Source organism: Cucumis melo, chromosome 8 (genome assembly GCF_025177605.1).
Source record: "Cucumis melo cultivar AY chromosome 8, USDA_Cmelo_AY_1.0, whole genome shotgun sequence".
Taxonomy (NCBI): domain Eukaryota; kingdom Viridiplantae; phylum Streptophyta; class Magnoliopsida; order Cucurbitales; family Cucurbitaceae; genus Cucumis; species Cucumis melo.
Window position 1 is genome coordinate 3,353,851 of NC_066864.1, and position 64,224 is coordinate 3,418,074.

General features: G+C 31.5%; 8 protein-coding genes and 1 pseudogene across 14 annotated transcripts; 3 read left to right on the plus strand and 6 right to left on the minus strand.

Annotated features, from left to right (window-relative positions):
- Positions 1-1,611: 1,611 nt before the first annotated feature.
- Positions 1,612-5,928, minus strand: LOC103484742 (uncharacterized). Its single transcript, XM_008442002.3, has one exon. The coding sequence runs from the start codon at positions 4,849-4,851 to the stop codon at positions 2,035-2,037; it is 2,817 nt and encodes a 938-aa protein (XP_008440224.1). The 5' UTR covers positions 4,852-5,928; the 3' UTR covers positions 1,612-2,034.
- Positions 5,929-9,382: 3,454 nt separating this feature from the next.
- LOC103484743 (cyclin-H1-1) lies at positions 9,383-16,930 on the plus strand. Of its 5 annotated transcripts, none has more exons than XM_008442004.3 (14): positions 9,383-9,698; positions 10,235-10,285; positions 10,507-10,585; positions 10,696-10,814; positions 10,952-11,025; positions 11,772-11,892; positions 12,000-12,068; positions 12,233-12,274; positions 12,877-12,945; positions 13,606-13,664; positions 15,374-15,458; positions 15,636-15,724; positions 15,809-15,892; positions 16,591-16,930. In XM_008442004.3, exons 1-13 carry the CDS (start codon positions 9,639-9,641, stop codon positions 15,888-15,890), a joined length of 999 nt encoding a protein of 332 aa, XP_008440226.1. In that variant the 5' UTR covers positions 9,383-9,638; the 3' UTR covers positions 15,891-15,892; positions 16,591-16,930. The 5 variants fall into 5 exon arrangements, with proteins under 5 accessions (XP_008440226.1, XP_008440227.1, XP_008440225.1 ...); XM_008442005.3 differs by having other exon boundaries at positions 9,384-9,698; positions 10,502-10,585; positions 16,587-16,930; XM_008442003.3 differs by having other exon boundaries at positions 9,385-9,698; positions 16,587-16,930.
- Positions 16,931-21,791: 4,861 nt separating this feature from the next.
- On the plus strand, positions 21,792-23,250 carry LOC103484745 (dof zinc finger protein DOF3.4). The gene has a single exon (XM_008442007.3). It carries the CDS (start codon positions 22,267-22,269, stop codon positions 22,984-22,986), a length of 720 nt encoding a protein of 239 aa, XP_008440229.1. The 5' UTR covers positions 21,792-22,266; the 3' UTR covers positions 22,987-23,250.
- Positions 23,251-27,929: 4,679 nt separating this feature from the next.
- On the plus strand, positions 27,930-32,938 carry LOC103484746 (nuclear pore complex protein NUP58). 3 transcript variants are annotated; one of them, XM_051088731.1, is made up of 7 exons: positions 27,942-28,399; positions 28,671-28,785; positions 29,672-30,145; positions 30,577-30,787; positions 30,923-31,099; positions 31,855-31,895; positions 32,175-32,938. In XM_051088731.1, exons 1-7 carry the CDS (start codon positions 28,104-28,106, stop codon positions 32,214-32,216), a joined length of 1,356 nt encoding a protein of 451 aa, XP_050944688.1. In that variant the 5' UTR covers positions 27,942-28,103; the 3' UTR covers positions 32,217-32,938. The 3 variants fall into 3 exon arrangements, with proteins under 3 accessions (XP_008440230.1, XP_050944688.1, XP_008440231.1); XM_008442008.3 differs by having other exon boundaries at positions 27,930-28,399; positions 30,577-31,099; XM_008442009.3 differs by having other exon boundaries at positions 28,264-28,399; positions 28,654-28,785; positions 30,577-31,099.
- Positions 32,939-34,988: 2,050 nt separating this feature from the next.
- On the minus strand, positions 34,989-36,415 carry LOC103484747 (salicylic acid-binding protein 2-like; annotated as a pseudogene).
- A 1,793-nt stretch (positions 36,416-38,208) lies between these two features.
- Positions 38,209-40,325, minus strand: LOC103484748 (salicylic acid-binding protein 2-like). Its single transcript, XM_008442011.3, has 3 exons — positions 39,834-40,325; positions 38,807-38,944; positions 38,209-38,653 (listed from the first exon to the last, which is right to left on the minus strand). Exons 1-3 carry the CDS (start codon positions 40,191-40,193, stop codon positions 38,372-38,374), a joined length of 780 nt encoding a protein of 259 aa, XP_008440233.2. The 5' UTR covers positions 40,194-40,325; the 3' UTR covers positions 38,209-38,371.
- Positions 40,326-44,268: 3,943 nt separating this feature from the next.
- Positions 44,269-46,753, minus strand: LOC103484749 (salicylic acid-binding protein 2-like). The gene is made up of 3 exons (XM_008442012.3): positions 46,288-46,753; positions 45,005-45,148; positions 44,269-44,885 (listed from the first exon to the last, which is right to left on the minus strand). The coding sequence occupies exons 1-3, from the start codon at positions 46,663-46,665 to the stop codon at positions 44,604-44,606; spliced, it is 804 nt and encodes a 267-aa protein (XP_008440234.1). The 5' UTR covers positions 46,666-46,753; the 3' UTR covers positions 44,269-44,603.
- A 2,315-nt stretch (positions 46,754-49,068) lies between these two features.
- Positions 49,069-50,497, minus strand: LOC103484750 (methylesterase 10). The gene is made up of 3 exons (XM_008442013.3): positions 50,026-50,497; positions 49,781-49,915; positions 49,069-49,537 (listed from the first exon to the last, which is right to left on the minus strand). The coding sequence occupies exons 1-3, from the start codon at positions 50,392-50,394 to the stop codon at positions 49,208-49,210; spliced, it is 834 nt and encodes a 277-aa protein (XP_008440235.1). The 5' UTR covers positions 50,395-50,497; the 3' UTR covers positions 49,069-49,207.
- A 4,031-nt stretch (positions 50,498-54,528) lies between these two features.
- Positions 54,529-59,816, minus strand: LOC103484751 (autophagy-related protein 101). The gene is made up of 7 exons (XM_008442014.3): positions 59,550-59,816; positions 59,399-59,435; positions 56,565-56,650; positions 55,977-56,072; positions 55,732-55,897; positions 55,472-55,640; positions 54,529-54,902 (listed from the first exon to the last, which is right to left on the minus strand). Exons 1-7 carry the CDS (start codon positions 59,580-59,582, stop codon positions 54,827-54,829), a joined length of 663 nt encoding a protein of 220 aa, XP_008440236.1. The 5' UTR covers positions 59,583-59,816; the 3' UTR covers positions 54,529-54,826.
- Between the last annotated feature and the right edge of the window lie 4,408 nt (positions 59,817-64,224).

The following is a 64,224-nucleotide window of genomic DNA, read 5'->3' on the forward strand; positions in this document are numbered from 1 at the left end:
TGTCAACTTCATTATTTGCCATTCCTTTAATTTAATTATATTATTTTCAAATAATTTATAGGAAATATTATTTTATATATTTCATGTCAATCCTCTCCTCATCTCCTTTTCACTTTCATTATAATAATTAATAAAAATCATCATCTCTTCCTCTTACATGTTGTCACATAATTTATTTCAACCTACCTCAAATGAAACATTTATTGTTATTTTTATTTATTTATTTTCTTTCAGTTCATTTATATATTTATTTTGTGAGTTGACTACAGCTCGATTGATTTTGATCTTCAAATCGTTTATAATCTTTTTTTCTATTATATTTATGAAAATGTTTAACGTTTCGTTATCTTATTTAAAACCTTTTGTTTGAAATAGAAAATATAAAATTTATGTGAAAGAATATTGCAACAAGCGTGCAAGTAGCTATTTTTAATGGAGTAAGATGTTTGGTCAAAGTCAATGCTTTGTTATGTCTAATTTAGATTTAATAACAAGAAAAACAATCAACTGCAAAGCTCAAAATTGACATATTTATCTGAGATTTACTAAACCATGTAGAAAAGTCAACTAAAATGAATGATCATAATCCATGTTGCTATATTATTGATACAAAAATTAATTTTTACCATCAACTTATCATAAATCTTATTGAACCCTCAAACTTAAATAAGTGTTTTAATTTTTGGTATTTTTTATTCACCTCTAATTTCAAGAGAAAAACAATACAATTTTCTTTTTATATATAAAAAGTTGAACACAAAATAAGTTTGACCAAGCACACAATAGCTATTGAAAAACTTTACCAAAGTGCATAAAGTTCAACAATAAAAAAAGAACTCTAATACCATTTTTCTCTACAATGTTGTCACTTTTATAATCTAGTGTGGAAGAGAGACAATATTTAACAATATTCAGCAATAATTTATTAGAAAGTTTTATATGTTTTTAAATTATACTACATAAGTTTATATGGATCAACATTGGTCTTTTGAAGAGGTAAAACCAAACCAATTCAATCCATGTGCATTTTTTTCTCCCAGAAAAGGGAGAGTTTGAGTTCATCATTTTGAAGTTGTGTAATGAACTCTTTCAACGGTGCCATGAATGATGGCTTAAGCTTTTTACCATAGTTTCCATGGCAAACAAGACCCAATGGATGTGGCCCCATTGAGATAATTATCCAAAAGAAAGAGGAGCACTTTCTTTTAACCTTCAAGTCTTTTTATGTATTGATTGTTATTGATATGGTTATTTGCATCACAATATCATATTTTAATATCAAGTATAAAAAGAATTAGGTGTCATTATTTTCTTCCGTATATTCCAACTACCAATCAAAGTTTACTTTTGTTTTCTTCAAGACTGTTAATTTTCACCAACTAAAAGAAGTAAATGAGGATATGGCTTAGATTTTCTCATCGGTCATTTTGACCCTAGATTGTTATGTCCCTTTGGCTGTTGTAGCAGAAGGGAAGAGAGAACAGAGAGAGAAAGGAACCACTGTATAGAGGTTTGTTCAAAGTCCGTAACAAGTCTTTGCATTGCTCAGATTGACATAAACTACCATTGAGAGTGGAAAAATAGCAGCAAACTCAGAAAAAGCAAAAGAAATTGAAAATGGGAAATGTTTCTGAGCATTGGCTAAATACTGCAGGCATAATTCTAAGCTAAACTTCTTTTACACAGATTCAAGAATTTGAGCTTCTCTGGAGCTATATACTAGCAAGATCACGGTGCCGTGGCTACTCGAGATCAAACAATTTCTCCAAAGCTCAGACCAGAAAATTAACTCAAAAAGAGAACAATCTAAGTAAAAATAAGTATGAATCAACAAATTCATGTGCTTGTGCTGGAGGGCTGTAAGTGAAGATCAAAGCATCCGAGAAGGTGTGGGAAGTCAATGCACTTTCCATTGTTTACGGGATGCCCTTAGTTTGTTGTTCTGAATTATCCCTTTCAAATACTCTCTCCTCTCGTCCAAATGGCATGCTCTTGAAACTGTACCTACTTTGTCAATAGCTGCTGCTTCAGGTATTATACTTCCGAACCTTCTTCAACTGTAGGAAGAGCACCCTCTTTGATAAAGGTTGGATTAAGAAACTTTGCTACAAAAGCCCATAATCTGTAGACATCTTCGAAATTGGTCAAAAATCCCAGAGAAGCAGTCACAACTTCAACCCGCATGAACCCGCTCTTTCCACTGAGCTTCCCATTTTCCATGGGTCTGCAAAGGGTGGTGTCTTCTAGGTTCAAACCTTTATGATGTCTTGGATTTTCAACGATACGTATGTGACTAAGGAAACCAATTCCAAGAGATATACCCTCTCTTTCAGCCAGCCTCTGTACAATTTCTGGGTTGATTAGCCCTCTAACTTTGTCTCTCACGTTGAATGCTACGGCAGCACCCCTTTCATACTTTATTTTAGGACCATAAATTTGAACAAGATTCGCTCTGCTGCTTCCATCAGAATCGGGTAACCTAAGTTGTAGTAGGGACGTCACGAGCCAATTGATCAGAAATCTTAATCTGAGAGTAGTCTTGTTGAGACCCAACAAGTCGATATGATCAATATGGCGGCATATAATCTCAGGTTCTCTCCTGTCCCAATCTTGTCCATCACCATATTCACCGTCACTGGTACCTTCATCATCATCGAAGCTAGTAACAGAAGTTTCACCTGGCTCCAAATTACAGCTCTGGTGTTCTTTACCATTGTCTTCAATGCCAAAAGAGACTCTTCTTCCCTTGTTCTGCACTTCAGATTCATCTACTCCAAAAAACCTCCCACCAGCAAATCTATTCCCTCGGCGACCCAGCAACCTAAATTCTCCTTCAGTTTCACGTCTTATTGCACTCTCCTTAATCTCCGAGCAGATCTCAGAGGTTGAACCATTCTCTAAGTTATGGTGCTGGGATCCAGAAGTTGAATTGCCAAGATGAGATTTCTTGACATCACAACTTGACAGACCATTCGAAAGTCTCTTGCTTGTTTTGTCTACCTCCAACATGTCTGTATGCTCTAGACTCTTTTTACCACTCAGTGAGGCAGGGCTCATTACTGAATCTTTACCTCCACCAACCTCTTTGTAACGATCAAGCTCTTGAGAAACAGACATGACAGCTGCATCAAATGATAACATATTTCTTTCATCCCCTGGCCTTGAGTTTACTTCTTTTTCGTCATAAAGTGGGCTGCTGTATATTTTCGAAGTTGGTTTGGGTGATTGTCGGTTATTTTTTCGATATGCAAACCAATATGGGGGCAATGGGGAGGCAATTTCATGTTTGCTGAAGCCAGCATTATCAGACCCAAGTGGACTGTGGCCTAAATCAATCCACAACGAATTATCAGATGACTCATCTTCACTGAATACTGGGCTTTTCATCACCTCTCCAACAGAGATACTCTCTGATTCCTCAAATATAGTGCTCGTAGCATCTCTCTCAGAACTATCCATCTCAGTTTCAAATACCTCTCTAACCTGAGAAGATGTGAACGCACCCGAGAAAGCAGGCAGCTGAGATTTTTGCCGTGTTTCAGAGGCTTTATCAACATTCTCAGAGACTCCATCTTCTTCGATCCCAGCAAATCCATCAAGACCGTCAACTGAATCACTCAGGTACAAAGGATATTCAGGAGTTATCTTCACCATTCCTGATCCTGTACTCCCAGAATGATTTTGTAAACTCGCCATAACTGATTTCTTGATTAGTAGACATCCAAAACCAGTTGGATCAAATCCAAAAACTCTATAGAATGATGTTACAATGAAATCTGGCCGGAAAAGGGACAGTCCAAGCGAATCCATGTCTTTAGGACCTAAAGATCCAGCATCAAGCAGCACATGCCAATTGTTCTGTTGCGCTAGAGCCATCCATTGATAAGAATACTTCGCCCCTGTCACCCTAGATTGAACTGGAAACACAAAAAGACCAGTAGCACAGTCCTTCTTCTTTCTCCTCTTATTCGAAATCTGTTTTCTCAAATCAGTGGAGCAGAGTTTCAGGGATGGCCATTTGAACCAGGCGCTATACACTTTTGCACCTTTCTCTCTGGCACACTGACCCATCCAACTAACAGATTGGCTCTCATAATCAAACATGGTCAACAATTTTTTGTTGGTATGAAAAGGATATGAATCAGCAAGCAATTTAAAAGCCGACCCTCTACTCACAGTAAACACAAGCCCATACTCATGCTCAGGAATGTTCAAATAATCCATGATCTTAAGCTTTATATCATGTTCAACAGTCCCCTTTTCAGCACCTCCGTAAAGAGCATGGTTGCTCAGATTTGCAGTAATCTCAGACAAGCTAAATGTGGAGGACTCCCAATAGTGAAGTGTTTGAACATAAGAAAAAAGTCCGAAGCCACAGTAATCGAGGCATACCTTCGAAGAGAGATGCGAGTATTCGTTAGACCTCAGCTGATCGATCTTCTCGGAGGACTGATAATTAGGGTACATAGTGAGGAACTTGGAGAAAGCTTCATGGAGGTCAGGAATGGCGTCATCGGACTCGAAAGTGCGCTCAGCGGCGAGCGCGGTGGCGCGTAGGAATTCCCGCTGCGCATGGAGTCTAGCGAGCGAACGCGACCGGCCCAAGCCACCGCCGTCATCCTGGTCGCCGAGCGATTCGGATTCATCAATATCTTGCGATTTGAAGAGAGACCCATTTTCAGATGCTTCCTCAAGAGCTTCCCTGAGCTTGTTCTCTTGCAATTTTCGAAGAATTGATGAGTTTTTCTTGGAATCATGTCCAGTAGTAGACCCATCTCTTCTTCGGCCCTTCTTGTCCATTAATAGAGCAGCAGCACAATGAGACAGATTTTTCCATAGTGAAAGATGCATTTAAGCTCGTTTTCAAAAGGAAACTCAAAGAGATCAGCAAGCAAAAGTTTGCGACAAGAATAACAACAAAGGGGGATTTCTAGCCCATCAAATTCAAAGAAAAGAATTGGAAAAAGAATTATTCAGTTTCGTAACCCTAGAACCCCAAAAGGCAATCAGAAGGGATCTTGAAACAGATCAGAGAAACCCCACTTCAAAAATTCCAGAAATGGAAAGGATTCAAGAACAATTCAACTACAGATGCAAAACCCCAACACGGAGAAATTCAACTAAAACCATCAAACACAAATAGTTCCCATCGAATATTAGAAAATGAACTCGAAATTGACATTCTCTACGGAAAAGTCAAGACAGAGACCAAAATTACCAAGACGAGTCCCACCAAGAAAAACTCAAAAGAGTCAAAACCTAAAACCGAGAATCCAGATCCTTCAATTTATGCAGGAAAAAAAAATACTCCAACAAGAATCAGAACTGAAAATTCACAAGATAACCACCAAGAAATCAGCAATAGTTTTCAAAGAACTCAACAAATTGTTGGGCCAATCTTCAAAATTCTGTTGGAAATTGAAACAGAAAAAGAGAAGGAATTCTTCAGCAGAGCAAAAGCAAGTGAAATGAAGCCAAATAATACCAATCTGTATAATCCTCTTTCCTTTACTCTCTCTTTCTCTCTCTGACCTTATTCTTAAATCTTCTACGCTACCCACCTCTCTCTCTCTCTCCCCCCCTCAACAAATAGTAAGAAAGGACAAATTGACTTTGATAAACCAAATAGCTTTACATGATATAATATTTCATGCAAATTTATAATATTTTTAAGGAGTGACAGAGATAATTGCTTGGTTTTATCTTCGTTTTTATTAGGACTTTTGTTATTTTATACAATTATTCCTTTGGCTGTGTTGTTGTGGTAGAGACCCACAAACACACACAAAAACACTTTCTTCAATATACATAAATTCTGGCTCTTTGCCTTTGAGCTGCAAAAAAAAGAAGAAGAAAGAAAAAGTCATAATTTTTAAGCTGTTTCCCAAGTCCAACTAGGCAGCCACTAACTTCTTGATTAGATATCTCCATTTTAACTTCTTCCATCGTAACTTCCATTTTTTTATTATTCCCATCTTCCTCTCTACTTCAAGCTTTTAAATGCCTTATGATTTCATATGATAATTGCTTTTCTCTTTTCTTCTTTTCCTTCCCCCCCCCCCCCCTTAAGTGGAACAAGATTCCATTTCCCTTATATTGCTTAATCATGGTTTAGAAATCAATCATTTTGGTTTCCAATTTTTTAATCTGCTAATGAAAATTCAGATGTACGTCAAAAGGTGATATTAATATTAAATTTGTTTTAATTTATAAATATAAATTTTTTGATCAATTGATAATTTTTTATAATTTAAGATGGTCCATAAAAATTATGTTAAAATGCTATCTAATTGTTTTATTTATAACAAAAAAAAAACAAATATAACATATAATAAATTGACAAACAGACACCTAAAACAACTGTTTATAAATCAACTCTCCCAGTTCCATTAAATTAGAAAAATAGTTTAGAGATAATGCAGTTATGTGAATGAGGTTGGAAGAGTTATTAAACTAAATAAAACGAAAGAGAAAAAAACATTTTTATTACAAAATGTGGATGAGATGGTGTATCTATATGAGATAGCATGGCACGTCTTTTAGGAGAGGTTTTAAATAAAACTATTCAATATATTTTTAAATCTAATAAAATCTTAATCACTCATATTTATAAATATTTTTTTTTTTACTATTTTAGCTTTTTTAATTTTTAAAAAAATTAAAATTAAAATTAAGAAAAGTAGTGTAGACAAATGTAATGAATTTTGTTGTTTGACTTTTTTAAATAAATAGTCTCCTCTTTTTTTCTTCTATCTTTTAGAAAACCCAAAAAAAATAATTAGTAGATTTTTTTCTCACGAAGAAAATGGTCTCTTTTGAATTTTTTTTTTTTATTATTATTTCTAGCATAATAATAATAATATTATTATTATTATTTAACTATTTTTAATCCAAATTAATTTTGAAAGTAGATTTGAGATTACTGAGAATCTAGAACTACACGATAACTTATTAATATTTTGATTATCGTAATTGGGAAAAAGCTAGTCATGTGGCTTTTATAGTTTCTAATTATAATTTAGTTCTTATAGTTTGATCTTTACAAACGGACTGAATCATACATATTATCTAAAAGTACTGTGAATTGATTTTCTTCATATTTACTTTCCTCTAGTAATGTCAGCTGGGTAGACTTTTGCCCTTTTGATCTTTGTCTTAATTTTTCTTTTTAAAAAAATCCATAGTACTAAATTGTTAGCTTTCTCTAATGTGTTTCCTTTTTAGCGTTAAAATATTTTAAATTAGACTAATTTTAAGATGGAGGAAGTTGATTTGATAAAATAAAAAGGTGTATTAGAGTAGTAAGGTGTATTTTATAAAACACATCTAGAATAACATGTACCAATTCATAGATGTACTGCCACACTATTTTAGTAATGGAATCGCTTCTTTTGAATTGTTAGAATTTTGGTTGACCTCCATGCACGAAAAGATCTATTGCAACATACAAAAATAAATAAATAAATAGGAAAGAAAAAAAAAAGAAAAAAAGAAAAAAAAGAATCATAAGTTGAAAAAGTAAATCCAGCGGTCAAAGGTATGGTTTGAAAGTAATGAATCTGAAAAGGTGTCGGCTTTGAAACCTTCTCTGGCTGCCTCTCCTCCCCGTCACCAAAAATAGGTGGTGTGACCTATTGAACAGTTTTCAACTTCAAAAGTAACCCTAACAAAAAATTAATACTCACGTATAAGTTGTATTTAAATATAGTAAAATCAATCAAAATAATTATAAAATATAGTATAAATTTATATTTTATTAGTAATAGATATTTATTAGTATATATTAATGTTATTTTGATAAAGTTTGAAATTTTATTATATTTAAAAATAAAAATTTGTATTTTTTCAAGAAAGTAAATATAATATGACCAAAATATACTTTTAAAATTTGAAACGTGAAAGACAATGGCATTCCAAATGAAAATGGTTGTAAATAGAAAATTAAACTAATCATACACGATCAATAAAAAAATTAATTTGTTTTATAATTAAAAGTCGAGTAGGCTCACATTTTCTCTCCTCTTAGTCTATCCTGTACTTTTTTCTAGATTAAAATACTAGCACGTTCGGGCTCAATTTTAGTACAAAATGTAGCAAGTTTATAGAAATTAATATTTATATTTTTTGTGGTTAATGATGTTGTGAGAGTTTGAACATAGAACCCACGAAACTACTTGATTTGGTATATTTTAAAATACTGGTTGATTCCAAAAATTTCTAATAGTTGACGATAGAACATTAAAATTGCTTCAAATATTTCACGTTAGTATTGAAAATTTGTTTGTCCCTCTTCGCATGTTCAAGAATTTTGGTAAGAAATGATTGAGGTATTGATAGACCGAGTTTCCAAGTAATGTGTGCTGGTTCACAGGCATTGTGGAACGATATGAATAATTTAATCTATGCAAGTTCATCATATTAAGAGAAAATGCGAGTGAATCGTTGATACATTCGAAATTTTGTATTAGTAAGTTTAAAGTTGAGATCAAGTTTAGTTATTCCCATGACGGTCATATAAAGTGATACTTCAATGTGGATTGCAGCTGAGATTGCATCACAGGCTCTTACTTAACGACACCAAACGACTTTGGAGTTATTGTTAAAAATCTCAATGATTATGTGATTGTTAGTTTGCAAGGCTCTGGTTAAATACCTATGTCGACCATTTCTTCAAGGACCTCTTTTTTTTTTTTTTTTTTTTTTTTTTTTTTTTTTTTAAATTTTAAAGTTAGATAAGCTATAATCATGCTAAATCCATCTTTGAATTGGTTTTGATTGTTAGGGATATGACGACGTCTTATTCTGATTCTCCTAGATGTTGCAGTTGTATTATTCATATCCTTTATACTCTTAGTGGTTTATGTGGGGAGAAGGTGTTATAACGTGGTTTCACGGATCTATCGTTGATGTTCTCACACAATCTCAATATTATGTTAGTAAAAACAAAAAAGAAACATTATCGTATAATTTTTTTTTCACATATGTATACTAGAGTTATATTTTAAAATTTACTGAAGACAAAGTCATCCTTCATAATTCACGAGTTTGCCACTTCTAATATTGAGAGAATAAATCAAACGACAAATGAAAGAGAATACCATCTTAAAATTACTATAATCATATTCGACTATAGAATATATGAAACCACAACTAAAATTCATCAATTTGGCGATACTCATCTCATTGGGAGCTCTACAACTCAACGATTTTCTTAATTTCTCAAAATAAACAACTGAATTTATTGTTGAAAAGCCCTAATATTTAAAAGAATACTTTTTACCATGTACCCGAAAACGTAAAGTTACGGGTTAGGGTTGGGTAATTAGGAGTTTTCACCCCGATGGTCCAGCTTTAGCAACTTCCGCGCAAATTAGTGCACACCCTCCGACCCAACGCGCGCACATTGTTCGCAGACACACAAAACTATCGCGTTCTCTTGCTTCTCTCTCGAGCCGCTCACTCACCACACCACAGCTCCTGTTCACACTGTTCATCTTTCTTCAACTTTCCTTCAACGCTACTTCTAATTGCAGACTCCAGCCCTTTCTTCACTTCCTCAAGTAATTGAATCCATACGGTGGCTGCCCTACTTAATCAGCATATCTGACTGGTGGCGGCACTAAGGTTTCTGAGTAACCATGGCCGATTTCCAGACCTCGACTCAACGAGCCAAATGGATCTTGTCTCCTCAGGAGCTGGTACATTTCTCTTCCGTTCTTGTTTTGTTTTATCTTGTGGCGGTTTGTGAAAATAACTGCTGATACTAGATTCTCGTTGGCTTCTGATCAAAAGAACTCCCAGTAATGTCAGAATCGATTGTTTGAGAGATTGCTTTTTCTTAATTTTTACGATATGTAGTTTCGTTGGAGAATCTTTATTTATTTAGTTTGCTTTACAAAGCAACTGGAGTTTCTTACTTCTATGGTACTCGTACCATGTTTATAGCCTCATTTTTAATTGCTTTAGTTGGACGCGTTAATTTTATTGTTATCTGTTCTAAACGACTTAAGGAGTACGTAACAAAGTAGAAATGCGGAATAGAGAATTAATTTTAAATTTGGTGCAGCATGTGGTCTTCCAGATGGCAACTTTATTTGATAATTTAGCTGGATGGTTGTTGCCTTTTGAGGAGTTTTTCTAGTTTTTAGGACTCGATGGCAGTTAATGGTGCGTCTAACTGTCAATTTACTGTTACGATAGAAAGTAAGATCATTTCAATTCCTATGTCGTACAGGGTTGCAGGTACAAAGCTGCTAACCAGAGAGCAATTGAAGCTCTGGAGAAGGTATGAATAGAATGACATGATACTCAACCAATCTTATCTACTGTACTAAAAAAAAAATCTTAAAAATCAGTTTTCTCATGCTTCTTTCTTCCCAGAACTTCAAATTACTAACGGCAATTCCCTTCTTCAATTCATGTGTTTGTCCCGATAAAAGCATTTGGTGTCTGCTTTTATAGCTTTAATTTTATTCTCCATGTCAACTAAATCTCCTATTAGTGTAGTTTGGTGCATCACTTATGGAAGTCGATGCTGACGGATCATTGTCGTATCCAGACCCCCAGATAAATTTGAAAGATCATGGTAACTGCTCTTCTGCTGCTCTTTTGCAAGAATTTAAAACTCTTAACTTTACTGTTAAATCTTTATGTCTAAATACCAACTCTTGGTATGATAGTTCTTTTTAATGTCAGCTGACAAACATTCTCGCCCCAAATCATTAAGTATTGAAGAAGAGCAATTTATGCGAGTATTTTATGAAAACAAACTTCAAGAAGTATGCAACAATTTTCATTTTCCTCATAAAATCCAGGTATTCAGACAAGATAAGCTGATTGTATGACCTGTATTTCTTTCCTATAAAGCTTCCTTTGCATTTTAAACATTGAAAATTTTGTTTATATGAGTACTTCTTTTTATGTTTCCCTTATTTTTATTGACTACTTGCAGGCAACAGCTCTAATATATTTTAAAAGATTCTACCTGCAATGGTCTGTGATGCAACATAATCCAAAAAATGTGATGTAAGAGTTTAGATGTACATCTGGTCCATTGCTTGAATCTTCCCTTTATCTATTGTGTTACAACAATATTTGACTTTGCTGAAAATCATTGAGTGGAATGAATGCAGTTGAAATGCCTAGCATTAGATTTATATATATGTGTGTGTAATAATGATAATAATAATAATAATAATAATAATAATAATTATTATTATTATTTACAAAATATAGCAAAATATCACAGTCTATTTACGATGAACCACGATAGACCATAATAGTCTATCTTGGTCTATCGTGGTTGATCGTAGATAGACTGTGATATTTTGCTATATTTTGTAAATATTTTTAATCATTTTGCTATATTTGAAAATATCTCTTATATTATTGTTATTATTTTATTTTATTATTATTGTAATTTGTATACTTTACTCAATTGGTGTAAATTCACTCCCTTATTTTGTGATTAACCTTACATCTCTAGTTTTCATAATAGGATAGCATTATGTAACACAACTCGACAACTTTTTCCCTTTTGTAATCTCACGTCATCAATAAAATTATGATTCATGTTTCTCAAAAAAAAAAAAAAAAAAAAAAAAACACTGCCTGGTATTAGACAAATTGCTTAGACGTGGGATTTACATTTGATATTATACGTCATCTTAGAAGTTTTGCTCCCTGCAACTTCTTTCCCTCTTATTGTCACTTATTACTATCATACAAGTCGTTGAGTAGTTTCTGGATTTAGCTAACTGTCTTCTACACAGGTTAACCTGCATTTATGCAGCTTGTAAGATAGAAGAAAATCATGTCTCGGCTGAGGAGCTTGGTAAGGGGATTTCACAGGATCATCAAATTATTCTCAATTACGAGATGATAGTTTATCAGGCATGGATGTGCCACAACTTATTTTTATCTTTTCCACTTCATTATTTCTGCTTTGTTTTTTTCTCCCCTCCCCTCCTCTTCTCTGATATCTGTCTATGTTTTTCTAGAGTCTGGAATTTGATCTTATTGTTTATGCACCTTATCGATCAGTTGAAGGATATGTCAACGATATTGAGGTAAACATAGTCTTCTTCTTTTAATGTAGATTGTCTAAACAATGCTTAAACAAGATACTTCTATTGTTTTTTTGGGCATTTATTACCTTCTTATAAAGTGAGTTACTATTTTTTCTTCTCTTTCACTGATGTTGCGGTCAATGATAAATGGTGCATATTTTCAGGAACTCTTTCATGAGAATGCTGAAATGCTTCAAATGCTGAAGGTAATGGCCTCATTTTCAATGCAATTGATATACTGTAGTATGGGCAATTCCAGTCTTCCAGTTGTTATATTAAACCTGTTCGATCAAAGAAATTAGTACATGTGTTGACAAGAAATAAATGCATCGATCAGATAAATAAAACAAGGGCAGCTAGGAGTCACCCCTAAAACGCCCACATAGTGAGCAATTCCTTAAGATAGCCTCACAACTTTCTTGACTTCAATTGTTGTAAGGTCTTCACATATTCTATGGGATTTTCAGAAGTATATGTAGAAAAAAAATAGAGTGAGTTGAGAAGTGACTTATTTTAGGAAAAAACATTACCCTTTTAATTTTAATAGGCAACATACTTTTATAATCTTTATCTTTTGTTATATATGCGAGTTGTGCTCTTGTATGCTTGGACATAGTTTTTTCATGAATAAATTTTTGAAAGATCAAGAAATAGTCAGATATTTTCATCTGTTTGTGTTTTTCTTTCAGCTTTGTTTGATATTTTTTATTATTTATATTAGAGATTTTGAACAGAATTGTCTCGGTGTAATTAATACTTCATATAAAAATTTGACTTTTTTTTTTTATTTTATTTGTGGCTTCTACAGGCAACAGCATCATTGGATGTTGATAAAATTATGTTAACAGATGCCCCACTTCTCTTCCCCCCTGGGCAGGTGCTTATTTTCTATTATACTTCCAGTACTAAGTCTGCTACTGTAGGACTTGAAGCTTTCAACATTAATTCTTTAATTGGCCTAGTTTTATAAGTGAGTTCAGGATTGAGCTCAAATTTTTAATTTACCTTAGGCTAATCATTTCTTCATTTCAACACATGGCTAGATGGTGTTCTGTTTCGTAGTTCAATAAAGAAGCTCAGTTTTTATAGTTGACATGTCTAGATCATATTGATGTTCAGAAGTTGCAAAACTAAGCTGCGACTTTGTGACTATCTGACAAACCACATCAATCTATCTGTTCAAGTATGTGAGTTTGTATTTTAAATAGTCAATCGAGTAGGAGATTCCATGGAGAGGAAGAGGAATAGTCCCTGGGTTATGCATGGATAACTTGATGACGAACATGCTATAGTAACAGGTAGAAATTAGGTTTGTGCTGCCAATGCATTCTAGGAAAGTGGAGGGTGGAAGGCTGCCCCGTGTGTGTGTGGTGAGGGGGGGGGGGGGGGGGACTATTAACACGATCTTTCAGGGAGGTGGAATTTTGTTCGAGGTTGTCTCCTTTCATTCCTCTTTAGGTTCTTATTCAGTAATTATATTTTATAGGTTGTTAACTTTATCACATACTATTTAATCAGTCTTATTGATCACATGCAGTTGGCATTGGCTGCATTGCGCAGATCAAATGAAGTTCATGGAGTTATTGACTTTAATAGGTGAAAATTTACTTATCTACTTTCGTTGTGTTATTTAAAAATTTCCATGTGACAGTTTACAATGATGGATTTATTCTTTAATCCTCCTAGACAGTTCTTTAGAGATTGAAATTCTGTTGAAGTGCTTGTATTCAGTAGATGATAGTCTTTTTGGTCCTTATAAATACCCTTTCGTTTATTTAGTGGACAATTATTTTGTAACCGTTCTTCAGTGTGTTAACAACAGTTAACAATTTTGGGCTTCTTATAAGTTTGACTCTTTTTCTTGGTTCAAATGTACATCTCTTTAGTTTTTTTTAATCTCTCATGTCTTTCGACCAATTGGAGAAGTCTCTAGTAACTCGGATGGCTTGGGCTTTCTCCTTTCTTTTGTAAATTTCATACATCAAACATTCGGTCAAGTAATTAGGCTCATTTGGCATTTCTTCATGGAGCCAAATGGCCGCAGTAAAGGAGTATCGTAAGTATGGACTTCATCCTTTTTAATAGATTACAGGTAGTAGGTTGAAGGGTTCTAGCAAAAACCTCTACTTCACTATTGTTTTCGGTCTTCTCCATTTTTCTCTGTCAGTTAGATGTTCTATTGGGGACGACTTGAGTGCCTAACTGCCTATTTTTGGGAGTACTCTTAGACGGGAGAAAGAGCTCTGTGTGCTTTGTTTCCACTTCATCTTTATCATGTGTACGACGAGAGGAAGCATTCAGTAGCCTTTGTTTTGCCCTCTTTGGACAATTCTTCCTCTCTTTCTCTGAATTTTTGCTACCCCCTCATTGAGGAAGAGGCAGTTGTAGCTGTCGGTCTCCTTTTATTATTTTTGACCTGGTGACTTGTCGCGAGCAAAGCGAAGGGATTCTAGGCTTTGAGTTCTTAAGTCTTTTGAAGGTTGCTCTTGGAGCTATTTTTTATTATCCTTTTGACTCCTCCCCTAGGGAGCCTTTGTGTTCACTCTTTGGAATAACATTCCTGAGAAATTGAAATTCTTTGGTTGACAAGTTTTGCGTGGAAAGGTTTTTTAGATGAGAAGTTTTGCATGGAAAGGTGAGCGCTATGGATCTTTCCCAAATACCTTTTTCTTTTTAATTATTATTATTTGTATTTGCTAGAAGTAGGAGGAGAACCTGGCCATCTTTAATGGGAGTGCCCTTTTGTTTGCTCCTTCTGGAGTCGGTTTTTCAAGACTTTCAGGGTTGTTATAGCTAGTAAAATACGGTGTTGTATTCTTGTGGAAGTTTTTCTAAATCCTCGTGTTTACGATAAAGGAAGAGTTTTGCGGTAGACTTGTTTCTTTGCCATTTGGGGGCATTTTGCTTGAAAGGAATAATAGGATCTTTTGAGGGGTGAAGGATCGGTGAGGTGCTTTGGAGACTATTTGATTTAACTCGTCTTTGTGAGCATTCCATAATTGAATTTTTTGTAATTATAACTTGGTATCATTCTTTTTGATTGGATTCCTTCTTATGATAAGCCTTTGGGTCTCTCTCTCTTATTGTTTGTCCTATACATTCTTTCATTTCTCTACGTGGAAGGTCAGTTTCTTAAAGGAAAAACTATGCTGCATGCATAGAAAGCCGATTCTGTTTAATTATTTATTAAATAACTTTTAAAAAATAAATAAACTCTTTGGCCTTTTATTTGGAGAGTGGCAACATTCTGTTGTTTCCATTCCGTCTATGCAATGAATCACTTATTCTTCTCAGTTTATGTGCAGCTACCTCGACAGTATCCTCTCTCGCCAGAATTCCACGCATACAATTTCTGAGCTCTATGAGGGTATTAATGCAATTGAATCGTTGGTATGAAATTGCCTTTTCTTTTAACTGATCAAATCAGCAGTCTAGAATTTAGTCTGTAGTAGTAATAGGAAGGCAGAAATTTAGCTCATTACCTCTTATATGTCAGTACCTCATACGAACCTGTGATTTTTGGTTACGTTTCTAATGTGCTAATTGTGTTGTACACTTTTTTAACAGGTTAATCGGTATGCTTTCCCTTCAGAAAAGGATTTAAAGCACATCAACCGAAAATTAAAATCTTGCTGGGGACTAGGCTCAAACGACGAGTATTTTATACAATCTTGTGATACCTTAAACCCTTCAATTTTTGTCTCCCAGCTGCTAATTACAAATTCCATCCAAACGTGCAGGAGTAAGAAAAGGGAGAAGAAATCAAAGCACAAATCAAAGAGAAGTTCGAATGAAATGCAAAATAGGCCTTTGCACAATTAGCTGTATGTCTGCTTCCACCCATTATGTTTTTCTAGGCTTTTACTGGTTTTCGATGGTGAGAATACTGATATGATAATAGCATTCCGGCACCATGTTAACTGTTGTGTTTAAAGTATCGTATTATTTTAGAGAAATAGAAAACATAGTTAATAACCATTTGAATGAAAAAGATAGTGGTAGCAAATATTTTAGAAATTATCCTTATTTTCTTTGAATGAGAAAAATTGTCACTACCTATCTATCTCTTCTAAGATATGCTTTCCTTGGCCATGAACTAAACTATCTTGTAAAAACACATTCTACGCACATTCTTCCCTAAACCCTTAGATTTAACTTTCACAATTACTTCCCTCCCTCTTACCATCTCGTTACTTTCCTTGAGTTTTTTTGTTTAAAAAAAGAATACAAAGGCCTAGAAAGAAAATACAAAAGAAGAGTTGACAACACAAGGAGGCAAACTAAAAAGACAGCCTCCAATCAAGTAAAATAAGACTTAACATGTGTGTGTTCTAAATAGGCTTAGCAAATCATTTTGTTTCGGTTTCTATGCTACAGCATGTTTACAAGTTTAGATCTTGGGTATAAAATTAGGAACATTTCTGCTAATAATTAGTCCGCTGGACGGTAGCATTTGTAATTACTCTTAGCCACCCCTTTGCTTCTGCTGAGTCGCTGACAGTAATTTCTTTCATTCAGGAAGCTCAGCTTTGGCTTTGGGTAATGAGTTTGGTATATGAAGCCAACATCCTTGAGCCGCGTTCAACATGAAAATATGGAAAAGGAAAACATCATATCAAAGCACAGATTAAAAATTTGCCCCCTCTTTGATACTCATCTCTGATTTTATTCTTTTCTTGAGTCAGCTATATTTCTTGGTCAGTAGTGACCAAGAAATTCCTGCCATGTAATGATAACACCGACAATTTTGAATTCCAGACTTATTCTGTCCTAGATTTTATTTCACATTTTGTTCCGTGGATGAAAGAGCTTTTTCATATCTCCTTCCCTTTGGAATGCGGGAGGAAATTTCATCTTCCTAATTTTAATTCTTCTTTTTTTCTTATCCATTGAATATCTTACCATAAAGAAAGAAAAATGAGAAACAAACAACTTAAATACAACGATTTTCTTGTGACGTTTTTTTTTTTTTTTTTTTTTTGTTCCTTTTGTAGAATGACTCCTCTTTGTACTTCGTTGTCAAAATTCTTAAAAGCAGTTTTTTCTTGTATGATTTGTGGTGACTATTGGATTCTAATGAGACCGCAACCAAGTAATATGGCAATGTACTTGTACTTGGTCACCCAATAAATTAAGTGATTCTATTGTCAAATCAATTTGGGAAAAATACTACAAGCCCTCCCATTTTGACTGAGGTGACTGAGTAGTGCAAGACAGGTGTTTTTAAAATTATAGATGAACTTAGTTCTCGACTTGGCAGCAAAGGTTTCGTCTTTTAGAGTGTTTGACTCATTGGTTAGATTTGTGAAATTTTGGAGTTGAGAATTTTAGTTATGTTTTGGCACCGAGTTTGCTTATCTCAAGGTATAAGTTTGTCACTAACCATGCAAATTCATGCTTATAAAATTCATTTTATATTGTATGCTTTTATAAACCATAAACTCAGGTTTTCCAGAAATTTAACGAATTTAAGTCTAAATTACAGAAAAGGAAAAATGACTTTTCAATTTCGCAACATGATTTAATCGAAATTCTTATTCTTTTTCCAATAATTATGGAAAAGAAAGATTTAACCTCTTATCTCTATGGTAGAAGTCAGAATGTGGTGTTAATTATTACTAAATAGAATCCATATTGCCATTTATAAGTTAAAAAGGTAGACTAATAGAAAAAACGGTAGGTAGAGTGTGGAGATCCGAGAAAGGGAGATGCAAAGAAACGTAGTTTTGATGGGAAGAGAGGATGGGGGGAAAAAAGAGAGAAAATCCAAAAAAAGGAATAATTTATGAATAGAAAAGGCCAAAAGCAAAAACCATGAAAGTGAAAGTGAAAGAGAAGAAAGAAATGTCAGTGAGGCACCGAATACACACAGAAGAATACAGACCCAACACCAACACCAACATCAAAATTCTTTTACTTTGTCTTTGGACTCTTTTTTTCTTGCCATTCTGTGAAAGCGACATTTGATTGGTTGGTTTAGACAATCCTTCTCTCTCTCTCTCTCTCTCTCTCTCTCTCTCTTTTTTTTTGGTTCTTCACATAAACCAAAAAACCAAAAGGGGTCATATCATACACATTCATAATTCTTAAACCCCATTGAGTTTTCCTCTTAACTGTGTCTCCGCTTCAGTTCCTCTCCCTTTCACTTATGGTCAAGTAGTGACCATTGAACACAACAAAAAATCATTATATTTTAACTCTAAAATTATGGATTTTTTTCGACTTTTTTTTGGAGGAGTATATAGAGTACTGAGTTGGGTAATGATTCCATAAATTTTGTTGATGACGACTTTAAAATTTAGTAAAAATAACGTAAGGAGTGAAATTTCTAGTTTTAGAAGGAACTAGGAACACTAACTTATCGTTCAACCAACTAATAATATTAACATGATATAATTAATTTCTATATATATTATACAGCGAGCATAAAGTTTAGGAAGAGCTCAAGTCCCACTAAAGCTACACTAAATCCGTAAGTGTTATAATTCTAAGTTAATATGTTAAGAATTAAAAATTTTATGTTCGAGATGCAAAATATAAAATGCATTATCTTAATAAATGTGTAAAATAGAGTGATAAAAAAACATGAAATATATAAACAAATGTACAAAATCAAATAGTATTTATTGTTAAAGTTGAGGTATTTAATACCCAACTTATAAAATTATCGTGAAATTCAATATTCCTTTGCAAAACTCCATATATTTCTAAATTATAACAATAATATAAATTAATGTAAACATATTTTTCGTAGTTAATAACTATTCTCAATGGAAAATTTAAAAAAAAAATGGAAAATGAGGGGGGTGGGGGTTAGTTATTTGATGGATAAGTGAATAGTGGTGTGGTAGAAAGGGATTGTGCGTACGGAGAAGGAATCTGAGGCGGCCGAAATCAGAGGGGAAACACCCAATTATTGCTCCCCACGCTGCCCGACATTACATGATTCTGTCTCCCTCCCTCTTCCCTCCTCCCTCTTCCCTCCTCCCTCCTCCCTCCTCCCTTCTCCCTTCCTTTCATTTTCTTCTTCTTCTTCTTCTTCTCATTATTATTATTTTCTCTAATTAAATATAACCTATATTATATTGTTGGATTGGATCACGTGGCATTGTTGTGGGTCCCCCCACTCTCTTGATTCTTTTCTCTCATTCTCTTTTCTTTCTTTTTATTATTATTATTGTCATTATTTGTTTTTGTTTTATTGTTTGCATGCCCTCCTCCACAATCTTTGTTATTTTCACAACCCTTTTACACAAAGGAAAATATATATATATATATTGGGAACTTGTTTTGTTTTAAAAAAATTATTTTTTAAAGTATATATTTTTCTTTATTTATATATTACATTGTGTGTTTAATTTATTAAAAACAAAATATACTTAGTGTCATATTCTATTGTTATCGTTATTTATTTCAATATCCTATGGCTCATAAAGTGTTCAATAATCAAAATAGCATTCAATAATTTTTTGACGGCATAATTTTGGGCACATACCATTAAAAGAAGGAATTCCACCTTAATTTCAAACACATCATATTCCAATACCAAATATATATATATATATATATATATATATATATATATAAAAAAAAAAAAAAAAAACCCACACACTCGCACACGCACAACTGTGTTCAATTTATTTAGCATAAAACATAATAAGGTAATTGAAAAAAAATATACAAAATAAAATTAAAAAAATTAATACAAAATCCCAAATCATCGATTTGGTCTAAAAGAAAAAAAAAAGCAAATTTATACCATATCTTGTCGTGTTTATGCATGTAGTATATCATTAAACAATACATTTTTTTTTTTGAAACCATTATCGAACTTTAGCACAAAGGAAAGAATTGGAATTAAACAAAATTGATGTAATTAGAGTGTTGTTAACTCAGGTTGGTATGATTAGTAATGAACTTTGAAATTATGAAAATGGCAATAATAGTAGGCCACTTGGAAGCTAAATTCCTGTAGTTACAATAATTTCAATAGAGTAAGTTATTATTGGAAAGAGATAAGGAAATGTTGTGTGCATAAATATAAATATAGTGGTAGATTTGATGAGAGTCGCCAACTCCATTTAAGTCGGTTGATACATTAATTAATTTGATAACATAGATATACATACACATAATATATATATATATATATATATATAACCTCACCGATTGTCATAAATGAATTTAGTATTGGAAAGGAAACAACAAGGTTTGAGAATTATATTCCTGCATGGTCGCAGTCTCGACAAAATAAGAGTGCTGTCAAACTTATAAATATATAAATATATATATATATATATCAACACATAGTTACTTTGGTGTATTTAATAAGTAAATAAATAAAACTTTTAATGATAGAGAATGAGATTGATAGAACTCCAAAATAAAAGGAGATTAATAATCTAAACCAAATGAGTGTCTAACTATGGCAACAATAACCTTTTCATATTCTCGTGGATTTCTTCTTTTTAGTACGAAATAAGTAATACAAGTGTTCATACTCCCTCTATTTGTATACTGTATAATATATTTATTAACCACACACAAATAATTTATATATATATAAAAAAAAAAGTGTCACATAACACATTTCAATTGGATGGGAGTCAGGCTGCATAGAAAAAAAAAAGGATGAAGTCGAGCTAAAAATGTAATGAACGGAAGAAGAATAATTTGAGTGGCCAACTTCCACGGTCTCATCTCGATATTATTTAACTTATTTAAAAAGTTAAAACATAATGATTTTTAAGAAAATTACAAAATGATAAATGTGATACGAATAAAACTTAGATGCATTTGACATGCATCGATCATTGCCTTATATGTAATAAACAACTTGCATGGAAGTAAGGGGTCAAATTATACTGGAGAATGGTAGTAAAAGTAGAAGGGATAAATATATATATATTATAGCTATAAATATCAAAACTTGTCCAAACTCTATCATTTATTCTCGAAATATCTATAGTTTCGTGATATTGTTAGTACATAACATTAGATATTTCATATATCTAATAGAATATTAAGTGAAAAGTCTACTTGTTATAAAATTGTTGCGTTTTAGCTTAATGTAAATCAAGTATTATGATTTTCTGTTACTTAACATTTTAGGTCATCCACAAATTATTTTTCTATTCAAAAAATTATTTTAGTGAGTTTTGAAACGTTTTATAAAAACTCTTGGGTCATAATATTATAACTTAAAAAAAACAGCCCCATTTTTTAAAATAAAGATAAAACTTGAATGAATTATTTTTTCTTATTTTCTTTGTTTTCAATTCAATCTGGCTATTTTTCTACGTAAAGTTTTGATTTTTTTTCAACCTCTACCTTACAGATGTAGGTAGATTATACTAAATAATTTTGAACCTTCCTAATTGCTTAAAAAATATACTTGTGTTCTTAAATTTTAAAATATTATGTCACAAAAATTTCATAATGAAGTCTAGATTTGTTTAAAAATTTGAACAAAATCAGAAGTTACAACCACGTGACGATGATCTAAAACAATACAATAATTTATATTTTTTGTTCTATGTTACCAAGTGCTGTGGATAATATTCCAGACAAAAAAAAAAGTTTAAAAATGCACAAAAAGAAAAAAAAAAAAGAGAGAAAAAAAGACAAATATTATTTTTGAAATATATAATAAAAATGAAAAGATAATGTTGGTAATAAAGGATAATTGTAGATAGATGCAATTTAAGTTAAAATTATGAGAGAGTGAGGAGTACATTATTTGTGTGATATGGCGTTGAAATAGTGAAAGGAACAAGAAGAAAAAAACAGAGAGAGCGCAATATTATTAAGAAGAAAGAAGAAGAGAAAGGGGAAGGGGAAGGGGAAGAGGGAGCATAAAACTATCAGAAAGCTGCGGCTGCCGCTGCAGAGCTCAGAGATTACAGAGATTCAAACAAAGAAGAAGCTTAGGGTCTAGGGTTAGCCCTACGTAGCCGACCCGCCGTCTGAAATATTGTCCTCCTCAACCTCAACATACACTCTTCACTCTTCCTCCTTCCTCCCCTTAAAAGCTGTTCTTACTCTGCCTCTCATTTTTCTCTCACTCACTCTTCTTCCACCTTATATTCCCCATTTCTCCCCTTTCGCACCCTCTGTATTTCCATCTCAAATTTCCCCTCTTTCTCCTCCATTCACCACTTCCTTCAATTTCCTCTCTGTTTTTGGCTCTGTTTTCTCAATGCCTTCAGACGCCGGCGACCACCGCAAGGCTCCCACCAAGCCTCTTGCCTCCGGAAGTGGCGTTTGTCCTCCCCCGGAACAAGAGCACCTTCCTTGCCCACGTTGTGATTCTACTAATACTAAGTTCTGTTACTATAATAACTATAATTTCTCTCAGCCCAGACATTTTTGTAAGTCCTGTCGTCGTTATTGGACTCATGGTGGAACCCTTCGCGATATTCCTGTTGGGGGTGGCAGTCGGAAGAATGCTAAACGTTCTCGTACTTGTATTCCAGCGTCTGCGGCGATTGTTTCTTCTTCTTCTTCTGGGTCATTTTCTAACTCCGCCTCTCGTATGGATCATCACCCGTTACCGGCGACTCCGGTGCTGGTGCCTCTCGGTGGAGGCGTCGGAGGGGACTTGAAGGTGGGCGGCGGGAATATGTGTGGGAGCATTACGTCGTTGTTGAACACGCACGCGCCGGGGTTTTGGAGTTTGGGTGGGTTCGGGCTAGGGCTCGGGTCTGGATTCGAGGATGTGGGCTATGGGGCGGCTAGTTCTAGAGTGGCTTGGCCGTTTCTTGGACTGGGTGACGGCGGCGCTGGAGTCGGTGGCCACGGTGGTACGCCGAATACGTGGCAGTTCGAGAATGGAGACGCCGCCGGTTTTGTTGGGTCTGCCGATTGTTTGTCTTGGCCGGAATTAGCAATTTCCACTCCGGGGAATGGGCTTAAATGATTTTTTTTTTTTCTTTTAAATAAAGTTTTCTTTTTCTTTTTCTTTTTTGGGTTTAGTGAAAAAAAATGTGGGTTAAAAAGGTTAAAGTTGTGTTTTATGGAGGTAGTAATATCGGATAACTTGAATTAGGAAGAGAAGTACAACTTTTTTTTTTTTTTTTATTTTTTTTTATTTTCCTTTTTCGTGTCTACCAACTTTATGCTGTGTGAAATCTTCTTCTTCTTTGTTATAAATATGTTCTCAAATTCTCCTTTTGTCATCTAATTTCATTACAATTTCTACTTTGTCTTTTCCTTCTTTCATTTTCAAAATATGTTGTTTTTCCCACTTAATAAATTCTACTGATTTTATCTCCAATTTAATCATGTTGTTTTAATTTTAGAATTTCGGCCGTCGGAAGTGCACAATTATTTCGGAATTTACACATTCAATAAATGTAAGTTATTCTTTAATCTTTACTCTGTTTTATACCTTTATTATTTGGCATAATATATTAAATTCCCCTTTCTCTTTTAACAATTCATTTATGCAATGTTTCAACATGCTGGATTTTAGAATTTGGATATTTGATGAGCAGTTCATAAATGCAGCTTTTTTTATTGTCGTAGACATTTCATAAATAATTTGGTTTTTATTGGTTCTTTCGAAGGGGGGAAAAAACTAAAAATAATTTAAATATCCATATTGTATTGTCCAACAAATTGTAATGAATTTTTTCTTTCTCTCTTATTCTCATTTCATTTCTATATTATTAAAGCTAAGACTTGACACTTTTAAGCTAATTATTGGGTATCCTTCACATTCTTCAAGATAGTTTTTCAAAATAAGTAATTATGACGGTCTCCTACTTTTATCTCCTCGTTTAGTGTGTTTAAATCCCAAAATTATTTCTCTGTTTCAATAGTATTAGAGACCCTTTTTATAATAATATTATTTTAAAAATTATCTTCGAAAATGGATTAGTGAAGCAATCGATACAAATAAAAATAAGAGTAAAAAAGTCGTGAACCTAGCCAAAGTTCTAGATAGGATACACGATTTTGCTGATATGTCTACTAATTCTACGACTCTCGTGAGCTGCCCTCTAATTAGGTTTTGCTTATTCTTTTTCTTATTTTCTTTATATATAACTATCATCAATAAATTCCAACATCTTAAAAATATTATTTTATATTAATTAAGTTAATTATAAAATAAATAAGAAATAAACTATTTTTTCAAAAAAAAAAAAAAAGAACAGATTTATGGATCTATTTTCATTTTGTTGATAAATTTTACAATTTTATTTTGGATTTGTGAATCGAATAAAAATTAAGATGGAAGAATTGAAAAAAGAAAGAAAGAAGGAAGTATGAGATGAGATGTTGGCAGTTTTCCTAAAAAGCCAATCCTGAAAAATACGTAAAAAGAATTGCCAAAAAAAAAAAAAAGAGGAAGAAGAAGTGTTTTTAAATCTCTTTTATTGTAGTTTATACCATTCATCACTCATTCACTATTCACTCCACAAGAAGAAACAGGAGAAAGAAGAATGAAAGAAGCAAAAATTTCCCATACCGTCACACACATCTTCTTCTTCATATCTCAATCGTTCGATCCGATTAATCTTCGTTTTTCAATTCATCCTATCTATTGTTTCATCGTCGATATTTAATATTTATTTTGGTATAATTATATTATTTATTTTTTAATGAGGTATAATTTCTATTTCTATTTTTAATATTTAAAATTTTTCTTATTTAATTATGGAAATATTCTAATTTTTAATTTAATTAATAAGGGATTTGGTTAATAATTCACTACGGAATTTTTCAAATATTTTTTTTTTTTAATTCATAATTAAGATTTTTAGAAAGGAAATAATCAAATATTTTAATTTAATAATTAAGGAATGATATTTTTAAGAGATTGAGATTTATTAACAATGATTATATATAAAGAAAATAAAATAAAATAAGCGTGATCAGAGGACAGCTCATGGAAGTGGTTGACATTGTCTACGACTTTGGCTAATCGTAGACTCTATCATATTTTTGTCAATTGTTCCACTCGTATCCCATTTCTATCAATAATTTTTAAAATAATATTATTAAAAAAACGATTAGTTGTTAATTGGTAATTAATTAATGACTGGTTCCCATTTATTTATTTTAGTTTTATTGCAGATTTAGTTTCCATTATTTTCTTTCTTAACCACATAGTTCATTAAAACACACTAAAAAACAACCCTCTCGATCTCCTCGTTAAGAACAGAGGTAAAATTCCGTCCTACAAAGATCGAAGGTTACCACAAAATTCTATCATTTTAATAGAAAATCATATGATAATTAAAAAAAACTCCAAAAGCAGCAGCTCTTTGAAGAATGGGTGACCAAATTATAATCGATTAGAATAATTAATATAAAGATAGTTATATGTTTAGAGAATCGACATCTTCCAAGATAGTGCAGTAAACAAAGTTTTAGTCGTTTTAATAATGTGGTAGTGATGTATAATTAAATTTGTTTTCAATCACTAATTTAAGTTTTTTGGTTGAATTGGTAATTTAATATAATGTACGAGGAATAACTCTTCTTGATTTATGCAACACCATAAACTTATACGTTTAGTATTGTTATGGTTTGAAACATTTTTGTAATTACACGAACACTACAGTAAAATTATAATTTTAATGTCCGCGTATTAAGAACTTAGACTATCTTGAAACCTTCTTATAAACATTAGTTTGTAAAGGATCTAATATTTATATGATTGGGAATTTAAGTATCAATTATACGTAAAGTTGAAAGTTTATAACTTTTTAGAATTTGTTAGTAATAAGTTGAGAGCCAAAATAGATACATATCTCCAAGTTTGCATACACTAAATATTGGGATTGATAAAAAGTTTTTTATATTTAGAAAACTTATGAATTAATTTAATGATTTTTTTTATTTCATTTGGAATTTCTCTTTGCATTATATCGTCCTTTTCTTTTGATGCAACGAATATGAGGATTGAGATTTTATTTTCTAATTCAAGTAAAGATACACATGCATCGATTAGTGACGTGATATATATGCTTGTTGTGTATCATTCTTTGTCTATTAAATCTCATCGGTAAACGATATATTTTCTAACGATTTTATATGTGATAAACGGTAAAGTAATATCTATCTTTTAAATATTGTAAATATTTATGTTGATAGATAACATTATGCGCTTAGAAATTTGTTAATATCGATGCATGTTATTAATTACATAAAGCACCTCACATGTGAAATTAAATATTATATAAATGGGATACTTGTATTATGTACCGATGACATAAAGTTAAGTAAATTTCACTGAACAAATACACTAATATAAAATAAAAGTATTCTAAAACGTGTTAAAAATTCAAGGATTAAATTGAAACCAAACTTAAAATTTAAATACTAAAAAATATAATATTTTGAACTTCCAAAGTAAACATAAACTAAACTCAAAATTTATCCACCAAAATATAATCTATTCCTAAATATAAATATAATTAAGAAGAATACCCTACCAAATAAGATGAATTAAAAGTTTTCATATGGGTAATCTGATTTTTTTTTTTTTGTTAAATTATTGTTTCTTTTACATGTGTTTATTTAATTATTACGAATTCAAATTTAATTAGCCACTGAAGCAGAGGAGATGAATTATTATGCGACAAATAATCAGAAGGTGTTAAAATCTTATAGGAAAAAGGAAAAAAAGAATGAAGGGTATTATTATTGTTGTTGAATAATAATTCGTAGTTGTTAGTACGATGAGCTACGAAATGAATGAACCCAAATGTAGACATATTTATTTGGGGAATTTAATGTACATCAATTATTTGAATTATATATATATGTATATATATATATATGTGTGTTGTATTAATTACATAATGGTGGCAAATAATTCACTTATTAATTTGTTTTGAAAAAATTCTTCACGACAAGTCGACACAGCTAAATCGACAATCCACAGAGAATGATCGACTGGGCTACTCAATGATATTGTATTGCACTTTATAGACCAAATATTTGTAAATTACATTTTTCAGTTTTTTTCTTAAATGAATTTTGAATTCTTTATTTTAAATTCCATTTATTGCGTTTCATTATTACTTCCCATAGAAATACAATTAATTATTACTTATGAGATAAAATAATTTTAACTGATTAATTAATTTACATTTATTGTTTGTTTACTTAAAGTAGAAATGCGACTTGTTATCTTTTTTTTACCAAATCATAACATTTTTATTTATCGTTCCAAGCAATTATAATATACGATACATTTTTAAAAATAACAAAATATTGGAATTATTTAAAAAAAGAATTAGTAAAATTCATCAATTCCTAAGTGATGCATTTGAAATTATTTATATATTTTGTAAATAATTTTATCTTTTATGTTATACATGATGATACCTCCTAAGGATAGTTTTTAAAGGAATATATCAACGAGAAAAGTTAAAATAAAATAAAATTCATTTTTTTAGAAAATTATTTTAAATGATAAAACGCATGAAAATGTTTATACCTATAGCAAAATATCACAATCTATTCGTGGTAGACTACTATTTGGATCTATCATGATCTAATATAGACACGTATAATAGTCTATTTTGATCAACATAGTCTATAGTTAATAGACAATGATATTTTGCTATATTTGTAATATTTTGATTCATTTCGATATATTTAAAAATAAGATATATTTTTTAATTTTGGGAAAATAAGTTTACTATATATATATTTTTAATCTAACTTCTACGAATTTTTGAAAAAAGAAAAAAAGAAAAGTTGTTATCAATAAGTTGAGGATTTATGAAAGGTAGGGGTCCAATTATAGAAAAAGGCGCTCATATGGGCTGGGCCGTGTTGTTGAAGGTTAGACCCAGCCCAATTAAAGATGAGAAGGAAGGCGCTCACTGAAATATTTTTTGGGGCGAACGTCCGTGAGAAAAATTTGAAACGAAGGTGAGCTCTCAAAATTTCCCTCTCTAGGGTTTTGGAAGAGGGTTCACCGTTTCGCACTCCCAAATCAAGTTTATCCGAACTGAACCTGTTTCAACTAAGTGAAGTGGCTCACAACTCCCGCGAAGCAATCGCAGAATCAGAATGGCGTTTTCTCTCTTTTCAACTCCACAACCGCAGCAGCCTCAGCAGTTATTTCAATCACAACCGCAACTTTTTCAGCAGAGCAGCCCGTTGTTCTCACAACAGCAGCCCCAACAATTTCAACTGCAACAGCAGCAGCAACCACAACAACAGCAGCAGCAGTTAATGCAGCAACAGCAACAGCAACAGCAACAGCAGCAGTTGTTCATTTTTACTAACGACAAAGCTCCTGCAAGTTATGGTACTAAGTGGGCAGATCTCCATCCGGATTCGCAGAAAATTCTCCTTCAAATCGAGTATGTGCTTATATACTCTATTTGAAACTTGTTGAACAGTCTTGATTCTAGCTCAATTGTATAGGCAAAAGGTTTAAAAATCTTGGGCAAGAAGTAATATTTCGAGTCATCTAATTATAAATGTTTCTTTCTACTCAAGCAGAATTCTTGCTTGTTTATTTATTGTCAACCTTTGTCGTTTATGTATTCTCATCTTCTTGTTTGTAACTAGGTTTTGAACGCTTTATAATTTTCTACATTCTATGGGTATTTAGATAATGCGTCGTTACAGGGAACGCATCTTGGAGTATCGTGATGAAAGTCAGAGACTGGATCAATGTAGTCGCCTCTACGATTCTTCAGTTTCTAACGATGGATTTGAGCTTGATGCAAGTCGAATTGTTCAGGTTGCTTTTGACATTATCAGTTTTCTTTTCCTTATCGAATAACTATTGGAAAGCTGGACATACTGAAAATATATTTGTGGTTACTGAGACGTTCAGGTGAAAATAGTGGCAGCTTCAGTCTATTTGGGTAGTTTGTTGTCAACTAATAAGTCGTATGAATAATTGAAAGGAGGTGTAACATGTTTTGTGTAGTAGGTTTAGATATGATATTCAACAACACCTAAAGCCTGCTTTTTATCAGTTTTCTTTTACATTTGGGACAATTTAGTTCATTTTTTTTATTACATTCTTTTATCTCATGACATTACTAAACGTTTAATACTTGCCATGTGGAAAGTGATATGCTACCATCGAGGAAATAGATCGGAAGTAAGATTTCTTAATATGTTGAAATTTATTTAGTATTTCACTGGTTGTGAACGTTTTCCATTTGGCCCGTACCTTATTTTTCTGGTGAATGAACGAGTGATATATACTTGGGAGAATGATGCTTATCCAGGCATGACATATTCATTGCCCAATAAATCTTTATTTACCCACTTATTTTCTACGGACTTGGAAGGAGAAATCTTATTCCAAATGGGGAAAAAACATGAGGGATCCCTGTATCCTTTCGTTTTTTGTTGGAAGAGGTGATTGCTTCTTTTGTAGCTGAAGGAAAAAGGTCCACAGTAAAATCTTTTTATTATCTACGACATGTATCTTAATGTTCAACCTTTAAAGCATCTCGTGGAAATTATTTGTTTCAAAGTTCTGTAGTATTTATTTGCATCCATCAACCACAAGGATGCTATTTGCTCTTGTGTTTGATGCATGTTTATTGATTTTCATATGGTAAAATTATCAATTATGGGATTATTTGAAAAGGTTAAATATTCCTTGTCAGGAACTTGGGGGAATTAGTGCGTCTACTGAACATCAAAAAGTAATGCTTCAAGAACTGATGGCTGCTGCAAAAGAGATGCTTTGGAATACAGAAGTTGCTATTCGCTCTTTCATGATGATACGCCCAAGGTTCCTTCATCAGAGTGCAAGAGGTGCTTCAAATCCCACTGCTCCGTCACAGGTTTCTGGAGCAACAACGCCATTAGGACCTAGTGGTCAACCAACATCTACCTCGATTGCTCCAGTTTTTGACTTCTACAGTGGGCTCCCAAGAAAACCATCTCCTTTTTTGCAGCAAACTGTTTCAAGATTTGAGAAGTATCTTGGTGAATGTCGCCAGTGGATTGAAGACTTAGAGCAACTCCTTATTCTAGATTCTAATAGGAGTGCTTCCAATTCTAGTTCCTCACTGTTTCAATCACTACCTAAAATCATGTCAAATGTGCACGAATTCTTTGTTCATGTGGCTGCCAAGGTAGGAGAAATGTTGTTCTTAGCGGGCATTAATTTGAAAAAATGTAGTGGGAATCTTTGAGATGGACATAGATTCAGTTATTCTCTACGTAGTTTGGTTGATATGTGTCAGTTATCAAAATACCCGTTTCTTTTTGTTTAAGGATCTTGATTTATTAAAATGATTGAAATAAGTTGGCCATCAAAGTATATGTGTCAGTAAATAGAATGTAAACTTGAAGCTGGTTCTTGACATCGAGTTTGACTTGGAAACAGAGTCTAGAATTGTTTTAAGTGATGCTTTTTAAGTTTGGAAAATTTGTCCTTCATATTCTCTCAGAACAAGAATAAGAAATTCTTCATCTGATCTACATGTGCATGGTCTTACAGGAGAGAGTAGGATGCTGCATCCCTCACATTCTTATAGATAACATGTTAAAAGTTATGCCGCAGGTTGAGAGCATTCATCAGTACATTGAATCAATGAAGTCAGCTTATCTTGCTGACCAGCGTCGCAGAGGTGATGGAAACAATCCATTTCTTGAGGCTGATCGAAGGGAAACTGCACGCCAAGAAGCGGCAGCTAAGAGGGCACATCCGACTTTACATTTGCCTGCAAATTCACAACCATCAACTCAAGCTGCTGGATTACTTGCCAACTCAGGTAACCATGGTGCATCAACAATACAACAATCATCTACAGTAGCTACACCAGCTTCTTCTGGGGGTGGATTATCACTTTTTAGCACTCCCTCTGCTCCATCCACTACAACATCTTCTCTTTTCATGACACCTACAGCATCTGTTCAAACATCCTCTCTCTTTGGTTCTTCTAGTGCGGCAGCTCCCTCCCTTTTTGGCTCGTCATCTGCACCATTGTTTAGTTCTGCTAGTACTCCCTTTGGCAGTACTGCTCCATCTTTTGGGCAATCTGCTTCTGCAGGAAGTTCATTATTTTCAACGCCCTTTGCTTCAGGTAATTTCTTGACATTTTTTTGTTTGAATGTATTTCTTATGGTAGTACATAGCTATTGCTGATTAGCAATAGTCAATCACCTGTTGTCTAAAGGAAATGATGATCCATGTGATAGGAATGCCATTAGATGGTCAGAAATGTTATTATGGTATCAAGGGTACTAATTAGCTCGAAGAGTTTAGTTTCTATTTTTGTTTTCTTTTTCCTCCCTCCCTGTTAGGAATTGATTATATATTCTTTTCTTTTCTTTTTGAATTGGTGGGTAGTTGGGCATAGATAAAATTAAGAAAATTACTATTTTGGTCTTTGGACCTTGTGGCTCTTGATTTAGTTCTTATATTTCAAATGTCCAAATTTAGTATATGTACTTTCCTTAAATTTTCAAATTAGTTTATACAATTAGTTTATTCTTAACTTTTATTAAAAACAATTTATTCGCTATTGGTTTTCCCTCTTTACATCTTGGAAAGATATTCAAATGTTGGCCTTTTCATATGGAAATTATTAACATCGTTTTAATTACGAAAATTAGGTTTAGACAAATAATCTCAACACTTGTGGCTGCTAGGAATAGCTTAAATGATTTGACATGGTTTCTCTGATGAGAAGACATTATTACTACCAAGAACATGTCTGATTTGAGTTTTTGATCGACCTAGGAATATAACTGTTACTGGATGCTAATTGGTACGTTCTTCAGTTATCAGTTACTGATTGGATCTGTTTGTAACGATGGCTTGTACTGTTTTTCATAGGCGCTGCAACAGGATCTGGGGCTAGCTTTGGGGCAACTTCGGTGAGTTAAATTTTGTTTTCTTCATATCAGGTTTTGGTTCTTCAGTTTAGTAAATATATGTTCGGAGCATTACTAGTCTACTATTCTTTCATATTTAAGTCAAGGTGGTAACATTCACGGCTTCTCTTTGACACCTGCTTTATGAATCAAAGATCTGTTGGGGATGTAGGGGTGGGGTTGTGTATATGGAAAAATATAAAATCTAGTGCTCATACTTGGTATATTTTCTTGTTAAGTCCACACTATATAGCATATATAACCGATCTTATTTTACTGCAGAAATCGTCAAAGCCAAAGTCCCGAACTGCACGACGCTACTGATCACAAGTGACAATGTAAGACTATTACCAGCCACATTTAATAACTGTTGAAAAAAAATAGCCAAAGATTATGAGAAACATCAGTACATCATCGAGGAGGAGGCCATCGGATAATATTTTACTGGCAGTAGAAAGCCTAGAGGTATCTGAATCTTTCTTGTAAAGTTTAAGAAAATTGGAAGGCTTTTATCAAAACATCCACCATTGCTCATTGCTTTCTGAAAGAGATCGGAAGGCGACCAGAGAATTTTCTGTAACTCTGTAGAATACAGCATAGATGCGGTCAATTCTTATGAAAACTCAAAGAACAAGACTTGTTTTTCTTGTGATGCGATTGATTCAAGGGGAGCTAACGCGATATATCTTCCTTATCTCACGCCATTCTTGGCATTTTTAGTAGCCTGCTGTACAGAATACTTGAATTGCGGTTTCAGGAAACAAGAATATGCTCAAGTGGAATCCTTTTTACATTCCAAAAATGGAGTGTCCTATCGGATATTCTTCTTGGACCTGTGGTGGTGGCTGCTTCACAGCGGCCATCGGGATTGACAAGTTATACCTCTTAATTGGTCTATATATCAACGTATCTCTACAGCATGTTTTAAATTTATTTACTTGAATTACTCACATATGCATTACTTGTGTAATTTGTGTACTGAAATTATTAGTAGTGAGTTTTCGTCCTTTTTTTACTCTATATATTTATATTTTCATTTGGTGTCATGTTTCTATTGAAATGCCATTTTGTAATTCAACTGTAAGGTATTTTTGGGCGGTTTTTCATCCCTGTGATTTGACCCCCCCCCCCCCCCCCCCCCCCCATTTAAATCTTCTAATTCTTCTTAGAAGGCGTCTTGTACATCCAAAATGCAACTTATTGTGTGATCAAATAAGAAAACATTGGGTATATGATAGGGGAGACAAGTTCTGAAGTTTGACGTTTGTCGGCCATGTGCTTCAAATCAATAGAAAAGCATGCACCGCTACAGAAGAAATGTACGAGAATCTCAATTGGCCTTTTCTTTCCTTTCTTTTTCTTTTTTTGGCAGAGTTTTGTCTCTGTGATTAGATGTTGAAAAAATGTGAGAGTTGCTGGCGACGGGTGCTTTTTCCACGAATAGGAGTAGTTCTGTGGAGATATCTGTATGAAAGGGGCAACCAGTTGATACATAGAGATGGAAAAGAGAGGACTAGAGAGAGAAGGAAAGAGGAGAGAAGTGAAAAATGTTAATAAAAAACATCTTTTTCATGTTATCTTGTAACGTCATAATTTTAATTATCTTTATATTTAAAAAACTAAAAGGAATCAAATCTTTGATAAAAAATGTTTCTTTTTTTTTTCTCTTTTCTTTTGTGATACTATACCGTCGTCATCATCACTCCTAACACCACTGTACACAGTCGCACTACGGTACAAAACGTACAGAACGAAGAAATTATACCAATCCAGAACTGTTTAAATTCTACCCAGTAATTAGCCTTTGAAATTTGCAAGTTCCTTTTGAGTAAATCATTTTTTTTTCACTACCTACATATGTATTATTGGCGACAAGGGCAGTTAAGAGAATATCCAAAGTTGAACGAAACTAAAAAAATTAAAGGTTACTTTAGTTACAGGCAGAAAAAACACAAATGAGTTCACGAAATTCAGCAAAATCAACTCGATTTGGATATTAGGATTTCAAAGAGACGCCATTAATGCCAGGGGAGGAGAACGAAGATGAGAAGAAGAGGCTGGAGGGGAGGAGAGAGAAAATAATAATAATTGAAAAAAATGGTTCTTTTAAAAAAATATATAAAAAAATAGCCAAATAACAATTTCAAAAACAAAAAAAAGCTAGGTGCAAGAATGTCCCGTCAACTACATTGTCAGTAACAAGCGTGGTTATTGTTTCAAGCTATCGTTTAGATATGGTTATAATTTATACGATCGTTTAGATATGATTTAACAATTTATCTTTACAGTTCCATTGTTTAATTTTGTTACATGATCGTTGCACCAAAATCTAAATGATTTTTTAAAAAAAATTTGGTACACGATTTTTTTTAAATTTTTTTGATACACGTTTAAATTTCGATCGTTTAAATTTGTTTACATTTGGTTATTCCAATTTTTTTCAAGATCGATTTTTTTTTTTTTTTTATTTTCGATCGTTTACATTTAGTTATTCCAATCTAAATGATTTTTTTTTCAAGATTCTTTATACCCTATCTTTTAGATTTTGCTTTGTACACAACCTTACACACATTCGTTTAGATTTTGTTATCCAAATGTAAACGCGTAAAAAAAAGAAAAGAAAAAAGACGAAATTGCGGGAAAGACGGGGAAGACGAAATAACAACATATCGCAAGAAAGAAAAAAAAGATTGAAAGGAAAGCCTGCAATATTTAAAAAATAATTAACAATATGAACTTTGTTGCTAAATAGCTTACGGTTTTGTTACATCGTAATTTAAAAAAAAACTAAAAAAACAATTAAAAATTTTTTTTTTCATCTAAAAAATAATATAAATTAGCAAAGTTCTTGAGATTTTGTCACATTAAATTTTCTTTAAGAAATAACTCAAGAATTGTTTAAAATTATTTTCTAAATCTCGTTTACTGTAACTTTCGGTCCTATCACCATTTTTTTAAAAGATAAAAATTTTAGTCTTAAAACATGGTAAAAGAAAAATAAATTTTGTCACAGTTTCATGAACTTAGCCATACCCAATCAACGATCCAATTACAACCTAATCTCAAATACCAACCTAAGATATTATAGTCTGAAAATTCATTTAGAATGAATACAATGCATTCATCTTTTCAATCTGCCCAAGAAATATTTTTGGTGGAAATTTCATCTCTTTCATCAATATCATTTCTTCCAAATCCACATGGTGAATTAAAGAAAAATGAAAAACTAAAAACATTTAACCGAAGAAAAATATATACTAAATATCTTATCCATGCAGATGCAGCTATGCGTGGCTAAATCTAAAAGACTCAGCCACATGGCTTTATTATTATTACTACTATTACTATTACCTGCAATGGAAGCTCAGATTTAAGTGTAGCTTTGAGCTACCTGAAGCAGGCATTGGAGAACTTGGAGTGGCTTTGAAAACATAGCCATGTGATCAGCTCCATCAATTTCCATTACATTTTGAATCCCGTTATTATTCTGAATCATCCATTTTTGTAGCTGCTTTGGGATTGTTCTGTCTTCACTACAAATCACATATTCTTCACTGACCCATAATTTCCGTCGGTAAATTTCTTTGCTTTTGCCAAGTTCTCTATGAATAGTGAGGCTGGTCTCACCAGACTATTCCCCAAAGCTTGATCCTTTTCATATTCATAAAATAAATAATAATAATAAATCAACATTCCTTTGTAAATTATTAAAAGAAAAAAGATTAGAAAAAGGAGAAAAATATGGAGGAAACCTCAGTAGGGGAGAGTTGATAGATTTTGTTGGCCATGCATTTGGGCCCAAATAAAAACCAATTTGAACAACCTTTATCCTCTCTGTTTTCAGCAAACTCTGTGTCCATCCAAAATTCTTTGGGAAGGCTCTCAAGAAACTTCATTTAACAATAATAATAATAATAAAAAAACTATGTTAAATATGAGATAGTTGTTATCACTTGTAAACCATAGATCTTAGACTTTGGTATTATAAGAAAGGGAAGATTCAACTACAAAATTTCTTACCTGTTCTACGACATAGGAAGGTGGGTGATGAGTATCAGGAAGAAAGGCAGTTAAGAAAACAGAAGCTGATATTTTGTGAGGGAAATTCTCCATGGCCAAAGCCAAACTCATGCCACCAAAGCTATGACCAACCAAAATAACCTTTTCGTTTGGACCCAAACAAGCCATGGTCTTCAACAATGGTTCTGAATACTCTTCAAATGACTTAACCTCCCGGATTGCCTTCCTGTTTACCCCGGCCCCCGCCATGTCTAACATTGTTACACGGTGGCCGGCCACCTCGAGCAACGGCTTGATCTTGTACCAACACCATGCTCCATGACAAGCTCCATGAACCAGAACAAAATGCTTCTTTTGATCCATCTATGGGCGTAGTCACACTTAGGTCTCTGTTGTTCTCCTTTTGTTTTCTTTATCACCAAATATATAACTCTTGAAAAGGAATTAATTAGTATGAGTGGTTCTCATATGCTGATTTTTTTAACTTTGTTTTCCAGCAACAAAATTACTTTTTTCTTTCCCTTTTTCTTTTGGTTAATTATTTTGAAGGGGCAGAGATCGATTTTGAGATGTTAATATAACTTTTTCTCGAGGGTTCTTTAAAAAAAATAGAAAATTTTAACATCTTATAGTAGAAAAAAATTACTAGCATAAATATTTATGACATGAATTAATTTTTAAGTGATTAATCGAAAAATCAATGTCAAAATAATTATCTAATATTTTTTTGTGTACAGCTAAAAAAAGATGACAGTGACTGTCATTAAATTGTTAATAAGTACATTGCAAAAGATAAGGTGAAGCCATTGCCATTGAATGTGTAGGGCCAGGATTAATATTAAGGGGATTTATTTTTCTTTTGACAATTATGAGTAGGGAATCAAATCCCTTACTTCCAACTTAATACTATATGTATTCAAGTCAACTACTCCCATTTTCAATTGTTAAATGAATATCAGTGGAAGTAATTGCTATAATTAAATTTTACAGTAAGTAATTCATTTGATTGGTTTTTGGGTTAATAAATAACTTTAAATTGTTTTCCTTTCTTTCTTTCTTTGTTTTTCCAATTATATTTTTGGTCTAAATGCAACAAAATGATTATTTTTAGAACAAAAAGTACAAAGATCAGAACAAAAAAGATATTTTTTCAAGAAAAATTGTCAAATATAGAACATTTCAATATTTTCACTTCATATAATTTTGTTGGTTTTGTTCCATGGATTTTAGTTATAGACGATAATCCTAAATCCTACCGTATTTAGAAAGAATAAGTTTAGTTACTTGAAATTTGTCCAGTGGAAAGAAAAAAAAGGATAAAAGATGAGCTCAATTATTGGCTTAGAAGAAAGAAAAAAACAAAAAAGAGAAAGGAAAGAAACGATGTGAGATTGACAACAAAGATGGCAAGTGTTCAGTACTCGGCAACACGTTTTACTGTTTTAGAACAAAAATACATTTCTATACCCCAAATTCATACATTATTTGAAAGTAAACGAAACGTCCCAAAAGGAATCGTATGAAAATCCTCAAAATAATACAAAATTTTTCTATAAGATCATTACAGTTCCTAAAAAGCTTTTGAGAATTCCAATGCTGTCCCTCCTTTCCTTCGAATTCGAATGTTATTATTATATGCTTTTTTTTTTCCTTTTAGAAAGCATACTTCAGAAAGTTCCTTATTGGAAAACAAAGTAGAGCATTGTGCTCAATCAAGCCATATGGGTATTGTTAATAGTCCACGTTCCCTCCTTGTGGTAGAGATAGCCTATTCGACTAGTTTATGAGCCATTTTATATACTACACCCATGAGAAATGAAATCAAAGTCCAAAATGTGAATACCAATATTAAATTCTCTAATCTCATCTGAAATAACTTCAAAATGGGGTTCTATGGAAACTTCATTAATGACCTTTACTAAAATCTGAGAATAGATTCTATCCAAACATCACATCTCACCAACTATTTGGAGCCCAAATAGAAATTAGGTTAAAACCTCTGCACTCAGTTAATTATCCAAGTCAATATTCAATTTAATATGATCAATTTGCTTTCATCTATGTAGTAAAGGAATTCATATATCGGTAAAGAATTAGAGGGTTATATGTATTGACGGTATTGCATTCATTTGATTGGTTTGCTTAAATGTTTGGTTTTTCAAACGTCTTCTAAGAGTGACTGAAACGTTTTTTTTTCTTCTATTTAGGTACATTGCTTCCTTAAGATCCTAACGTATTGTTTAAGCACATTTTAGCTCCCAACAACTCCAAATTACAAAATCTTAACCATATAATAAAAGCTAAGAAATTAAACCCATATATTGAAAGTCATTAAATAAATCAAAACCACAGTACTAATGAATTATTCAATTTGGTGTAATAGAAAGAGAGAGAGAGGGAGTAGCCATTTTTATTTAAGGTAAAACTAAAAATTGTTTAATGAGGGTAGCTTAGGTAAGCTAGGCGTAGTTGAGAGCAATGTGAAGGAGGCAGCGGAGAAGCTGAGAAGGCATAGAAAACATAGGCATGTGATCAGAGCCGTTGATTTGCATGACATGTTCAATCCCAGCGTTACATGCCATCCATTGTTGAAATTCCTTAGGGATGCCTATGTCTTCCGTACAAATTACATATACTTTCTTGACGGACCCATATTTTTGGTCTGAAAATTTGTTTCTCTTTGTTAAGTCTTCGACGAACAGCGAACTAGGTCGCAGCAGAGTGAGGGCCAGAACTAGATCCTTTTAATTTCAGCAATAATAAAAACTAATTAATAGTTATGAAATTATATTGGCACACGTACGTTATTATGTTTAGTATTATGGGTAGGTGTTGAAAATTAAGTCTATATTTATAAAGACACAAAAATAAGAATTAATAAAGAAGAGAAAGACCTGAGGAGGGGAGAGTTGGTATAGCCTTTTGGCTAAGAAATTTGGTCCGAAAAACATTGATGTTGATGGCTGAGCTTCAGTTCCATATTGAGCAAACTTCGTGTCTAGCCAAGCTTCTTTCGGGGTTTTCTCATTGTACTTGCATCGTTGCACCAATGCAACAGTTCATCCTTTAGCATAACCATTTTGTTTTTTTTCTTCTTTTTTAAATTAAGTTTATTTCTTTCATCATTTTCTTATAATAATTTACATATTTTTTGATTACACAGTGGTTTGACTTCTTACTCAAATTTTAAAAACAAAAACAAGCTTTAATAAACTATGTTTTTTCTTTAGTTTTACAATTTTTTGGTTTGGTTTTTTAAACTATTGTTGTGTAAAGAAAACTCTTTTATACCATATTAGTAGAAAGTAAACAACAAAATAATGAATTTGAAGGTGGAAGTGTTTTCTATTCAAGAATAAAAAAAAATTTAGCTTTTGAAATTTGTAACTTGTTTGTTCTTGCATTTGTTTTCATCTTTATGGCAATAATTGAGTTTCTAACTAAATTTTAAAAACAATACCATGTTTTTACTTTTCAAAATCTATTTATGAATTTGAAATTTGATTAAGATTGTATGCATTTCTATTTTTTTTTATCTATAATACAATCATAATTTTTAAATTTTTTTTGTCTCTAAAATATTTAGTTTAATAGTCGAGTTGTGTTTGTTTTGACGAGTTATTATAAAATCTGATTAAGAAATAAGTGAGAGCATATACTAAAAAACATTGTTATCAAATTGTGCTAATGTGTGGTCTAAATTGCTTGAAATAAATTCTAGAAGTAATTCCTCAAAAGAAAATCTAGAACTTATTTAACTTAACACTTTTTCCAATATATGTTTCACTAACAGATTTTGAAATTGAAAATTAAAAGTTGAAAGATGCTGTAAAAAATTGAAGACTGATTAAAACATGAATTTAATAGTACAAAACATAAAATTTTGGAAGGAAACAAAACTAAAAATAATAATGAAGGTACCTGAGTTAAGACATAGGAAGGTTTGTGTTGAGTATCGGGGACAAAGGCAGTCAAAAAAACAGAAACAGCTATCTTGAAGGAGTATTTCTCCATAGCCACGGCCAAGTTAAAACCCCCAAGGCTATGACCCACCAATATCACCTTTTCATTTGGAGGAAGACGATCCAAGTACTTCAACAAAGGCTCAGAATACTCTTCCATGGAGAGCACGTTTTGGATCCTCCTCCCATCGATGCCTGAGGCCGCCATGTCAAGCAGTGTGACGCGGTGGCCAGCAGCCTCCAGAAGTGGTTTAATCTTGAACCAACACCAAGCCCCATGGCAAGCTCCGTGGACGAGCACAAAATGCTTCTGCTCCATGAGAGGGAAAATATTCGATCAAATTTTAAACCAACCTTCGTTGGTCGTCTATTTAAGTCTTCGGGATGCGCCTAATCATAATCGCAAGGGTAGTTGGAGCAGCCCAAACTCCTTTTTAAGAAGCATCGTAAATGCATGGGCCCTCTACATGAGCATGCTTTTGGATAGAGATAGGGAGGGCATCAAATTAAAAGATGAAATTAATTGTCGTCTTTCTATCGTAGTAAAGGAATAATAAGAATAAACTGTAGAATTACCAGGCTGTTATATGATTTAAGACGTTCAAAGTCAATATCTGTAAATGGACATATTGATTGTAGGCCTCAAAGGACTCGAATACGCAACATTTTGTAATCGGTACTCAGCACGTTTTTTGGATATGTCCGATTTTGTTAATGGACAGATCAATGGCGTAGGACCTTAGATTACATGGTGGGACCGAAGTTGACTCCATTTGGATTGAGTGGATCTAAAACGTTTTTCATAAAAGTTTTATTTTTATTTAAATATTTTTTTTTTAATAAAAACTATTTAATAAAATACAGAATAAAATAATTATTTTTAAACCCTTGACAAAAACAGAATATGTTGTTTTTTTTTCTTTCTTTTTTTCTTTTTTAATAACCACTTGACGTTGTATTTCAAACTCACATTAAATCAAAGCATAGTATAAGAATGTTGATTGTTTAATCAAATCAATTCAACACCGTTAATGCCTACTAAATTTTATGTTTATTTGGAATGTTTGACTTACCAACATGAGTTGAATTGAGATAATATACTACCTCATCGTTTGATCCACTAACTTTAAATGTTGGTAGAGTTGAGTTTATATGTTTTACCAACTTAGTCCAACTCTCTCTTTTTCTAATGTTTTCAATGTTCCATTTATTGATCATCATTGACAAGTATTGTTGTCTTATTCTGGTTACCAACTTCAACGACCACTTTCACACGCCTGACTTTAATGATCAACTATGGACTTTGAGACGACAACTCCAACGACCAATCTTGGAGCTGCGGCAATCATTTTGATCACAACTTTAATGACCAATTCCAGGTCCCAACAAATCACTTTGATGACCACATTTGCACAACAACTTCAATGATTAATTAGTGGTGACTGCATCCATTCTTCAAATGACAACTCCAACAACAAACTTGAGCTTCAATAACCACATTCGTTCGCCCAACTCTGACGACTAATTTCATTCTTTATTTGTTGTGCATGTTCAACTCATACATTCTATTACTGTTAAAGGGTATTTTGTAGGATTGTTTATTATACAAATAATCGTATTTTTGTCTAATTTAAGTGAATTAATAGTTATATTTAAAATGAATTCACATGTCAAACGAGTATTAAGAATTTGGATTTGGAATATATTTTTTTTCTTTTCTCTTTTACTTTTTTTTTTTGGAAATAACCAGACTTATTGGCCAAGTATGGGCATAGGTTATAAACTCTCAATCATGTTGATCAAATTATAATTTATTCTTGAACAAGATCAGACGAGCGAGATCAATAGGTATACCGACACATCTCAACCAGGTTGACACCTTTCTAACATCTTTGTCATTACCTAGTTAAAATACATTCCATTCAAAAAAAGGTACAAAGAGAGCAAATGTTACCACATAGAAGTAGTTAATTATAATAGGTCGTAACAATGTTATCAAGGTCTATCAACATTATCACACGTAGGGTACTTATAGATTCTTATGTACATGATCTATTAATAATACACTAATATTTTCAACATGGTTCATAGGTGATAGACAAATTTTGTTATATTTTGCAATTTTTTTAAATGTTGTTATATATGATATATGTTAATATTTTAAATTTAATTGTTATATATATATACAACTAAAAAAGACTTAAGAAAAAAGTCCGGTAATGAAGAGAAATGGAAGACACACCACAGTTACAAGATAAGTTTGGCTTTGAGCTACACAGGAAGTTCAAAGATATAATGCCTTCCTAAAAATGGGATTGTGGTTTGCCAACTCCATGGAAGATTCTTATGTTCCTCTCAAGCCAAAATGCCCCACAAAGTGGCGACTATCACATTATATTGTTCCACAGAATCTTAGACTTTGAGGTCAACTTAATTTGAACCAAGTGGCTGATGTAAATGCCCCAAAGATGAGGGCAACAACTTTAAGGTGGTCCGTAGCTGAAATTTATGAAAAGATGTTTAGCCGATTCCATGTCGTTTCTACACATAATGCACCAGTTAGGATTAAGATATAACTTGGGATATCTAGTTCAGGCCATAGAGAATTGAACATAGGAAAAAATTGCATTTTTTGGGCAATAAAGAGAACCACAGGCCCCATTGATTGGTTAGAGGGGAAGCTGAAGAGATGATACTTGAGGGAATTTAACGTTGAAACATCCATCATGTGATAGAGACCATTCAACTTTATTATTGAGGGAATTTATTTTGAACTAATAAATGACTCAAAAGATATTTTTTATTATTTTATTATTTTTGTCTTTCAGTTTATAAGAAATGTTATATATGGTTATTTCTTGAGGACGAAAAGTTCAAAGTTAAAAAAAAAAAAAAACTTGAAAAATTAATAAAATGAAACAAGTCCAAAAAATTATAGATAGAAGAAACATGTTGAGCATTGATTATTCATGGATTTCGAATTGAAGGTAAGCAAATTATGCTCCTTCAATCTCCATCACAAAAAATAGAAAAAAATTTACAAAAATTATCACTTGACAAATTTTTATTTGTAACTATTTGAATAGATCACTAAAGTTAAAAGTAAGACTTAAAAAAAATTATAAATATAACAAAATTTTGAATAATTATAATGGACAACAATTTTAGAGATGATAATAAAGGGATTAATAATATTTTTAAAAAATTATAAATAGAGTAGAAACCCTAATTTTGCTATATATATATATATATATATATATATATTTGTAATTTTTTTAATGTTACATATATGCCAATAATTTAAACATAATTGTTATATTGTTCTTATTTCCTAACTTAATATTCAATTCACCAACTCCACTCATTAGCCTAAATTACCTCCTAAATTGCCTCATAAATGTATAATATCTTGAAATTTAAGTACGAAATCAAATTTAAAGTTTAAACCTAAAATTAAGGGACTGCAAAAGTATTTTCCTTTCCCTTTCTTTTTTCCTCCCTTGATGACACAAAAATAATAGAATTCACAAACCATCCATTCTTTAAAAAGGTAATAAAGAATCTTATATCCAACAAAAGAAAAAAAAGAAAAAGAAAAAGAAAAAAGAAAATGTCATGTTTAATTTAGATTGCCGCTAAGTTCAAATTAGCTCATTTAATTATTAAATGGAAGTGATTAGACCATTAATTTTTTGCTAATATTTAGCTGTCTAATGCTTATTTAAGAAAAAAAAAACAAAATTGGCATATTTTGAAGATGTTGACCTTATAACACTAATTTGCAAACAAAGTTTTGTTAAAATCAAGAATTTCGTTTTTTACGATGTTAAATATATCCATTTTCCGAAAAATACGCCACATTTCAATGATGTTAATGTGGTTTTTTTTCTTGAAGATTACGAGTTATCCTAAAACTTTCAAGAAAAAGAAAAAACGTTTTTGAACTCAAAAATTAAATAAATAAACAAAATGGTTTCTTAAGGATCCGTACAATAATTGTGGATTTGTGACACTTCAACCAGATGGGTCTCTCATTCTTGAATTGATTATTATAATTAATAGTTACTTAAATCTATGTTTCCACTTAAAAGGTTTTGAATTAACACTTTAAATATATATCGAATTCTATGTTATAAATAGTTGTAAATATTCGTAACTCATTCTAAAACATCTTAGGACGCTTGGAACAATTATGTTAGAGTTGAACGTTAAATGTTTGTTTGATAACGTTTTTGTTTTATGTTTTCTATTTCCTACTTTATTTAATAAGGGAACAAGAAAGAAGAATATGTTACAACCATCTCTTTAAATATTTCAAGTGACAATCGAGCGTTAAAAATGATATTTGGAATATTTTTAAAAATGTTTCTCATATATATTCTAAAAAAAAAAGAAATATAAACGATTATCGAACAAGTTCATTTCTTGAAAAATGAGAAACAAAAACAGAAAATAAGGAAAGGAAAATGTCAACAAACAAATGAATTGTTCCAAATAACATATTTTTAATCCTTCCATCAATTTTCACCGTAAAATTAAAATTTTCAAAACTTTTCTAGAACTAGGCTACCAATTGAGAAGTAGTTGATTGATATATGATTTCATGGATTTCGAGTCCAATATTGTAAGCAAATTACAATAAGTTAAGGTATTACCATTTATCATAGTAATAGGTAATAAAAGAAAGACAAGAAGAAGAAGAAGAAGAAGAGGGTGTGACATTTTATACTTAAGCGTATATTTTGGCTATATGGAGGAGGCATTGAGAAAGTTGTTGAGTCTTAGAGAACATAGGCATATGATCAGCTCCTTCAATCTCCATCACATTTTGAATTCCACTGTTTTTGATCATCCATTCTTGGAATTGCTTTTTAAGTATCTTATCTTCACTGCATATTACATAAACTTTCCTCACTTCTCCAAATTTCTCTTCTGAGAATTTCTTTGCTTTCGATAGATTCTCTTGAAACACCGAACTTGGTCTCACCAATGTCTTTGCAAGCTCTAAATCCTTTGATTAATTAATTTGTGTACATAAACAAAATAAACAAATCCCCTTTTAATAAAAATATAATTAATTAATATAATAATACAAAAGAAAAACATGTTAATTAATTAAGGATGGATCACCTCAATTGGAGATAAGTGATAGAGATAGGAGGATAAGAATTTGGGGCCGAAGAGTATTGAAGAGAAAGGCTGTGTTTGTGTGGTGATTCCATTAGAACCAAACTCCACGTCTAGCAAATCTTCTCTTTGGTTCTTCTCCGAGTACTGCCATTACAATTTATACAATATTTACCTTTACCCTAATTACTTCTCAAAATATCAATCTTTTTTTTTTCTTTTTTTTTGTCTATTTCATTCTCACAATTATATTTGAAAATTCCTACCTACATATTTCATACCTTTCCATTTTGTATATAATTAATTTCTTTTATATATTTATAAATTAAAAAACCAAATGATTTCATATATAAATTTAATTTTATATCTAATAGTGCCTTCAATTTTCAATTATATTTTGTGTACAACATTTGTACATTTTTTTTAGCTCTTCTCCAGCTGCCATTAAATTATTATTTTATGGAATAAATTTATTTGAAGTTGAAGTATGAGGAGAGTACAAAAAAACATGTGTATATATATATATATATATTATAAAAGGTGAATTTGTAGATTTTTTTAACAACGGAATATAGAACATTTAAGAGTATAAAACATTTTTTTGAAGGTTAGAAATTAATTACATAGTTAAAAATGCAAAAGTTGGAACGTTTTTTAAAAGTTTTTTTAAAAATAGAAAAATATAATAAATTATTTATGAGTATAGAACAAAACTACTAAAATAAAAATTTTACATTTAATTTGGTTACGAAGTATAACTATTTTATCAAATATTTTATATTTTTATAAAATTTTCCTTTTTTAGTTACTTGGTTTATTTTATAAGATGGTCCATGTGAAGAAAGTACATAATATATTTATTTTTTAAATCAAATGAAACGTTAAAAAAGTATGATAATTAAACTTTACACTACTTGTAGAACCAACCGTTAGAGTAGAATTTAAAAGAAAAACTAAAAATGTAACAAAATCTATTAATGATTTGTTTAAATTGATGTTGTCTTGCCAAAGATATATAACTCCTAAATGAATCTAAATTTTATAATCTTTCGATGATTTTATGATTGTATAAGATGAGTTATAAAGGTTGAGAAGATGAATTTAGTTTTGAAAAGTTTTGATCTAGAATATAATGGATAATTGTAGATATAATAATTGGATATATTTAACATTTTTACAAAAATTCAAATATAATCTAGAGTCGTAATTGTTTTAAAATACTGCTATAATTGCTTATTGTTGTTACTTTAAGAAAACAATGTGAAAAGGAAAAAAAAGAAAGTTACCATGTCTAAAACGTAGGACGGTGGGTGTCGGGTATCAGGGACATAGGCGGTCAAGAACACGGCGGCCGCAATCTTATCGGGGTGGATCTCCATGGCCAGGGCCACGCTTAGTCCGCCCAGGCTATGACCCACCAATATCACCTTTTCACCGCCACCAACAACGCCATCCATCGTTTCCAACAGTGGTTTTGAATACTCCGAAAGCGTCCTTACTTCTTCCACGTCCCTCCTGTCTATTCCTGAGGCTGCCATGTCCAGCGCCGTCACCCGGTGACCGGCGCTCTCAAGAAGTGGCTTGAGCTTGTACCAGCACCACGCTCCATGACACGCCCCATGTACCAATATGAAATGTTGCTTCTTCTTTTCCTTATCCGCCATGGCCACTGGATCAATCTTGTTTTGTGTGTGTATATAAATATAATTAATTTGCTTTGGGAAGAAGAATGAAGAGATCGAGAGAGGGTGTGGCTTTTTTTTTTAAAAAAAATATAATTTTAAAAGTGTTGTGGTAGGGGAGTGGATTGATCTTTGGTAGCTGTCTCCTCATTTGTTTATTCACTAAATTTCGTTCGTAGTTGTTTAATTTAATTTAATTTCCATCGTATATAACAATTGAAAAAGGACAATACTTGGAGGGATGATTATTATAACTTTTGATCGTTAATGTGAATGTGAATGTGAGTTATATATTCATATCCATAATGTTAACGATTTAATCAAATAATGTTGAAGTGTTTTTCTTCGTTAACAATTAAACTATCAATTTTCTTTTTATTTAGAGAATTATAATTCAAAATTCTTTTAAACAAAAACCAAAGCTTTTAATATTTATTCCTACATTTAAGAAATCTTCGTAAATTAATCCACTCTTTTATATAAAAATTTAAATCAAACGTAAATTGACCGTAAATTCTTAATGTTTTAATAGTGACGTAAAAAATTACTTTTATTTTAAAAACAATCTCATTTTCAAAATAATACTTTCAAATAATAATTGAGTAACAACGACATTTTAAAATAGTTATAAATATAGATGTGATTGATCTAATAACTAAATCTAAATTTTATTTTATTTTTAAGAAATATTTACATTATCCCATATGTGTAAAATACGTTGAGGCAATCGGTGGTGTTTCAAAATTATATTGATAAACTTTATATATATATATTTATACGTCCAATTGAAGAGCAGATAAATGGGGGAGATGATGTAGGCAATTATTGAAGATCGAAGTGCGCCTATATCCCCAACTATTCCAAAGTTATCCCATATATATATACACCCAACTAATCCAAAAGTGTCCTACTACACCTAAAAATTAAAGGTGTTTAAAAAGTTTCCCAATAAATAACGAGTGAGTACGATCAATTGGTGGCTGAAAGGTCTTTTACAAATCAAATTTTTATCTTAATTACAATGATGTCAAAGATATACGTTTCCTTCAGTAAGTATATATCTTTTTTCTTTTTAGTTAATACACTTTTTCACATCTTCTTCAATAATTAATTCTAATCTAATGGATCCAACTAATTTTCATTTTTTAGTGTATATGTAACTCTTGTCTATGAATATCTACTTGGAACTCAAGTATACCCTTCATCATCGTTAGAACTAGAGTTAAAAATTTTGTGCTTAAAATTTGATACAATTATCTTATGGGTCACTATTATTAGATTTTATATGAATATTCAATGAATTTGCTTGTTCTTGTCAAAAGCACCTTTAGCTTTTGAATTATTTATTTGCCTTTAAGTTTTACATTGTTTAAAAATTTTAAGAAATGGAAGGAAATTAAATTGATATTAAACAAATTTAAAGCAAAGAAATATGGAGAAGATCAAAGTTTATCTTAAATTAGTTAGTTAGTTATTGCCGTTTGGATCTCTAAACTTTGAATTAATTCGATCAAAACTATAAACTTAAATAAGTATTGTAATTTTAACTTGGATTCAATTTTTACTAATACTTTTCCTTAATCTTCATAGAAAGTGATTAAAATATCTTCATAAACTCATTAACTTTTGAATAAAATAAAGTTCATGTACACAAATTAACTAGGGAAAAAATTGCCAAAATTCACAAATTTTCGAAAGAAGAAAAGAACTCCATGTTATAATTCCTCCAAAGTTTTATTCATTTCATATCATACATATATTTTATTATGTTTATTTATCTTTTGGGGAAAATTATGGACGACAACATATTGACTTTTTCCTCCTCTTTTTCGTAATTTCTTTTTCTTAGTGGATTGGATGGCATTGGGCAATGACGACCATGACAATTATTGTGCTTATCTTGATATCAATTTTGTCTTGACTTCAACTACTATTATTGCTTTGCTGTGGTTGAGTGGTGAAACTCTAACTTTACTTTCTTATTCTTATATTTCTTTTTTATAATTTTTTTAATTGTTTGAAATAATAAGAGGTTTAAGATATATACATGTACAGAACCCTCTTATTTATTTTTAAAAATAAAATAAAATAAAAATAAAAAAATAAAGTAAAAATAAAATTCTTTAATGGTACATCAACTTTTATTATTTAAAGAAAATAATAGTCATTTATCAAAGAAACATCATCAATAGTGCCAAAGTGTTCGGTTGTCATTCTCAAAGATCTTAGTAATATAATTAATATTATTGTGCAACATTAGTTATATAGAGCCACTCAGAAATTTGCTTCTTTAATATATATATATATATGTGTGTGTGTGTGCTCATGAATAATATTCCTATGAAATGGTACTACCGAGGTTACGAATAAGTATAACACACCAACTTTAATTTATAAATATTTGCTTAGCAATTGAAATTTCTTGATTTTTTTTTTCTGAGAATTATATTGCTCGCACCATCTTTATTTGGTAGGGAAGTTGTAACTAAAGGGATATTAATTAAGGACACAGCTAGTTTATATATCAAAGGTTACTAAAGACTTGATCATGGTCGTCATTACATTGATTTGTTGAATTAAAACTTTCAGCAACTTCAACCAAATGTTGATAAAGTTGGGTGGGTTTTGAGAGCATAACCATATGGCCTCCTCCATAAATATATTTCACAGCTTTTGGTGGAACTTCTTCTATCATCAACCTTTGGAATCTACCCTCCATAACTTCATCTCCTTCACAGAACACAAAAACCCTATTAACCGACCCATATTTCGCTTCGGTTACAACGGATTCCTTGGATAAATCCTCGAAAAACATCTTGAATGGCCTCACCAGCAATTTCCCCAACTCTATATCCTAAATAATCATAAAAGAAGAATCAAACATCAAACTTAAAAGTTGTAAACCTTCAAAATAAAAGAGGTAGGGTTGCTTATCTAACCAAGGTTTAATCATTATTGTTATTTTAAAAAAATCTAAAGCGAAAAAAGATTAAATTTTTTGATATCCAACCGGCAAGACAGTCAGTGATTTGATTCTCCCACGTAAAAAAAACACACACACATCGAGTAAGAAAGTTCAAATTTAGTGAGAACTCACCTCCTGGGAACAATTCTTATATAACTTTTCTCTCAAAAAGTTGTGACCATAAACAACAGAAGTTGGCATTTCTGGATCATCGCCAAATTTAAATTCACAATCCATCAAAGTCTCCACCGAAAGGCTCTTAAATAACTGTGAGTTTAAATCAAAACAACCATAAATTTTTAAAAGTAAAAAATCAAAGCTCTTTTTCCAAAGAAAAAAGAAATTGAAATAACTAATTATGTGTTGTGTATTTTTACTTTTTGTAATAAAGTAGCCGGAGAGTAAAGGAAGTGAGGCATATAAGCAGTAACAAAAACAGAAACAAGAATCCGATGTGCGAATTTTTCCATAGCCAAAGAGATCGACAATCCGCCATAGCTATGTCCTACAAGAACCACTTTTTGTTGTAGAGGAAGAACTTCAATAAACTCCATCAACGGCTCAACATACTCCTCTATAGATGCCACATCATCCAACTTGGTCGGGTCGGTACCGGCGCTGGCAAGGTCGATGGCAGTAGCATGGTGGCCGGCCGAGCGGAGAAGGCTGAGAAGTTTGAACCAACACCAGGCACCATGGCCAGCCCCATGAACCAAAACAAAGTGAAGATTATTATTATTATTCATCGTTAGCTTTCTCTATCTCTATAGTGTATGCTATTGGTAATATGGTTGTTGTTGTTACTTATTTATTTAAAGGCAAATGTATTGGAAGAAAGGGGAAATTTCTTTATTAATTTATGGACGGCTTTAACATTTAATTTTTGTGTGTTCTTACAAGGAAATATTGTGGTGCGGCAATGTAAATACTAATGTTTGGTCGTTGTTGATATAATATACTTTTGAAAATTAGTATTCAATAAGAACCCACATGATGTCGTTGTCGCCTAATAAATATTTGGAAGATGCAAAAGTTAGGCATATCTATTTATACTTCATAATTATTATTTGACATAGTGTGGCAATTTTTTATGTCTCTCATGCATCAAATTTTATTTTTGAAAAAATATCAATTTTGAATCCTAATTGCGTCAATTATAATCATGAATGTATAGGTGTATTAATTTAAACAGTACTAAATTATTGTAATTTTATTAATTAGTGTTTTTCTTTCTAAATTTAATTAGTTTAAGAATATGGTGTGAAATATAAAATTCTTACCCTTCAAAAAAAAAAAAAAATTTAAATCATTAAAGGATAAATTTAGATTATTTATTAAAATTACATTTGAAAATGGTTGTTGCATATAATTCTTACATATATATATATATATGCAGATGTTATGTTAATAAAATTGTTTTAGAGTTCATTTATAAAACTTTAGAGTTGTCCGATCTAGAAAACTAAAATTCTTTATAACAAAGGTAAATTTAAATTAATACAATTATTAAGTTCAAAGCAATTTTTTCTTTGATGAATTTAAAATTTGGGGAACATGTCGATTGAGAAAAAACAAAAAAGGTATAATTCAGAAACACTTTCCTTTTAATTTCTACCTCTATTTTGTTTAATTATTATTGGAGAAAAGAAAGAGATTCTTCTTAAAATTTATTAAAAATATAGATTTTAAAAGACACTTTACAAGAGACCAAATCTGAGGTGAGATTTGAGAGAATCAATAAATTAAACTTTGGAAAATATGGATAATAAAATAAAAATATGGTTTGGACTCGAAATAGCCTTCGTGATGTAGTAATTAAATATAAAAATATTGAAACTATTTATTTTTTGTTATAAACATAAAGAATAGATAATTAGGAAAACACTACGTCTTCTTATGGATGTCTTTTTACCATATACAAGTCGTATTGAATTTAACTAAAAGAAACCCAATTTAGTTTACTTAATGAAATTAAGTTTGATAAAGAAAAACGGTGAAATGAATTAATATGTTAAAGCAAGCAAACAAGTATTTATAAGTTTTTTTTTCCCTAATTTGTGTGTGTGTATATTCCACAAAGATAATATATATTGGAAGAAAAAGAAAAGGAATTTAGGAAGTGGGTATGTGTAGGAAAATGAGAGGTACTTTAATTTTAAAGTCAAAAGAACATTATAGGGAAAAAAAAAAAACAAATAAATGAAGTGTTCACAAAAGATAAAATGGAATTTACAAATTAAAAGTGATTTTTTGAAAGAGGTTTAGGGTTTGTTTGTGTTTTGGTTTGGTGCCTCACCACAATCACAAATACTACTTTGGGTCCATTTCAAGTCCGAGAGTTTTCTCCATATCCATTTTCTTTTAACTTACACGCAATGCCCTAAGAGTAATTCTAACATTGATTGGTTTGGGAAACACTAATTTAATATTTAATTTAAACATTATATTATAAACAAAATGATTTCAAATCATTAAACAGTCAAAATTACGATTTTTGTGATTTTGATCATTTTGAAATAATTTTCAAACATGACATTAAATATTCTATGATTAATTTTTTTCCAATCCATGAGTTCAATTTTTTGAACAAAAAAAAAAAGGATGAAAACTGATTAAAAGTGTGTTTGGAAGTGATGATTTTGACACTAAAATCACTTTTATCTAAAACGTTTGACAATAAAATAAAATTAATTTTAAAAAATAAAAAATACTTTAAATTGATTTTTAAAATATCACTAATCAAATTCTTCTTTCTGTCTTATTGCAAGGGAATCACCTACAACATTGTTAAGAATTATTAAAAATAAATTAATAAAATTAGATATTATTAGAACTTCGAATGATCCATATTTTTTACAACCATTTTTACCCAACGATTGACTATTGAGTTTAAGTGACTAAGGATGGAAAAATTCCATCCTTAATCGGGGAATCTTCGGTTTGATCGGGGACAAGGTCAAATAGGAGACACCAGTCGGGTCCTCAAATTGGGGATGGGAGGGTAACCCCACCCCATCCCCGACCCTGACCCGTCTTGAATAATTATTTTTATTTTATTTTTTATTATATATTATTTAATTTTATTTAAAGCATATTTCTTTACTTAAATTAAGTTACAGTTTTGGTAGCTTTTTTTTCTTTTTAATTCTCATTTAATAATTTTAACACAATCTTTTAATCAAATTTTAAATAGACAATTGTTAAAAATTTTATTATTGTTGATTTAAATTTATTTTAAATAAATAATAAAAATACAGAAATAGGACTCTTCCTTACGGAGACTTGATCCTTGAACGGGGAATCCCAACCCCAACTTTCTAGACTCCCTAAGACGATGTATCCTTCGATCAACTTTAATGATCATTGCTGCCAACCTCTAGTCACCATTTTAATAAAACTATTTTTAAAAAAACAAATAAAATAAATTAATCAAAAATATATTTGTTATAATTAATTGATTAAATAATTTTTCAAAAGAAAAGATAATTTTAAAATTATCTGATCGGAAACCAATTTTCAAACAAAAATTTGGATGACTTAGAAATCAATTTTACAAAATTAATTTTACTAAAATATTTTTCTCCAAAATTCACTACTACTCTATCACTTTGATACACACCATAAGGACCCGTCATAGCAAAATTAGAAATATTGTTTTGTTAGAAGCAAATGAAAAGCCTAAAGATTCCTTTTCATTTTCCTTATATTTATCAATAATCAATTATCTCTTGTGTTAAATGACTGTCGGTGAGAAGTTTGTCGGTGAGATCAGTGCTGACTTTTCAATGCCCAAAAGAGAAAGGGACAATACTTACCACAGGGAAGGGGCAAATTTCATATAATAAAAATAATTAACATTACAAACCCTTTTGTTTCAAAGGTTAAATAGCAATTTTAAAAAAAGTTTCTAATAAATACCTAAAATGTGAATGTTAAATCAAACAAAAAGCTGATATAATAATAATATCTACTACATGTCTGGCATATAAATCATCAACTAATTTTGTGAAATTTAAAATTGTTGATAAGTACATTTGTCTTAAAATTTTAATGAATTTTATATCTAAACTTGTCGTGGTTATAAGTTTCTCATACACGAGGGTTTTTATTAAATTGTCAAAAAAAACCATCAATCCTAACAATATCTACATCTTTGTTTTTATTATTATAAATATAAAGAAAGTCTTACTAATATCACAAGCCGTTCCTTTCTCGGTCACATTTCATAACAATTACAAATAATGAAGGCAAAGTCAAATTTTAATCATTGATAATTATATTTCTTTGTTTATATTGATAAACACCATAACTGTCTATTTTTCTATAGTCACCCTACCTACATAATTATGTTTGTTTTTGTTTATTTATGATGATAGAAAGACCTTTTCCTTTTAAAAAAAAATCGTCCATTAGAGATCACTTTATTGTTTATGCCTCTAAAACACCTAAACCTTACTCATAATCTGTGTATTTTAATTAAATGGACCAAATTATAAATAAAATCTAGGGATAGTTTCAAATATAGCGATTAGATTTAAAATATTAACATATATAACAATACTTTAAAAAATATTACAAATATAGAAAAATATGTTAAAATCTAACTACCATACCAAATATTGGTTTACAACTGCAGATTATAAAAGTCTATCAACAACAAAAATCTATAACCGATATATTTTGCTATATTTACAATTTTTTTAAAATGTTGCTATATACTTAATTATTATTTCTAACACAAGATTAAGTGTTTATAATACATAAACTAGATAGGCACAAACTTATAAAAGTCAGGAGGATCTATACACACACCAATGATGATTTCTAGTTACTACAAACCCCTGTTTGCTCCACAATCTTAAGGTTAGTAACTAACAATATGAACATTGAATGTGTGTATATACATTGATTAGTGTCAATATTCACAATGGATAGTGTAAAAAGAACGCGAAATAGAGGATAGAGTGTTAATATGGATAGAGGATTGTGTTGGGAAAATCAGAGGAATATGGATAGAGGATTGTGTTGGGAAAATCAGATATTTTCCTCGACTCCGCCAATATTCAATCCTTTTTCAAATGACTCTAAATATGCCATAGAGATCATATAAAAGAAATGGAACCTTCTATAAAGACAAGATGTGGAACATTCTTGGTATAGGCTCCAGAATTCTGATAATCAGCTGAGCATAGTGGGGTGTCCAGTTTGCAACATCCTCTTGATCATGTCCATTCCAAATGCAGAATCTGATGAACTGAGCATCGCCAACATACCATTAAATATGCACTCTATAACAGTCCATGAGCTTTAGAGATTTCTTAATCAGAATAAATAGTTAATCACAAAGAAATGAGATGCAAAGACAAAAGGCAACACATGAAGGCTAGTCCACAACTCTTAAGCAGCCAAAACCAAGAGATTAGTGAAATCTAATAACCCTCATCAATGAAGTTGTATTACCAAAGAGGAAGAAACCATTAACCCCACTCAAGACGAACATTTTTGTGGATTTTTCAATCAGTACAAACTAATGGATTTGGGTTCATAAAAAATAAAGCCTCGTGATTTCAGGGCATACATACTCTTTTCCAATTTTATCTCGCAACTATCATGTAATTCCCATTGAATAAACATGAAAGCACCCAGTGAGTTCCAAGATCAAGAAAAAGTCTTTTAAGATATATAAGAATTTAAGAAGGTTCACCAAACTCAAGTAATAGAATAGGGGAATACATGGAGTGGAAAAGCATATGATATAGATTATAGAAGCTGAGGGCAAATCATGAAAAAAGCCATGTCAACAATTTCATTCGTTCAACTCACCTAGGAATTGTTATTTCATAGGGGAAAATAACAACACCACAATCTGGACTTGGTATAGCAGGAACATGATCCTTCTTTTCATTCACAAACTTTATTACTTGAAACAACACCTCACGAAGAGAAGCTTCCAGTGTCGTCCTGCGGATGCTTCTCTCATCCAATCCACTCTCTGCACAGAAAGGGAAGGTCGGTATAAATTATTTGTCCTTGAAGCACGGAACTACTACAAGTACTAATGCTAATGCAACAATTAAAAGTACCTCCAGGATCAACTAGAATTTTCTGTTGGTGAGTCTTGCCAGAATGTATTTTTATGTGTTGGGCCACATGCAAATTGATATACCATTGTTCCCAATAAAAGCGTTCAATTTTGTTAGTGAACCAAGAGGCCTGTTTATTTTTCTCTTGATAAAAGGATAAACATATCTGCAACAAAAATGGGAAATTAATTATTAAAGATAGAAATAACCAGCACAACGTCCAAAAAGATGCAACGATTTAAAACCTGGCTTTTCTTGTTTGGGTGTTTCTCTACCCAATTAATGAACTGCTCAATCTTCTCATCGATCTTCTTCTCAACTTCAATGTCTCCACATTGCACCTATACGGCAATAAATAGAATTGTAGAAGTCCCCAAAAGAATAAAAATAAAAGAAGCTGACACTCCATACGAGATATATGACCGGAAGAATCTGAGGTTCAATTTTATTTCACATAGAAGATTTCAGTAGTTTCAGCCTTGCGTAATGCCTTAAGCTTTATTGTTGAAAATCTTTATTATATTATCTTATTGAACGTATATACAATATGCATCCATCCAGTAGAAAAAGGAATTCTGTTTTAACCCACTAAATCAATAAGCCAAAATCTTAATAAGATTAAAGCAGCGAGATGAGAGTTAAGGGAAGAAATAGGGATTTTGTTTTGACCTGTTAAATAAATAATCTAAAATCTTAATAAGATTTAACCAGCACGCTTTAGGGTTGTATGAGCCTATATAAAACATGATGTGGGCACAAAATTTCATATTTTACTACGCAAGAGAAAATAAAAAAATTGAGAAGAACTAATTGATTAATGAGTTGAGACTTACATAAGTAATATCAAAAAGCTCCAAATCAATGTCTCTGGGCCGAACAAGACCTAAAGCTCGGTGAAATACAATTGTGTGTAGTATACCTGAAGTAGTGTCAAACAAACATCATCATATTATAAACAAACAGAATAGTCGTTCTCCACATGAAATTAATTAAATAAAAGATTTCTCCAAACTCAAAAGTCAACAGTAAATTTAACTAACTACAAATGAGAATGTTGTGCTAAGAGGCAATATAATCATGTCATATGACCCAAAGAATATAGGCATACCAAACATAATAACCTGTCGATCCTGAACTATTTATTTATTATTAGAAACCCCCCAAGCCATGTAGGTTTGATTGCATATGGGTATTAATATATAATCGTATTGTTGACAGAGTTTATACTTCATTGTTGGTTGAGATTTTAGTTCTTGCTAGTCATGTACCTAGTCTGGCAGAAGGCAATCACATTGCATTGCAATCTGTCTAAACATTTTCATCAGTAATGGAATTAGACTTTTTTCTCCCTCGCTGCTACTGAATTTCTATACAATTCTTCTGGACACCGACATGACATTATAGCTACTACACAACTGCTCTGGGAGAAATACTGAGTGGACATGTCTAGCCTAATAACAGAAATCGATAAAACTTGACAATCATGAAGCCCCAGAGGAAAAATAAAGAGAACTCTCTCCGTTCTTCAGTTGTGAATAATCAAGCTCTCCGACTTCAAAATTCACTCCAGACAAATTTTCGAAATAAATCTCCCATGAAGTTTAAAAAAATGATGCTTTCATATGAAGCCAATAAACAACAGGTCAATGCAACAATGAATGGTCATGTGTGAGAAGCAAGTTCTTGGAGAAAAAATCCAGTCTCACCCACCATTCCTTTTAGCAGAAGCTTAAGCATAAAGAAATATTCATAAAGAAATATTCATCAAGACTATGAGGATAGGGAGCAGTAAGATCAGCTCTCATCATCTTAACTGTTATCACTACATCCATAGACAGTACTCACTCAAATAGTAGGTTATGAAAAATGTGGATCCAGTTTGCAGTTTTCTATAACTCTTTTTTTCCTTTCCAAGGAGCAAAGAAAAAATTATGCTTACTAGAACCAAGTGTATGCTGAAAATAAAGACATGGTACTGGTAATGGTTCGTCAGTTGGATTCAAATTTCACTTCAATATTTCACGTCCAAATCAGAGCGTATGGATGTGAGTGTGACCTAAACTGACCATATGGTCATGAGTTGTAGAGGTCTTACAAGAAACCACAACAGAATCACTGTTTGTTCTTACAAGGATGGTCAGACTGCCGAGGAAATAGTGTCCTTTATTTTACCTCGAGGCTAATTGCGAGATAACATGTAGGATTTTGGAGGTCTAACTTAGCCATACAAATTGCTTCCATAGTTCAGAAAAAATCCAGGCCCTAAGAGTTCTCCACCAAAAAACAATGACGTGACCAAGCAGTCTGAGAAGATTCTGATGGCAGAGGGAACAAAGAGCCCGTTAGGAAGTTTTGGCTAATGCTAACGAGCCACGAAGTCAATTATGCAGAAAACTTCAGGGGGTATTTAGTCTCACACTGTTATCGTAGGAACTAGAATTGTCAACCATCAAAATATATACTCACCCCATTTATTAAAATGGTGTGACATGTTGTTTTCCTAAACATACTTACCAATGCTTACAACAGCTCCTCTGTAGCTCCTTAAAATGATAAAGATTCTCATGGATATGTTAGGAACCAAGGTAGTTATGGGATGCCTTTATCCCACATTGGTTATCCTAACCAATGTGGTACTTAAGTGGCTTGGCTCTCCCACCCCAATAGCTGACTTTTGGGGTGTAGTTCTCCAATTTGGAATTCTTCCTCCATTTGAACAATTTTCTAGTTTGTGAAACTACATTTTTCCTCAATCAAGCGAGTGAGGTACAAACCCCAGTTCACAGGTACAGAAAACAGCCAAAAAATCCAAAAAAGAAAAAAAAAAAGCATTGAACTACCGCACTTCCTCAATGAGCCGAACTCAAAACTACTAACACAGATTTCAAGATAAAACGAGACCCAGACTGAACCAAGATACTATAAACAGTTCCAACCCAACTCTTGAAAGAACCAAGATCCTCCTAGATCACAATTATTTCCTTTCTTTTTCTTCACCCCTTCCAACTTGCTGCCCGAGCTCTTTCTTTTTCCCCCTTTTGAGCAGTCTTTTTAACTTCCTTTTGCTTTGAATTGGAACCAAACTGTTTTTTGCAAACTCTGAACCATCTTACTAATTAAACTCTATCAGCAACCTTCTTCATACGCTTACTTCTCTGCCATGAAGTTGTTGTGTTGGGGGACGGGGGTGTAGGGTAGATTTTAAGAATTTAAATGTTTGTTGGTTTAGTTAGTACCCAGAGTCACCTTAAATACTTGTCAGTTATTCCCGAGTATCCTGAGTAGTTTAAGCAGAAAAATGATCAACCAAAGCCTAAACATTTTCTCCTCACTCTCATCTGAGCGTGTTTTAACCTGGTCCTCAGTTGACCGAAAAATTGAAGCATACTTTCTCACATCTTAGAATAATTGTATAAAAATACCTCTATATCTCCCAAAACTATGGCAGTCATTGGAAAGACTAACCTGAACTAGATCAGATGACACAAGGAGACAATAGCCATGTTGAACGATTAATTTTCAGCCAGCAACTACTTCATAATAAAATATCATACAGATTTGCAACCTACGATTTCCGTAGCATTTATATAATTTGTTCAACTAATTTTTTTTTATATATTAAAAAAAAAAAAAACAAGGAACAAGAGGCCCAAAGGCATAAGCTTACAGCGCAGAACTTCGCGTATCTCGAACTGCTCAACTTCCTACATAGAATAAGCCAGAATAAATCCATTAACACGGCGGCGGCGATGGTGAAAATGACACAGTTAGAAATCATAAATAAAATTACGTGGTGAGAAGAAAAAAAAACAATATACCAGTTCTTTGAGTTGGCATACTTCGCAATTCATGGCAATTGGGTATGGTGAGGTTCGGGTCGGTGATAGATCGCGGAATGAAACCCTAACTTTCTGAATTACACGAAGTCATCGTTTCTGGGCAGAATTCAAAGCGAAGGTTTTCTAACCATACTGTTCTTCTAAGAAATTTTCCTTTTTATTTTTATAATAATTAAATTTGTTGGTATTATTTAATACGAAAAGAAAAAAGTCCAAATTTTGGATGTAAATAAATAATGAGTTTGAATGGAGAATTTGTTTTGGTTGGTTATAATTTGTACACTTATATGCAGGTTGATGTTGATGGTAAAATGGTATAATTTTAACAAAGGGTGTTAGGTTGTCTGGAAGGATTAACCAAGAATGCGTTGGAAAATACATTGGAATTTGTCACAAATAACGTCATTAAAGGCTTTCTCTTATAAAATCAATCACTACTACTTTTTAAAAATGGTTGAAATATCTTTTCTTGATTCATCTGATTTGATCCCCCACATTTTATAAAAATTTCTAATTTATTTTTGTGTTTTTCTCGTGTTGTTCTTGTTATTTTAGTGCATCTGTTTATGCATTATTTGTAAGATTCTAAATGATTTAAATCGTCCCAAATCTTACGTCAAATCTCAACTGTTTTTTTTTCTTTTGAAAATTTTAAAATTACACTATCAAATATTTTAAAAAATAATTGGTAAATCATCGAGTAAAATTGTGGGAAAAGCTAAAACTTTTTAATAATTTTAGAGTTTCCTATTACAATTTTATCCGAAATTAACTGAGATCAACATGACCTTTTTCAAATATTACACGATCTTTTCAAATCTTTTCATGTTTTATATAAAAATGATGTTGTAAATTGCTTAAAAAATTGATTTAAGATCTATGAAAGTTAGTTAAAATTTGGTATAAGTATTATAAATAATCAAAATTGGTTGTGAATCTTGGTTTTCAAATTTTCTCCAAATATAGTTAAAAAAAATTAAGAACAATTTGAAAAATGGTTAGAATCTCATGTAATACCTATTCAGATGCATCCAAAAAAAAAACCAAATCAATGTTATTTGTCATAATTTTTCAAAATACACGATAAGATACTATTTGATATTGAAGGTAAAAGAGTAGTATTTCACATACCAAAAAAATCAATAGCAAACAAGTTTTTAGAACGAGGTTACCCACCAAATATTTTTTGTTTTTTTATATTATTTTATACGATATTTTCTTGAAGAAACATGTTTTAAACTCAATCCAATTGCTTGAGTTGTAAAGCTCATCAAAATCATGAAATTAAATAATAAATTAAAATATATATATGTATATATAATTATTATATGACAAAGTAAACACCTATATTTTTTTTTAATTATATTAATTTGAACCATTTAAGATGAACTTGGAAATTAAAAACCCAATTTATAAGACGTTTATTTATTTTAGGGGTTTCTAATCGATGTAGGTGCAATTATATAAGAATATTTTCAAATGTCAAATATGCATGGTATATGACAAATAATGTAGAATATATATCTCAATTTCAAAAATATACGTGCATGTGAATATATGACACACTATATGAACGAATGAAGTATATAATAAATATGTATATTTGTTTTAAATATTTACAACCATAAGTCAATATTTAGTGCAATCCACCTACATTTACATCTGAATTTTAAGTGAAAATTTTCATTATGTAAAAAAGAAAATGAAAACTTATCTCGAAATATTTTTGTACATTTAACCACACAGAAGAGAATCAAATATGGAAAGAAAAAAAAAGAATGAAGAATGCTTATTTTAACAGAATCAAACTCAAAGGAGTTGAGGAGTGGATCTAAACTAAAGTGTTTCGATTGGGTTGATGGGTTTCGGATGTATGGCCTTTGAAGTTATATAGATCCATACAAAATGGATGGGAAGCCCACTGGACCTTTGAGAAATTATCCTAAATGCTGCCTTATAGACTTAATTATACTCAACTTAAATATAATTAACTAATAATTAATAATTTTCCCTTCTTCTAAAGAAATTCTAAGTACCTACATCATAATTTATTTTAATTTTGATATCCGTCTCTCTCGTTATCAAATTTTCAAAAATCCTACTAAAAACACGTCTAATATAACCATCCATCGAACACATAACCTCTAAAAGATACTAAAAATGATATTTATATATCCATTTTAATATTTGATTTTGTACTTTTAGAAGTGATTTCGTACGATAAAAATTATGTCTCATAGTAATATTCTTTTTAACGTTTTAAAATCACTTACTCATCATTATCGAACATCACAACTTTAGAAGTAATTTTAAGCATGACAAAAGTAATTTTGACTATTCTAAAATCACTCCATACGTGATTTAAAAAATTTAGAGCGTGATATTTAATTTAAGTTTTAAGAGCTTTTGTTGAGCTTCTTGGAAAAATTTTTTCTCTTTTAAAAAAAGAAAAAGGTTCTCACTATGTGAACTTGTGTACTTTCTTTTTGACAATTTAGTAAAATTTAATAGTTTGAGGATGTTGGTTTACATATTCTTTAATTTTAAATTACCTAAGCTTTGAGTGCTTAATTATGTTATATTATGAAGAACCAAATCAAAGAACAAGATATGAATTGATCATATATATAGTTACTAGTTTTATATCCCTAAAATAGTACACACCATCATCATACACAGCATATCATTCTCATCTCTAAGTGTACTTTGCTTAGTACCATGATTCTACTCACTTAGGCATCATGAGAATGGCCTAATCTCTTCGTTCAAGTTTGGTGTAACAATGGCAAATGACATGTTCACACAATACCCTTAATGAGCAAGCCTTTTGACAAGCTTTGATTAACCTCCAAACAAACCCACAAATATTTAGTACTAATTATTCAATAATAAAGTCATAGCCCTCAACCTTAGAGCAAACTCGTCACAAACACATTAGTTAGTAAGAAAAACATGAGAAGACCCCAAGTCAATGTCAATCATTCTTAATGGGTCTCTATTGGGTATAGTTGTGAGACATGGACCATGCACTTGTTCATATAGGAACACAATCAAATTAAACCCACTATTTGAAAGATACATGTGATCATGAACAAAAAATTCAACAAATTCACCACTTATTAATAAATAAAATTGAATTAATATTCAAAAATATTATCGTCTCCTAATTTATCACAACCACTCTCATAACCTTAAATACAGTGACTATAACACACCATTCACTATGGTTGATCAAATACTTCATGACAATATCTTAACATAATTTCTCTAAAGGAAGGATAGTTGCTCCCATATTGTAAGTCGTCCGACATTCAAACATATAGACCTATGTTGGTGTAGGGTGCAGTATATTAATAGAGACACATAATATATATAGAGTTAATAGGCATAGGGAATATCTAATTAACTGTATGTGTCCTATCCCATCTCTATGTTTTGTTTTTTTTTTTTTTTTTTAATTTTGAAAGTATGGTCATTTTGAAAGGTTGGCGTGTGAGACGCCTTCTGTAGGGTTCTCTTTAGGTGATGGAGTCTTGAGGGTGTTTTGTCATCATGGGGCCACACCCCATTGTACGTTCATTTTTGAGTCATGCCCTATAATTCATATATTCTCACATTTTTTTACAAAGTTATTTCTTAAACTAAAATAAATAAATATCGGAAATTCTTTTTAAATTAAAAATATATATATATGTTTCTAAAACTATTAGCAGGCTTTCAATTTTTTGTTTCCAACCCAATAAATTACCTGTATTTGTAACATCTATGGCTTTACTATAATGTACGTATATGTATATAGGATATTATTATTTTTTTCTTCGCAAAAGATTATTATATTAATTTTGTTTTAGGTGGACATGGTATTAAAAAAAAAAAGTTGTCACAACACTAAAATTTAGGTGGAAAGGAAAGAGGAAATTTATATAGGGTTGAAATCGACTTTTTCATGTATAATTATTTCATTATTTTATTTTGAACATATTACTTTTCTTTTCTTTTCTTTTTTCAAAAAAATTTTAAAAAAATTTTATTTTTCAAACTTTAGTTTTTTTTTTAAACGTTCAAACTTTAGACTTAAGAATGTGGGGTGAATCTATTTTGATTTTGTTATTAAACATATTGGATGATGATGTAAATAAATTGTCTTCACCTACTAACTTAAGTTTAATATTTGAATCAATTAGTAAATCAAGATTGAACAAAAAGCATATAATTCTTTCAACGATTTGACATACATATTGAATATACACATATTATGGGAATTAAAATCATTTTTGTTTTGAAATCTTTTATCTTTAATTTTTAAATAACAGTTATTTAGGATTGTGAGTGATATGTGTGTGTGTGGAAGTTAGAATGTCATTATCCAAAAAAGAAAAAAAATTAACATAAAAGAAAAATGGTATCTATTTAGCTTGAATGTGAAACAACATTGTAATGATTAAACTGGAAAAAAAACAATAAAAAAGTAATTAACATAGGAAGTTTTTGTTCTAAAGAAGGGAATTATTTTATTATTATTATAATAGAAGAGGAATATATATATATATATAAACACACACATATATATTTTTGAAATAGGGGTGGGGGTGGGGTAAGGTGAATGGGCAGTGGATTTTCTTTGTAGAGAGTAGAGTGAGTGTTAATAAGACAA

Excerpts from the sequence above, each read along its gene's own strand:
- LOC103484742 (XM_008442002.3), bottom strand. The coding sequence starts at position 4,851 with ATGCATCTTTCACTATGGAAAAATCTGTCTCATTGTGCTGCTGCTCTA.
- LOC103484743 (XM_008442004.3), top strand. The coding sequence starts at position 9,639 with ATGGCCGATTTCCAGACCTCGACTCAACGAGCCAAATGGATCTTGTCT. Across the intron at positions 11,893-11,999 it reads ACGAGATGATAGTTTATCAG|AGTCTGGAATTTGATCTTAT; the intron begins GCATGGATGTGC and ends ATGTTTTTCTAG. Across the intron at positions 15,459-15,635 it reads TTAATGCAATTGAATCGTTG|GTTAATCGGTATGCTTTCCC; the intron begins GTATGAAATTGC and ends CTTTTTTAACAG.
- LOC103484745 (XM_008442007.3), top strand. The coding sequence starts at position 22,267 with ATGCCTTCAGACGCCGGCGACCACCGCAAGGCTCCCACCAAGCCTCTT.
- LOC103484746 (XM_008442008.3), top strand. The coding sequence starts at position 28,104 with ATGGCGTTTTCTCTCTTTTCAACTCCACAACCGCAGCAGCCTCAGCAG. Across the intron at positions 28,786-29,671 it reads ATGCAAGTCGAATTGTTCAG|GAACTTGGGGGAATTAGTGC; the intron begins GTTGCTTTTGAC and ends ATTCCTTGTCAG. Across the intron at positions 30,146-30,576 it reads TTGTTCATGTGGCTGCCAAG|GTTGAGAGCATTCATCAGTA; the intron begins GTAGGAGAAATG and ends GTTATGCCGCAG.
- LOC103484748 (XM_008442011.3), bottom strand. The coding sequence starts at position 40,193 with ATGGAGCAGAAGCATTTTGTGCTCGTCCACGGAGCTTGCCATGGGGCT. Across the intron at positions 38,945-39,833 it reads CTTCCTATGTCTTAACTCAG|TACAATGAGAAAACCCCGAA; the intron begins GTACCTTCATTA and ends CAACGATGCAAG. Across the intron at positions 38,654-38,806 it reads ACCAACTCTCCCCTCCTCAG|GATCTAGTTCTGGCCCTCAC; the intron begins GTCTTTCTCTTC and ends TGAAATTAAAAG.
- LOC103484749 (XM_008442012.3), bottom strand. The coding sequence starts at position 46,665 with ATGGCGGATAAGGAAAAGAAGAAGCAACATTTCATATTGGTACATGGG. Across the intron at positions 45,149-46,287 it reads CGTCCTACGTTTTAGACATG|TACTCGGAGAAGAACCAAAG; the intron begins GTAACTTTCTTT and ends TTGTAATGGCAG. Across the intron at positions 44,886-45,004 it reads ATCACTTATCTCCAATTGAG|GATTTAGAGCTTGCAAAGAC; the intron begins GTGATCCATCCT and ends AATTAATCAAAG.
- LOC103484750 (XM_008442013.3), bottom strand. The coding sequence starts at position 50,394 with ATGAATAATAATAATAATCTTCACTTTGTTTTGGTTCATGGGGCTGGC. Across the intron at positions 49,916-50,025 it reads CGGCTACTTTATTACAAAAA|TTATTTAAGAGCCTTTCGGT; the intron begins GTAAAAATACAC and ends TTAAACTCACAG. Across the intron at positions 49,538-49,780 it reads ATAAGAATTGTTCCCAGGAG|GATATAGAGTTGGGGAAATT; the intron begins GTGAGTTCTCAC and ends ATGATTATTTAG.
- LOC103484751 (XM_008442014.3), bottom strand. The coding sequence starts at position 59,582 with ATGAATTGCGAAGTATGCCAACTCAAAGAACTG. Across the intron at positions 56,073-56,564 it reads AGCTTTTTGATATTACTTAT|GTGCAATGTGGAGACATTGA; the intron begins GTAAGTCTCAAC and ends ATTGCCGTATAG. Across the intron at positions 54,903-55,471 it reads TATGAAATAACAATTCCTAG|TTCATCAGATTCTGCATTTG; the intron begins GTGAGTTGAACG and ends GGCGATGCTCAG.